Genomic DNA, 66,066 nt, shown 5'->3' with positions numbered 1-66,066 from the left:
GAATTATGATCATTGCCACTAAAATGCTCTCCCACTGATAACCCTTCCACCTACACAGATTTTGTCCTTAACACTACGTCCAGAACTGCCCCTTTTCTTGTTGGGTTTGCTCAGCATTGGCTAAAAATTCTCCTGAATGCACTGTAAGAATTTTGCTCCATCTATACTTTATGCACTTCAGAATCTTCAGAATTATACATAAATATTGAACCTTAATTTCCACATTGATAAACATTGGATTGAATATGATGCAGCTATAAAGCAGTGTCATTGAGCAGCACGAAAGGAAATCGGTATTAAATTAAGTTAAAACTGCAATTATCTATCACTGTGTAGTGTGAGGGCACTTCATGATGGAATGGTCTCTGCTCAAGACAAATTATTAACGAGAACATCCCCTCTTGCATTATTTAACTCTGCTAATATTCCCAGTTGTATTTTCAGATAAATCTGCACCATGAAACATTTTGATGTCTTGAAAATGTGCAACCTCCTCATGTAGCAACTGAACACTCATTCCCTAAGTGATCAGTAGGGATACTCACCACTGAACTAATAAGAAAAAAAACCCACAACCCACACTTGTGCACTTGTGCATTCCATACCGAAGCATCAGGACAAGTATCGCACTGTTGCCAGACCTGGGTTCATCCAGCAGCCCCAGAGGAAGGATCTTTATTCCAGACAGTCACTGAGGAGAGAGGAACAAAGAGTGAAAAGGAGAAAGAGAATGACAGAGAGATCAATAGAGTCTGGAGTAGATGCTGAAAGGAACAGATTCACAATTCCGTATTTTACTTCATTGAGATTGACGGACAGAAAGCAAGAAAAGACACAAAGATGTACATTTAAACAGCGCCTTTCCCGTCATCAGGATCTCACAAAGCACTTTACAGTCAATAAAGTCCTTTTGAAGTGTGGTTTCTTCTGTAATCTCATGACAGAGAGAGACAGAGTGTTCGACAAAAATACTGATTCAGCAGATGCCAAAATATGATCTTAAGAATTACATCTCAATATGGAAACTTTATTTCCAGGTCTGTAAAAATCTTATTGTTTGTTTGATTCCGGTTCAGTAAAAGTAAACCTGAAGCAGAGTGAATAAATTCGCCTCTAATCCCTGATGAAATAGGGACAAAGCTTCCCAAATTCTATCAGGTCACCTTCCAGCCTTCTCTATTCTCGAGGTTTTCCTGTTTGCTTTAACCTCTCTGTTCTGGTAAAAGTTGTGAGTGAACATTTATTTTCCTGTTTTCAATTCTGGGTACTACCTGTGTGGAGTTTGCAAGTTCTCCCTGTGTCTGTGTGGGTTTCCTCCGGGTGCTCCGGTTTTCTCCCGCATGCCAAAGGTGTGCAGGTTGATAGCTCAATTGGCCATTATAAATTGCCCCTAGTATAGGTATGGAAATATAGGGACAGGCAGAGATGTGGTAGGAATATGGAAGTAGTGTAGGATTAGTATAAATGGGTGGTTGATGGTCAGCACAGACTTGGTGGGCCGAAGGGCCTGTTTCAGTGCTGTATCTCTAAACTAAACTAAGTCTCCACTCAAGAAAATGCAGAAAGAGACAAACTCATCTTGTATTATTTTTACCCTGCTATTTTCCACTGCAACATGTTAAAATAACGCCATACAACTAAAATAAATCAAGTTTGTGAAGGTAAAAATCCAACCACCTCCTCGGGGAATTGAACCACATTGACACACATAGAGTGAAGCACACAGATATGTACACTGAGAGTGAGGGAGGCCTGAAGAGAGACAGACAGCCGGAAAGAAAGAGTGTCTCCAATTTGGCAGATTTTTGTTCCATTTCTGAAGGTACATTTCGAAATGCAAATGAGTAAATCCTGGAGGGATTGAAAGGTGCAGGATTTTATTACCTGTAATTGATGATTGCTTCTGTTGGGACCTGGTTAAACTTTGAAATCATCAGAAAGGTAGACAGCAGGGCACGAGCACTCACACACAATTCACAACAGATTGTTAAGTTTATCATCTTAACCACTCGGCTATAACTGCATGCAATAAAGTATTATGCCTGGTAAATGGAGTTCGGTCATAAAAGCAGCAGAAAAGTTAAAAATAAACTCGCCCAATTTGGGATGAAACTTCGCACAAAAGCAAAAATACGGTTGTTGCTGGAAATCTAAAATAACAGCAGAAAGTGATGGAAATACTCAGCAGGTTCGCCAGCATCTGTGGAGTGAGAAACAGAGTTAATGTTTCAGGTCAGTGATCTTTCAGCAGATCTCGATGTTGACTCTTCTTCTGCCAATCTTCCTCAATCTGTACTCTCTGGTTTTTCAATCCTTCAGCCAATAGAAACAGTTCCTCTTTAATTCTTGGATCTAAACCCTTCATTTAAGCATTCGATCAATTCTCCTCTCTCCTTCTGTGCTCGACGATGAACAACCCCAGCTTCTCCAGTCTATCCACGGATCGGGAATCTCACATTCCTGAATTATAATTTGTGTTACTTTGGCCTATGCATTTAGCAGAGCAGGCTGCACAGTTAAAACTGGAAAAATGCCTTAATGTATCAAACACATGTGGAAGTCAGAAGAAAGGCCTTTCACAGAGTTAAGTACAAATGAGAGGCCGCTCCCCCATCTAGTTCATCCTTCCTTATGATTTCCGATCACAGTACCTAACTTTCCACGGAATGACTCCAGAGTGTTGTCCCCACTTAGCTACCCCAGCCCATTCCAGGTTATCTGTGAAGATGTGCTTTCTGACATCAAAAAAACAAAAAATAATTTGCATTTATATAGCATCTTGCATCACCTCAGTACGTCGCAAGGAACTTTTCAGCCAATCACATGCTATTTAAAAAGTGTATTCACTGCTGCACAGTGCGCGTGAGGTGCACGGTGGTTAGCACTGCAGCCTCACGGCTCCAGGGACCCGGGTTCAATTCTGGGTACTGCCTGTGTGGAGTTTGCAAGTTCTCCCTGTGTCTGCGTGGGTTTTCCCTGGGTGCTCCGGTTTCCTCCCACAGCCAAAGACTTGCAGGTGATAGGTAAATTGACCATTGTAAATTGCCCCGAGTGGAGGGAATAAGGGATTACTGTAGGGTTAGTATAAATGGGTGGTTGTTGGTCGGCACAGACTCGGTGGGCTGAAGGGTCTGTTTCAGTGCTGTATCTCTAAATAAATGATTTCCTGAAGATTGAAGACGTCAAAAGCCAAAACATTTGATGTTTTCAACATGGCTGCTGAAATAGCCAGAATGTCATGAGCTTGGAATCATTTTTAGATCATTTAAAGATGAACTCGAAAAAAAATCACCTCATGCGAATTTAAAATAACAGTTTAACATTCTGGTTATGCTCCCCAGGTTGATTTCAGTGCAGTTTTTCCATAACGTTGGAGTTATCATCTTTCTTGTATTTGGGAACAGTCCCCAGTTCAAAACCACGTTGAAACCTTATCAATACGTATTCCATGAAATACCAGGAAACCTTGCGTGATAGACATTCGTCAATACATGTTATCAAATTGCAATATGTCAGATTGTTACATTTGCTTTTCCTCTGTACAGTTCTGTACACTCAAGCTGTCCACAGCGTCTTTCACTCACTTTCCTTTCTACCCCTGTCAGAGCAGAAAGTCACCCTCAACGTTGAACATTACAGCTGATTTCTGTTCAAATTTGTGAGCGATTATTAAAGGATCATTCCGCACTACCTCGGTTAATAACAGCAAGTCTAAGCTGTATGTCGCACATGAAAACAGTTACATCAATTATTCAACATTCCCAACACCACAATCAGTGAGACCGGGACAAGCAGCAATATTCTGAACCCACACTCTCCAATCACCCACTGTCAACAGAAAACAACAAATCAATCAGAGGGTTACTGTACATCCGTGGGACACGGGACATGACAGCCCGGGCCAAACATCCTCATACTCTGAGCACAATGAATGAGTCACAAGCAATAGTAACAACTTTCGAAATCGTTCCCATGTAAAATGTGTTCATGTTATTTAAAAGCTGACTGTTCTGTATCTGAAAGTGATTTGCGTTTTTCGTGTTTTTCTGTTAGGTTTGCAATTCACTTTGTGTTGGATATTGAAGAGAATCTCATATCAAAATGAGGACACAACGTAGGTAAACAATAAATCCCAGAACAATTCCTCAGTAAAATGGATTGCAATCTTTGGAAGGCGGTGCTGCTAAAAAGTGGAAGATGGGAATGATGTTATTGATGATTGAGTGGAATGTATTGAATCCTTGGGCTTTTGCTGATCAATTTCCTTTTACACCATGGAACACAAAAAAAGCTGAGGCACCAGGAGGAAACCAACAGTTATCTCACTTTAATGAGAGATATGGCAACGCTACCGTTGGTTGCCTAGCTACCTCAGTCGATAGAGCATGAGATTCTTAATTCCATGGTCATGGGTTAGAGATCCATGTACACTGTGATTGGTTTAAACTTTGCTGCTGCTTTCAAGGGCGAACCCCAGCTCTCCATTCCTCCACCACTTTCACCCGCGCTCAAACTGTGTCTTTCTCCAGCACCCTGTTGTGAATATCACAATTCCTGATTTACAAGTAAAAACTGTCGTCTGAATCACTGGACATGTGAGAGACAAGTTTGTAGATGCAGCCTAATGTACAGTGAATGATAATACTTTAAAAGTGGGAAGTTCCAGTGCAGCATTTGTACAAAAAGAAACTGCTCAGAGTAACAGAATAAGAATGGTCACTTCCTGGGGGACAAATAGCATGGATCCACGTCTAAAAGGATTCCAATTACAATCATCGGATTCATTAGATTCAGGGAGAAAAACTCGGAAACTCATCCTGAACGTCATTTACATGCAGATGAGCTTTGAGGAAAGATTGGATAAGGCTGAGTTTGCATTCCTTGGGACAGAGGAAGTTAAGGGGAGATGTAATGGAGGTGTATAAAATTATGAGGGACCTGTTTCTCAATAGACAGGCCAGAATTAGGTTTTCATTGCTGAAGCCACATTTAGCACTGTCAGTAGAAGAAAAACAATCAAGACAGAAAGAGAGTCATGATAGGGGTAGAGTGGGAGAAAGAAGTCTGAAGTTGAACCAGAAGGTGAGAGTGAAGAGTCATCATCACAAGTGGTTGAAGTGGTGACCAGGAAGAGTTGTGGAAGATGTGGTCCTCGCACATATTTATTCAAGATGTTTGGTAGTGGAAAAGTTAAGTTTGTACATATAGTTCATTTTTTACCTTCAGAGGTTCACAAAAAAAGAAAGAAGTTGGAAAGAATCAAATGAGTCTAATAAATCAGATAGTTTGGTTCCGAGTTGAGCACCAATAGTTACTCAATCACAAATCATGCCAGAATCTTGTGCAAGAAAATGTTTGAGTTCAGATCCAAGGCAGAGTTAGAGAGACATGTCTGATGAAATGGAAATTTCAAATGTAGCTCAAGGTCAAAATCAGCCTCTGTTGGAGAAACTCTCCTCAGACTCAGTCCAAGATGGGTCAAGGTCTTTCCACAAGTTCTGGATGTTTGAGTCAGGATAGAAGGTGGTATAGAATTGGGGAGTGGCAAATGTGACACCCTTATTCAAGAAATGTGTAAGGTCAGTCCGAGCAATTAAATGCCAGTTGGTTTAACGTCAGTGGTGGGTAAGATTTTAGAAACAATAGTCAGGGAAAATATCAATTTACATGGAGAGATGTTCAAGTTAATTAAGGATAACCAGAAGGGATTTGTAAAAGACAGATCATGCATGACTAATTGAATTGAATTTTTTGTTGAAGTAAAGGAGAAGTTTGATGAAGGGAGTGTGCTGAATGTTGTTTATATGGATTTTAACAAAATATTTAATAAGGTACCACAGAAAAGGCTTGTTAACAAAATTGTGACTTGTGGAATAGGAGGGTCAGTGTCCATTTGAATAAAATATTGGCTTAAGGACTGAAAACAACGAGTCAATGAAAGTGGTTGTTTTTCAGACTGGAGAATGGTAGATCGTGATGTTCCCCAAGATAGCAGAATTTCAAAATTTGCTGATGACAACAAACTTGGAGCTGCAGCAACCAGTGAGCATAATATGAACAGCCTACAACAGGCCATAGATAGGACAGTAGAATGGACAGAATGGTGGCAGATAGAATTTTATACTGACAAGTGTGAAGTGATGCATTTTGACAGAGGGATTAAGGAGAGGCAATGTAGATGTAATAGCATAGTTCGAAAGAATGTGCTGGAACAGAGTGACCTGGGGGTGCAGGTGCATCGATCTTTGAAGGTGGCAAGATATATTGAGAGAATAGTTAGTTAAGCATAAGGAATCTTAGGCTTCATAAATAGAAGTAGTCAGTACAATTTTGGTGAACCTCTTTAAAGCTCTGGTTAGCCACAACTCTGTCCTGTTCTTGTCAGCACATTTCAGAAACGATATGAGCGTCCTTGAGAGGGTGCAGAGGAGATTTAGCAGAAGGGTTCCTGGGATGGAGCATTTTAGTTACAAGGTTAGGTTGGCAGAGCTGGGCTTGTTCTCCTTAGAACAAAAGAGATTGAGGGGAGATTTAATAGAAGTGTACCAGATTATGACAGGCTTGGATAAGTTAGACAAGGGAAACGGCACAAGGAGTAGTGACCAAAAATTGCCAGTTCTGTGGGACAAAAAAGGATGTGGGTGAGTATGAGGAAGCACTGTTTTTGTATCTCAAGTGATAATGACCTGGAACTCGCTGCCCACAAGAGTGGTGGAGTCAGAAATGATCAATGCCTTCAGGAGGAATTCTGAGAAAAGCAGGCTTGCGGGGCTATGGGCATCGAGCCTGACTGCGTTGCTCTGTGCAGAGCTGGCATGGACCGAGTTGTCTCCTTCTCTGCTGGAAATGACTATGAAGTTCTGCAGTGCTCTCACCGCACGTGGCTCCTGTTGCTTTAATGTCACCTCATCGTTGTTTTCGATCCCTTCTTCTGGCCAGTTCAGACTAACTTCTCTGCACTGTAAAGCTGTTTCTCATTGCACCCCGTTTCTAAAATTCAGTGTTCCTGGTGAGGCTTGAACTCACAACCTCGGCATAGTTCATTAATTACACTGCTGTATAAGTACTACACGCTAACCGATTGCACCACTGGAGCCACAACACACCCCATATAGTATGGGGAGCTGCAGGCAAGTTAACCTAACATCAGTCGTCTGGAAAATGTTCTAATCTTTGATAAAGGAAGTATTAACAAGCACTTGGAAAATCATTGTCTGATCAAACAAAGTCAACATGTTTTTACCGAATAGAAATCTTGATTGACAAATTTATTCCAGAATTCTGAGTATGTAACTGAAAGGGCAGACAAAGGGGAACCAGAAATGTAGTATAATTGGATTTCCAAAAGGCATTCGGTAAGATACCATCGAAGATTAATACACTAGATAAAGGCTCATGGAATTGAAGTAATATATTAACATGCAAGGAGGTCTTAGAGGTTAATGGACAGAAAGCAACGAGTAGGGAGAAATGGAGAATTTTCAAGATATCAGACCGTAACTCGTGGAGTGCCTCAAGGATCAGTGCTGGGGCCACAGCTATGTCCAATACCGAGAGTGTGGTGGAAGCGGATTCTGTCCTGGGTTGAAGAGAAGATTGGTCCTTATCATCATTGATGCCAGCCTTTAGATAATTCCATTAAATCCACGTGCTATCAAGAGACGGGTGAAGGCACTGAATATTCAAAACACGATGGGACCTGACACAATTCCAACTGTCATACTGAAGATCTGTGCTCTTGAACCAGCTGTGTCCTCAGAGAAGTTGTTTCAGTACAATTGCAAAACGCACATCTTCCTGACAATGCGAAATTTACCCAGCTATGTCCTGTCTACAAAAATGGGGAAAAGTCCAAGCCGCCCATTAACTACCCCATCAGTCGACTCTGAATCATCAGAAAAGTTGTGGAAGGTATCGTTGACAGTGCAATCAATAAACACTTACTCAGTAACACATCGCTGACCAATGCTCAGTTTGGATTCCACCAGGGGCACTCAATTCCAGACTTCATTACAACCTTGGCCAAACATGGAAAATAGAGTTGTATTAGAGAGATGACAGTGTCTGCCTTTGACATCAAGGTAACATTAGACCCAGTATGGTATCAAGGAGCCCGAGCAAAACTGGAGGTAATGGGAAAGAGAGGGGAAACGCTCCATGAGATGAAGTCATACCTAACACAAAGGTATGTCCTGGGGGGTGTGGGGGGGGAGGTGTTTGCTGGAGTGGTTGGGGAGGGTTAAACTAAAATGGCAGGGGGATGGGAAACTTTGCAAGGAGTCAGAGGAAGGGTGATCAAGGACAAGAACCAAAGGGGAATAAGAAAAGTGATAGGCAGAGAAATCAAGGGCCAGAATCAAACAGGGCCACAGTGAAAAATAGTGGGAAGGAGACAAGTAATGTCAAAAAGAGAAGCCTTAGGCTTTGCAACTTAACGTGTGGAGTATTAATAATCTTCTTCTTTGGCCTCCTTGTCTCGAGAGACAATGGGTAAGCGCCTGGAGGTGGTCAGTGCTTTGTGGAGCAGCGCCTGGAGTGGCTATAAAGGCCAATTCGAGAGTGACAGACTCTTCCACATGTGCTGCAGATAAAGTTGGTTGTCAGGGCTGTTATGCAGTTGGCTCTCCCCTTGCATTTCTGTCTTTTTTCCTGCCAACTGCTAAGTCTCTTCGACTCACCACGCTTTAGCCCTGCATTTATGGCTGCCCGCCAGCTTTAATGATCACTGGCAACTGACTCCCACGACTTGTGATCAATGTCACAGGACTTCATGTCGCGTTTGCAGACATCTTTAAAGCAGAGACATGGACGGCTGGTGGGTCTGGTACCAGTGATGAGCTCGCTGCACAATGTGTCCTTGGGGATCCTGCCATATTCCATGCAGCTCACATGGCCAAGCCATCTCAAGCACCGCTGGCTCAATAGGGTGCATAAGTTGGGGATGTTGGCGGCCTCGAGGACTTCTGTGTTGGAGATACGATCTTGCTACCTGATGCCAAGGATTCTCCAGAGGCAGCGAAGATGGAATGAATTGAAACATCGCTCTTGGCTGAAATACGTTGTCCAGGCCTCGCTGCTGTAGAGCAAGGTACTGAGGACACTGGCTTGATACACTCGGACCTTTGTGTTCTGTGTCAGTGCGCCATTTTCCCACACTCTCTTGGCCAGTCTGGACATAGCAGTGGAAGCCTTTCCCGTGCATTTGTTGATTTCTGCATCGAGAGATAGGTTACTGGTGATAGTTGAGCCTAGGTAGGTGAACTCTTGAACCACTTCCGGAGCGTGATCACCGATATTGATGGATGGAGCATTTCTGACGTCCTGTCCCATGATGTTCATTTTCTTGAGGCTGATTGTTCGGCCAAATTCGTTGTAGGCAGCCGCAAACCTGTCGATGAGACTCTGCAGACACTCTCCAGTGTGAGATGTTAATGCAGCATCGTCAGCAAAGAAGAGTTCCCTGATGAGTACTTTCCGTTCTTTGGTCTTCGCTCTTAGAAGGGCAAGGTTAAACAACCTGCCACCTGATCTTGTGTGGAGGAAAATTCCTTCTACTGAAGACTTGAATGCATGTGAGAGCAGCAGGGAGAAGAAGATCCCAAACAGCGTGGGTGCGAGAACACAGTCCTGTTTCACGCCGCTTGGGATAGGTAAGGAGTCTGATGAGGCACCGCTGTACTGCATTGTGCCTTTCATATTGTCATGGAATGAGGTGATGATACTTTGTCGCTTTGGTGGACATCCGATCTTTTCTAGTAATCTGAAGAGACCACGTCTGCTGACGAGGTCAAAGGCTTTGGTGAGATCAATGAAAGCAACGTAGAGGGGCATCTGTATTTCACGGCCTTTCTCCTGTAGCTGACGAAGGGAGAACAGCATGTCAATGATCAATCTCTCTGCTCGAAAGCCACATTGTGCCTCAGGGTAGACATGCACGGCCAACTTCTGGAGTCTGTTTAAAGCGACTCGAGCGAAGACTTCCCCACTATACTGAGCAGGGTGACTCCATGGTAGTTGTTGCAGTCACCACAGTCACCTTTGTTCTTATAGAGGGTGATGATATTGGCATCGTGCATGTCCTGTGGTACTGCTCCCTCGTCCCAGCACAGTCAAAGCAGTTTGTATAGTGCTGAGAGTATAGCAGGCTTAGCACGCTTGATTATTTCAGGGGTAATGCTGTCCTTCCCAGGGGCATTTCCGCTGGTTAGGGAATCAATGGCATCACTGAGTTCTGATTTTTTTTGCTGTACGTCCAGCTCATCCATGAGTGGCGGAGACTGGGCTGCATTGAGCGCGGTCTGAGTGACAACATTTTCCCTGGAGTACAGTTCTAGGTAGTGCTCCACCCAGAGGTTCAATTGCTTGCGTTGGTCAGTGGTTGTGTCCCCTGATTTAGATTTGAGGGGGGCGATCTTCTTGATGGGTGGCCCAAAAGCTCTCTGAATCCCATCATACATATCTCTGATTCTTCCGGTGTTGGAGGCCAGCTGAATATGGCTGCATAGGTGTTACCAGTCGTCATTTGCGCAGCACCTGGCTGTTCTTAGTGCAGCGTTTCTGGCTGCTTGAAGTGCGACAGATGTTAGCTCGCTGGGGGCTTTCTTGTAGTTCAACAGTGCAATGCGCATAGCGGCTATGACAGAGTCCAGCTCTTCAAAGTGAGATTGAAACCAGTCTGCATTCTACTTCACACATTTACCATAGGTGATCATAGCTGACTCATAGATGGCATCTCTGATGTAGGCCCACTTGGTCTCTGCATCCCCTGTGGGAGTGTTTTGAAGGGCTTTTTCAAGTTGAATTTAGAAATTTATGTAACAGCTGTGGATACGAAATTCTGCTCGTGTTGATGTGTGAGTGGCTCTTCTGCTTGGAGTGATGCAGCATCTTTGGTTTGAGTCTAACCTTGCTGCACACCAGGGAATGGTCAGTATGAGCAATAAAGTGGATGAATTAATTGTGCAATTGGATGTAAACGGGTATGATATCGTTGGGATTACGGAGACATCGCTGCAGGCTGACCAGAGATGGGAAACGAACATCCAGGAGTAGTTGAAATAAAAACAAAAAATGCTGGAAATACTCAGCAGGTCTGGCAGCATCTGTGGAGAGAGAAGTTAACGTTTCAGGTCAGTGACCCTTCTTCAGAACCGGCAAATATTAGAAATGTGGAAGGTAATAAGCAAGAAAAGTATGGGTGCGGCAAGAGATAACAAGGAGAAGGTGGAAATAGGACAACGTCACAGAATTGCTGACCAGAAGGTCATGGAGCAAAGATATGTAAATGATTTGTTGAAAGACAAAGCATTCGTACAGAAAGGGTGTTAACGGACTGAAAATTGAACAGCTGCAAGTACAAACATGAAAAAAATAGTGGGTAAGCAAATTGATCAAACTAATGTATGGCAGATGAAGTATAATGTGAATAAATGTGATGTTATCCACTTTGGTGGCAAAAGCAGGAAGGCAGATTATTATCTGAATGCCTATAAACTGAGAGAGGAGAATATCCAATGAGACCTGCATGTTCTCGTACGCCAGTCGCTGAACGTAAGCATGCAGGTGTGACAGGTGTTAAAAAAAGGCAAACATTATGTTGGCCTTCATTACGATATGATTCGAGTACAGGAGCAGGAATGTCTTGCTGCAATTATACAGGGCCTTGGTGAGGCCACACCTGGAATACTGTGTAGTTTTGGTCGCCTTATCTGAGGTAGGATGTTCTTGCTCTCGAGGGAGTGCAACGAAGGTGTACCAGACTGAATTTTGGGATGGCGAGACTGACGTATGAGAGATTGAATTGGTTAGGATTATATTCGCTGGAGTTCAGAAAGGTGAAGGGGTGGAGGCAGGGGGTGGGGTGGTGGGGTGGGGGCGGGTTGTGTGTGTGTGGGGGCGGGGAGGGGGATCTCATAGAAACCTATAAATTTCTAACAGGCCTTGACAGTGTAGATGCAGGAAGGATGTTCCCGATGGTGGGGGAGTCCAGAACCAGTGGTCACAGACCAAGGATACGGGGTAAACCATTGGTCAGTGACGCTCAGTTTGGGTTCACTCAGCTCCTGACCTCATTACAGCCTTGGTTCAAACATGGACAAAAGAACTGAACTCAAGAGGTGAGGTGAGAGTGACTGCCCTTGACATCAAGGCAGCAATTGACCGAGTATGGCATCAAGGAGCCCCAGCAAAACTGAGGTCAACGGAAGTCAGGGGGAAGCCCTCCGTTGGCTGGAGTCATACCTGGTGCAAAGGAAGATGGTTGTGGTTGTTGGAGGTCAATCATCAGAGCTCCAGGACATCACTGCAGGAGTTCCTCAGGGTAGTGTCCTAGGCCCAACCATCTTCAGCTGCTTCATCAATGGCCTTCCGTCAATCATAAGGTCAGAAGTGGGGATGTTCGCGGATGATTGCACAATGTTCAGCACCATTCGTGACTCCTCAGATACTGAAGCAGTCCGTGTAGAAATGCAGCAAGACCTGGATAATATCCAGGCAAAGGCTGATAAGGGGCAAGTAACATTCGCGCCACACAAGTGCCAGACAATGTCCATCTCCAACAAGAGAGAATCTAACCATCTCATCTTGACATTCAACAGCATTGCCATCACAGAATCCCCAACTATCAACATCCTAGGGGTTACCATTGACCAGAAACTGAACTGGAGTAGCCATATAAATACCATGGCTACAAGAGCAGGTCCGAGGCTAGGAATCCTGAGGCGAGTAACTCAGTTTCTGGCTCCCAAAAGCCTGCCCACCATCTACAAGGCATAAGTCAGGAGTGTGATGGAATACTCTCCACTTGCCTGGATGGGTGCAGCTCCAACAACACTCAAGAAGCTCGACACCATCCAGGACAAAGCAGCCCACTTTATTGGCACCCCATCTACAAACATTCACTCCCTCCACCACCGACGCACAGTGGCAGCAGTGTGTACCACCTACAAGATGCTCTGCAGCAATGCAGCAAGGCTCCTTCGACAGCACCTTCCAAACCCGCGACATCTACCAACTAGAAGGACAAGGGCAGCAAATACATGGGAACACCACCACCTGCAAGTTCCCCTCCAAGTCACACACCATCCTGACTTGGAACTATATCGCTGCTCCTTCACTGTCGCTAGGTCAAAATCCTTGAACTCCCTTCCTCACAGCACTGTGGGTATACCTACACCAAATGAACTGCAGCGGTTCAGGAAGGCAGCTCACCACCACCTTCTCAAGGGCAATTCGGGATGGGCAATGAATGCTGGCCTGGCCAGCGTCGCCCACATCCCATGAATGAATTTTTAAAAATTCAGGACTGAGTTGAGGAGACGTTTCTTCACCCAGAGAGTGGTGAACCTGTGGAATTCGCTCCCACAGAAAGCAGTTGAGGTCGAAACATTGTACGTTTTCAAGCTCTTGGGCTCAAAGGGATCGATGGATATGGGGGAAAAGTGGAAACAGATTAGTGAGTTGTATGATCAGCCATGATCAGAATGAATGGCGGACCAGGCTCGAAGGGCCGAATGGCCTACTCCTGCTCCTATCTTCTATTCTTCTACTTTAAAAGGCAGATGGTTGTGTTGTTGGGCGTCAATCATCTCAGCTCCTGGACATAATTGCAGGAGTTCCTCAGATCTTGTCCTGGATCCAATCAACTTCAGATGCTTCATCAATGACCGTCCCTCCATCACGAGGTCAGACGTGGGGATGCTCGCTGATGATTGCACTATGGTTGGTACCATTCTCGACTCCTCAGACACTGAAGCAGTCCATATGCATATGCAGCAAGGCCTGGACTACAGTCAAGCTTGGACTGATAAACGGCAAGTTACAGTCACACCTCACAATTGCTGGACAATTTTCATCCCCAACAAGAGAAATTCTAAACATCTCCCCTTGAAGTTCAATGGCATTATCATCGCTGAATCCTCCACCATCAACATCCTGGGGATTTGCCTTGCCCATCCCTAATTTCCCTTGAGAAGGTGGTGGTGAGCTGCCTACTTGAACCGCTACAGTCCATGTGGTGTCGGTGCACGGACAGTGCTGTTAGGGAGGGAGTTCCAGGATTTTGATCCAATATCAGTAATGGAACGGTGATATATTTCCAAGTCAGGATGGTGTGTGGCTTGGAGGGGAACTTGCAGATAGTGATGTTCCCACTCATCTGCTGTCCTTGCCCTTCCAGGTGGCAGAGGTCACGCGTTTGCAAAGTGCTGTCGAATTGCAAAGTGCTGTTGAAGGAGTTGTGGTGAGTTGCTGCAGTGTATCTTGTAGATGATACACACTGCTGCCACTGTGCTTTGGTGGCAAAGGGAGTGAATGTTTGTGGTGGTGGATGGGCTGCCAATCAAGTGGGCTGCTTTGTCCCGGATGGAGTTGAGCTTCCTGAGTGCAGCTCCAATATCATTCAAGTAAGTGGAGAGTATTCCATCGCACTCCTGACTTGTGTCTTGTAGATGGCGGACAGGCTTTGGGGTGTCAGGTGTTGGGTTAATCGCTGCAGAATTCACAGCCTCGGACCCGCTGTTGTAGATACAGTATGTATGTGGCTGATTCAGTTCTGTTTCTGGTCAATGGCATCCCCCAAAGTTGTTGATAGTCGGGGTTTCAGCGATCATAATTCCATTGAATTGGGGTTCCATTCCCAATGCGGTCATAATTTGTGTTATATCGGTGACCAATGGTGCACCACAGGGCTCGGTGCTGGGACCCTTGCTGTTTCTTATATCAGCAGAAAAGCTGCTCAGGTGGAAAGTCCAAAATAAAAGCATCACATGTTAGAAAGATTCAGCAGATCAGGCAGCTTTTGTCGAGAAATCCTCTTCACGAAAAAAGATCTTTCTCAAACAATTGTGTTAGACTATCACAGCTGATTCAGTGGGACTGTGACTGTATAATGGTGAATACTCTGTGTTGTGGTCACAGCAACTCCAAATCCAGACAGAGCTTGCTTTATGTCTTAAACCGGCTGCTGCACCAACTAATGGAATGCAGCAAATAACCAATCCTTACTTCTTGAAAATGAATTTCTTCTTGATGGAGAAAAAAAACTACTGTCTCCTTTTCCAGCATTTCACTGACACATGCCTGTGCTTCACGTTCCAACATTCAAACCCGCCCCTTCTCTCAGATTATTCCTTCCACTATTAACACTCACTTGCTTCCATTTCATTTCACTGTGGCTTAGCAGACTGTAACATTCACTTTCACGGTCTTAAAGCCGTTAACATTGCTCAGTTACCACCGCTGTTTCGAGGTTACACACGTTCCATTCACACCAATGTTCATTTGGACCTTGAACTGAGTCTGTCCACTTAGGTCCGACCGCTCGGCAGACACATGCTACAAAAGCAGGGCTGGCCTTTGGAAGGCCAGCGGTGGGTTGTTGACAATATTTCTTTGGGGAATCTTCTTTGCCAAGGGATGTGAATTGATGAACTGGGTTTTGTTTTCATGGCAGATGATGTTTTTCTCATGAAATGTGTTCTGTGATGAATTAATGGAGAAAGAAACTGGAACATACTACCTGAAGGGGTGGTAGTGGCAGGAACACTCACAACATTTAATAAGTATTTAGATGAGCACTTGAAACGCCATAGCATACAAGGCTGCTTGCCAAGTGCTCGAAATGGGATTAGAATAGATGGGTGCTTGATCGCTGGCACAGATACGATGGGCCGAAGGGCCTATTCCTGTGCTGTATAGCTGTATAACTCTAAAGTTGATGAGGGTAGCGGTAATGTGGTTGATGTTGTGGAGATGGAGTTTAAAAAGCATTTGGTGAAATACCACATAATCAACTTGTTAGAAAAATTCAAGTGATGGAATTAAAGGACCAGTGACAGCGCGGATACATAATTTTCTGAGGTCCATAAAACAGAGAATAGCGAGAAGAGAAGAGGACTTATTTCCAGGGTGATGGGGAAAAGCTGGATTGTAGGATTAAACTGACTGATCTTTCAAAGAGCCGGTGCTGGCTCAGTGGGTTGAGAGGCTTCCTTCTGTGCTGTAAACTGCACTGATTCCATCATGTTAATTTTAACATACACTGGGAGATGCAACTCAACTCAAGGCTCAAAGACAATGATTCCCCAGAATCTGTCTAATTTAAGCAATTGTCTAATGCATTGTACCAATGATTTAATTAGAAAAGCAAGCAGCAGCTGAGCTGTGATGGCCGAGTGGTTAAGGCGTTGGACTCGAAATCCAATGGGGTATTTCACTGTGCAGGTTCAAGCCCTGCTCACAGCGGCTTTGTGTCATTTTTCTTGAGTTGACTGCTCACTTTGCTGGTTGGAAATGTTCAAATGTCTCAGTATCAATCAGAGATCGTGGATTTGTCATAAACTGAACAAACGGCAAAAAATGTGAGAAATAAACAAACAAATCAGCCTGTTGAAGGTGAAGAAATGGGAAAAGCAGCTAATATTGAAAGGCGTGGGTGAGCTTCTCTGGTGTTCGAGTGGTGTGGGCTCAATGCATTCACTCTCGCGTTCTGGGTTCGATTCCTGGTCAAAAAAGTAATCAGTCTTTTTTACTGTTATGACAACTCTCACAAACGTGACTGACATTAAAAAGAAACAGCAAATGGTTCGCAACTCGGCGGTCATAGAGTTATACAGCAGAAAAACAGACCCTTCGGCCAATCGTGTCTGTGCCGGTCATGAAGAACCTAATTATTCTAATCCCATTTTTCAGCACTTGGTCCGCAGCCTTGTATTCTCTGCCGTTTCAAGTGCTCATCGAAATACTTGGTAAATGTTGTGAGGGTTCCTGCCTCTACCAACCCTTTTCAGGCAGTGTGGTCCAAATTCCAAACACCCTCTGAGTGAACTATTTCCCTCAAATCCACTCGAAACCTCCTGCCCCCTACCTTAAATCTATGCACCTGGTTATTGACACCTCCGCTAAGGAAAAGGTTTCTTTCTGTCGAACCTATCAATGCCCCTCTAATTTTGTATACCTCAATCGTGTCCCCCCTCAGCCTTCTCTACTCTAAGGAAAATAACTCGAGCCATTTCAGTCTCTCTTCATAACTGAAATGCTCCAGGTCAGAAAACATCATCGTGAATCTCCTCTGCACCCTCTCCAGGGCAATCACATCCTTCCTATAGTGTGCTGCCCAGAGTACTGTGCACAGTACTCCAGCTGTGGCCGAACTAGCATTTTATACAGCTCCATCATAACCTCCCTGCTCTTATATTCTGTGCCTCGGCTAATAAAGGCAATTATCCCATATGCCTTTTTAACCACCTCATCTGCCAGTGCTGCTGCTTTCAGTGGTCTATAGACAAGTACACCAAGGTCCCCCAGACCTTCTGTACTTCCTAGGGTCCTACCATCCATTGTATATTCCCTTGCCTTGTTCGTCCTCCCAAAATGAATCACCTCACACTTATCAGGATTAAATTCCATTTGCCACTGCTCCACCCATCTTACCAGCCCCTCTATATCGTCCTGTAATCTGAGGCTTTCCTCCTCACTATTTACGACACCACCAATTTTCGTGTCATCTGCGAATTTACTGATCATACCTCCTATATTCACGTCTAAATCATTAATGTACACTACAAACAGCAAGGGTCCCAGCAGTGATCCCTGCGCTACACCACTTGTCACATGCTTCCACTCACAAAAACAACCCACGACGACCACCCTCTGCCTCCTGCCACTAAGCCAATTTTTGATCCACTTTGCCAAAGTTCCCTGGATCCCATGGGCCCTTACCTTCTTAACCAATCTCCCATGCGGGACTTTATCAAAAGACTTACTAAAGTCTATTTGACTACATCAACTGGTTTACCCTCATCTACACATCTAGCCACCACCTCAAAGAATTCAATCAAGTTAGTTAGACACGATCCCTCCCTGACAAAGACATGTTAACTATCCCTAATTAATCCCTGCCTCTCCAAGTGGAGATTAATCCAGTCCCTCAGAATTTCTTCCACTAGTTGCCCAACCACTGATGTTAGACTCACCGGTCAGTCATTACCTGGTTTATCCCTGGAACCCGTCTTGAAGAAAGGTACCATCTTCGCTGTCCTCCAATCCTCTGGTACGTCTCCTGTGGCCAGAGAGGATCTGAAAATTTGTGTCAAAGCCCCTCTGATCACCTCTCTTGTCTCACATCATAGCCTGGGATACATCGCACCTGGGCCTGGGGACTTATCAAATTTTAAGCCCGCTAAAACAGGTAATGATTCCTCCCTTTCAATGTTAATGTGTTCAAGTATATCACAATCTCCCTCCCTGATATCTACACCCACATCGTCCTTCTCCATAGTGAACACAGATGAAAAGTAATCTTTTAAAACCTCACCTATGACCTCCGGCTCCACACACAGATTGCCACTTTGGCCCCTAATGGACCCCTGTTTCGCCTGTAGATTCTATACCCTGGAATATTGAGTTGCCAGTCCTGCCCCTCCCTCAATCATGTCTCTGTGATATCAATAAGATCATAATCCAATGTGATAATCTTCGCCCTCAATTCATCTGCCTTACTGGTAAGATTCCTTTCAGTAAAATAGATGCAATCCAGCCTTGCATTTTTCACTTGAGAGGGAAACAAAGAGAAAAAGAGAGAAAAGGAGAAAGAGAATGGCAGAGTGTGGAGTAGATGCTGAAAGGAACAGATTCACTCCACAATTCCATATTTTACTTCACTGAGACTGACAGACAGAAAGTAAGAAAAGAAAAGAAAACAGCACCTTTCACGTCCCCAAGATCTCACAAAGCGCTTTACAGTCAAGGAAGTACTTTTAAAGTGTGGTCACTGCAGTCATTTAATGGCAGAGAGAGAGAGAGAGAGTTGGACAAAAATGCTGATCCATCAGATGTCAAAATATGATCTTAAGAATTGCATCTCAATATAGAATCTTTCTTTCCAGGTCTATAACAATCTTGCTGTTTGTTTGATTCCGGATCAGCAAATGTGAACCTGAAGCTGAGTGACTAACTTTCGCCTCGAATACCTGATGAAACAGGGACAAAGCATCGCAAATTCTATCAGGTCACCTTCCAGCCTTCTCTATTTTCGAGGTTTTCCTGTTGGTTTTCAACTCTCCGTTCTGGTAAAAGTTGTCAGTGAACGTTTATTTTCCTGTTCCCTGTGAGAGCTGGCAGTGGTGGAAACAATTCCTAATGTCCGAGGGATTTCACTTTGTTTTTTTAAAATTTATTAATTCATTCTCTCGATGTATTCATTACCTAACCACTCGACTATGACTACTCAGTCTATATCTGTTTAAATGTTGCTCAGTTAAAATTTAAATCATCCTCTGCTTTTTAATACACCGGCAGTTAGTCGCTGAACAGTCTCCACTCAAGAAAATGCAGAAAGAGACAATCTTGTCTTTTATTATTTTTACCCTGCTACTTTCCACTGCAACATTTTAAAATGATGCTCCACAACTAAAATAAATCAAGTTTGTGAAGGTAAAAATCCAGTCACCTCCTCAGGGAATTGAACCACATTGACACACAGAGAGCAAAACACACAGATATGTGCACCGAGAGTAAGGGAGACCGAAAGAGAGACAGACAGCCGGAAAGAAAGAGTATCTCCAATTTGGCAGATTTTTGTTCCATTTCTAAAGGTACATTTTGAAATGCAAATGAGAAAATCCTGGAGGGATTGAAAGGTGCTGGATTTTATTACCTGTAACTGACGATTGGCTCTGCAGGGACCTGGTTAAACTTTGAAATAATCAGAAAGGTAGGCAGCAGGACACGAGCACTCACACAGAATTCACAACAGATTGTTAAGTTTATCATCTTAACCACTCAGCTGCAACTGCATGCAATAAAGTATTATACCTGGTAAATGGAGTTCGGTCAAAAAAGCAACAGCAAAGTTAAAAATAAACTTGCCCAACTTGGGATGAAACTGAGCACAAAAGCAAAAATACAGTTGTTGCTGGAAATCTAAAATAAGAGCAGAAAGTGATGGAAATACTCAGCAGGTTCTCCAGCATCTGTGGAGTGAGAAACAGAGTTAATGTTTCAGGTCAGTGATCTTTCAGCAGATCTCGATGTCACCTTTTCTTCTGCCAATCTTCTTCAATTTGTACTCTCTGGTTTTTCAATCCTTCAGCCAATAGAAACAGTTCCTCTTTAATTCTTCCATCTAAACCCTTCATTTAAACATTTTTATCAATTCTCCTCTCTCCTCTGCTCGAAAATGAACAACCCCAGCTTCTCCAGTCTAACCACGGATCTGGAATCTCACATTCCTGAATTATATTTTCCTGAAGATTGATGACGTCAAAAGCCAAAACATTTGATGTTTTCAACACGGCTGCTGAAATAGCCAGAATGTCATGAGCTTGGAATCATTTTTAGATAATTTAAAGATGACTTCGAAAAAAATCACCTCGTGCTAATTTAAAATAACAGTTTAACATTCTGGTTATGCTCCCTATGTTGATTGCAGTGCAGTATTTCTATAACGTTAGAGTTATCATCCGTCTTGTATTTGGGAACGGTCCCCAGTTCAAAACCACATTGAAACCTTATCAAAACACATTCCATGCAATACTAGGAAAAGCTGAGTGATACACATTCGTCAATACATGTTATCAAATTGCATTAAGTCACAGACCTGTTACATTTGCTTTTCCTCTGTACAGTTCTGTACACTCAAGCTGTCCACAGCGTCTTTCATTCACTTTCATTTCCACAACTGACAGTGCAGAAAGTCACCCTCAAAGTGGAACATTACTGTTGATTTCTGTTCAAATTTGTGGGAGATTATGAAAGGATTATTCTGTGTTGCCTCGGTTAATAACAGCAAGTCTAAGCTGCATGTCACACATGGAAACAAATACATCAATTATTCACTCTTTCCCAGCTCCACAGTGAGTGAGACCGGGACCAGCAGCAATATTCCACCTCCACACTCTCCAATCACCCACTGCCAACACAAAACAACAAATCAATCAGAAAGTTACTGTACATCCGTGGGGCAGAGGACACTACAGCCTGGGCCAAACCTCCCCATACTCTGAGCACAGACTCAGGAGTGACTGAGTCACAAACAAAAGTAACAACTTTCTAAATCTTTCCATGTAAAATGTGTTCATGTTATTTAAAAGCTGACTGTTCTGCATCTGAAAATGAGCACCATGCAATTTGTGCTTTTTGTGTTTGTCTGTTAGGTTTGCAATTCAATTTCAGGTGGATACTGAAGAGAATCTCATATCAAAATGATGACACAAAGTAGGTAAGTAATAAACCCCAAAACAATTCCTCAATAAAATGGATCGCAATCTTTGGAAGGAGGTGCAGCTAAGAAGTGGAAGATGGGAATGATGTTATTGATGATTGAGTGGAATGTGTTGCATCCTTGAGCTTTTATTGATCAATTTCCTTTTACATCTCGGAACACAGAAAAATGACAAGGCCACCGTGGGTTGCCTAGTTATCTTAGTCAGTGGATCATGAGACTCTTAATCTCCTGCTCATGGGTTAGAGCCCCATGTTCAGTGTGATTGTTTTAAACTTTGTTGCTGCTTTCACGGGAAAACCCCAGCTCTCCATGCCTCCACCACTGTCACCCGTGCTCAAACTGTGTCTTTCTGCAGCACGCTGTTGTGAATATCACACTTCCTGGTTTACAAGTGAAAAATGTCCTCTGAATCACTGGTCATGTTAGAGACAAGTTTGTAGATGAAGCCTAATGTACAGTGAATGATAATACTTTAAAAGTGGGAAGTTCCAGTGCAGCCTTTGTACTAAAAGAAACTGCTCAGAGTAACAGAATGAGAATGGTCACTTCCTGGGGAACAAATAACATCGGATCCACGTCTAAAAGGATTCCAATGACAATGATCGGATTCATCAGATTCGGGGAGAAAAACTGGGAAACTCATCCTGAACCTCATTTACATCCAGATGAGCTATGAGGAAAGATGGTATAAGGCTGGATTTGTTTTCCTTGAAACAGAGGAAGCTAAGGGGAGATTTAATGGAGGTGCAGAAATTTATGAGGGACCTGGATAGAGTGGGTAGTGAGGACCTGTTTCCATGATCAGAGAGATCAATAACCAGGGGGCATGGATTTAGAAAGAAATAAAGCCTTGCATTTATATAGAGCCTTTCACGACCACTGGAATCCCAAAGCCTTTCTGTCACTGCTTTTCCTCCAGTTCCCTCTGCTCCTCCAGAGAAGAAAGTGGAGCTACCAGAAACTAATGTTGTTCAGCAGATGTAGTGCAAGAAGATACCTAACAGGCCGATGACAACAGTAAATCTTTTGATGAGCTGAGCTGCAGTGAAGGGTTGGCACCATTTAAAATGTCATTCAGCAGGTCTGGTTCCAAAACTGCTGATAGAAATGACAAGAAAATTTCTCACTGAATTTCCTTGGTGTCATAATGTCAGAAGACAAAGATACAAGACAGGAAAGTGTAAGACAGGCTGTAATGGTTGCAAGATGGCAGAATGACTGTGAAAGGCAGTTACAGTAGTGTTAAGAAACATACAATTATAAAAATGTACTGCACAGAAAGAGGCCATTCGGCCCCGCCTGCTTATTTGCCCGAGTAGTTCCGATTGGTTGATAAGGAGCAATATTTCTGCCAGTTTGAACAGCAGGCAGAAAAACCTATCCAATTATCACCCACATTTTGCCTTGCATTAGCATCTCTTCAGTCAGTATATCACTCTGTCTTGCAACTTTTCACAGCCCTTTGCTTGTTTTCTATGACACCCCCAGCTCTGTCGCTGTTCTTTTTCCAGCCTGTTACATCTCTGACTTCTCCAGCTCTGATGAATGATCATCAACTTGGAAGATTAACTTGTTTCTCACTCCTTAGATGTAACAAGAGCTGTTGAGTGATTTCTCTGCCCCTTACACGAGTAATATCCCAATCTATATCAGGATACATGAAATCCCCCATTATTGCTATTCCATAATTCTTGCACCTCTCTGTATATTTGTTCCTCGATCGCTCTCCGACTAGCTGGTGGTCTCTGGAATGCACCCAGCAATCGAAATGTGACTCGATTGTTTTTTTTTAGCTTTACTCAAATACATTCTTTCCTTGTCCCCTCTAGGACATCCTCAGTCTCCAGCACTGTAACGTTCTCCTTAATTAATACTTCTACCCTTCCTCCTTTCTTTCCTGTCATATCTTTTCTGCACTCCCTGTATCCAAGTACATTTGGGACCCAATTCTGTCCATTTTGAGTCAGGTTTCCATAATCGCCACATCATATTTCCACTTGGGCCTCTGAAACTTGGTACTCACCAATTGGAATGCAGAGCAAATATTGTTAAGGCACAAGTGAAAAATGCAAGGCTGATTGCATCTATTTTAATGAAAGGAATCTTACCAGTAAGGCAGATGAATTGAGGGCGAAGATTATCACATTGGATTATGATATTATTGATATCACAGAGACATGATTTAGGGAGGGGCAGGACTGGTAGCTCAGTATTCCAAGGGAGAGAATCTACAGGCGAAACAGGAGTCCATTAAGGGCCAAAGTGGCAATCTGTGTGTGGAGCTGGAGGTTATAGGTGAGGTTTTAAAAGATTACTTTTCATCTGTGTTCACGATGGAGAAGGACGATGTGGGTGTAGAGATCAGGGAGGGAGATTGTGATATACTTGAACATATTAACATTGAAAGGGAGGAATCATTAGCTGCTTTAGCGGGCTTAAAATTTGATAAATCCCCAGACCCAGGTGCGATGTATCCCAGGCTATGATGTGAGGCTAGCGAGGTGATAGCAGGGGCTTTGACACAAATTTCCAGATCCTCTCTGGCCACAGGAGACATACCAGTGGATTGGAGGACAGCGAATTCTGCTACCTTACTTCAAGAAGGGTCCCAGGGATAAACCAGGTAATGACAGACCGGTGAGTCTAACATCAGTGGTTGGGCAACTATTGGAAGAAATTCTGAGGGACAGGATTAATCTCCACTTGGAGAGGCAGGGATTAATTGGGGATAGTTAACATGTCTTAGTCAGGGAGGGATCGTGTCTAACTAACTTGATTGAATTTTTTGAGGTGGTGACTAGATGTGTAGATGAGGGTAAACCAGTTGATGTAGTCAAATGGACTTTAGTAAGTCTTTTGATAAAGTCCCGCATGGGAGATTGGTTAAGAAGGTAAGGGCCCATGGGATCCAGGGAAATTTGGCAAAGTGGATCAAAAATTCGCATAGTGGCAGGAGACAGAGGGTGGTTGTCATGGGTTGTTTGTGTGAGTGGAAGCCTGTGACAAGTGGTGTAGCGCAGGGATCACTGCTGGGACCCTTGCTGTTTGTAGTGTACATGAATGATTTAGACGTGAATATAGGAGGTATGATCAGTAAATTCGCAGATGACACGAAAATTGGTGGTGTCATAAATAGTGAGGAGGAAAGCCTTAGATTACAGGACGATATAGAGGGGCTGGTAAGATGGGTGGAGCAGTGGCAAATGGAATTTAATCCTAATAAGTGTGAGGTGATGCATTTTGGGAGGACTAACAAGGCAAGGGAATATACAATGGATGGTAGGACCCTAGGAAGTACAGAAGGTCTGGGGGACCTTGGTGTACTTGTCTATAGACCACTGAAAGCAGCAGCACTGGCAGATGAGGTGGTTGGGCAGGCATATGGGATAATTGCCTTTATTAGCCGAGGCACAGAATATAAGAGCAGGGAGGTTATGATGGAGCTGTATAAAACGTTGGTTAGGCCACAGCTGGAGTACTGTGCGCAGTACTCTGGGCAGCACACTATAGGAAGGATGTGATTGCCCTGGAGAGGGTGCAGAGGAGATTCACGATGATGTTTTCTGACCTGGAGCATTTCAGTTATGAAGAGAGACTGAAATGGCTCGAGTTATTTTCCTGAGAGTAGAGAAGGCTGAGGGGGGACACGATTGAGGTATACAAAATTAGAGGGGCATTGATAGGTTCGACAGAAAGAAACCTTTTCCTTAGCGGAGGTATCAATAACCAGGGGGCATAGATTTAAGGTAGGGGGCAGGAGGTTTAGAGTGGATTTGAGGGAAAAAGTTCACTCAGAGGGTGTTTGGAATTTGGACCACACTGCCTGAAAAGGGTTGGGAGAGGCAGGAACCCTCACAACATTTATCAAGTATTTCGATGAGCACTTGAAACGGCAGAGAATACAAGGCTACGGACCAAGTGCTGAAAAATGGGATTAGAATAATTCGGTTCTTCATGTCCGGCACAGACACGATTGGCCGAAGGGCCTGTTTTTCTGCTGCATAACTCTATGACCGCCAGAGTTGCGAACCATTTGCTGTTTCTTTTTATTGTCAGTCACGTTTGTGAGAGTTGTCATAACAGTAAAAGAACTGATTACTTTCTGACCAGGAATCAAACCCAGAACGCGAGAGTGAATGCATTGAGCCCACACCACTCGATCACCAGTGAAGCTCACCCACGCCTTTTAATATTAACTGCTTTTCCCATTTCTGCTGATTTGTTTGTTTATTTCTCAAACATTTTTTTGCCTTTTGTTCAGTTTATGACAAATCCACGATCTCTGATTGATACTGAGACATTTGAACATTTCCAACCAGCAAAGTGAGCAGTCAACTCAAGAAAAAAGACACAAAGCCGCTGTGAGCAGGGTTTGAACCTGCGCAGGGAAATTCCTCATTGGATTTCAAGTCCAATGCCTTAACCACTGGGCCATCACAGCACAACAGCTACTGCGTTTTCTAATTAAATCATTGGTACAAGGCATTAGACAATTGCTTAAATTAGACATATTCTGGGGAATCATTGTCTTTGAGCCTTGAGTTGAGTTGCATCTCCCAGTGTATGTTAAAATTAACATGATGGAATCAGTGTAGTTTACAGCACAGAAGGAAACCTCTCGACCCGCCGAGCCTGCACCAGCTCTTTGAAAGATCAGTCAGTTTAATCCCACAATCCAGCTTTTCCCCATCACCCTGGAAATCAGTCCTCTTCTCTTCTCGCTATTCTCTGTTTTATGGACCTCAGAAAATTATGTATCCGCGCTGTCACTGGTCCTTTAATTCCATCACTTGAATTTTTCTAACAAGTTGATTATGTGGTATTTCACCAAATGCTTTTTAAACTCCATCTCCACAACATCAATCACATTACCGCTACCCTCATCAACTTTAGAGTTATGCAGCTAAACAGCACAGGAATAGGCCCTTTGGACCATCGTATCTGTGCCAGCTATCAAGCACCCATCTATTCGAATCCCATTTCGAGCACTTGGCCCGCAGCCTTGGATGCTATGGTGTTTCAGGTGCTCATCGAAATACTTATTAAATGTTGTGAGTGTTCCTGCCGCTACCACCCCTTTGGGAGTGTGTTCCAGTTTCTTTCTCCATTAATTCATCACAGAACATCATTTCATGAGAAAAACATCATCTGCCATGAAAACAAAACCCAGTTCATCAATTCACATCCCTTGTCAAAGAAGATTGCCCAAAGAAGTATTGTCAACAACCCACCGCTGGCCTTCCAAAGGCCAGCCCTGCTTTTGTAGCATGTGTCTGCCGAGCGGTCGGACCTAAGTGTATAGACTCAGTTCAAGGTCCAAATGAACACTGGTGTGAATGGAACGTGTGTAACCTCGAAACAGAGATGGTAACTGAGCAATGTTAACGGCTTTAAGACCGTGAAAGTGAATGTTACAGTCGGCGACGCCGCAGTGAACTGAAATGCTCAGTCATTGAGTATATTTAAGACAGAGTTTGATAGATTTCTGGGTACTGAGGGAATTAAGGGATATGGGGATAGTGCGGGAAGGTGGAGTTGAGATCAGCCATGATCTGGGTGAATGGCAGAGCAGGTTCGAAGGGCCAAATGGCCTCCTCCAGCTCCTATTTCTTATGTTCATTAAACCTCAGTCTGGTTCCTCTCGAGCTGCTGAGTGAGTGAATTAAATCTTTCTTGACAAATCACCAAGATACCAGATGACAAGTCATACCCGAAACATCATTTATTGGTTACAAATCACAACTTAGTTAAATCTGGACACACAGACACTTTATAAACATGTAGAAACACATTTAAATGTAATCAGAGTTATCCAGCAGTTCAGCACTAATAGGGAGAGTATTTCACAAAACAAGTAACAAAGATTAACCAGACGATTCAGTGATTGACTGTAAATCAACACTAATGGATGCTGAGTATTAATTACAGCAGGGACCGGAGTCTGAGCTTATAAATTGGTGAGTTTACTTGAAGAGTAATTCCTTCACTATCTGACATGTTAACAGTTGTGAACAGCCTGTCTGTCCAACAGCTCCAGTCTACGAGTGCTTAGAAACACACAGAGCTTAAACAGCCTCATTCTTGAGCTAAAGAACAGACTTTCTCCTGTCAATATAGAGTTACAGGATTGGCCTGTGATCTGTTTATTGTTCATCTTTTGTTCAGTACATTTACTGAGTTGATTTAAATTGAAAATGAGGTTTGAAGACATGATGGTCTAGTCACACATGAATGAGAGATGCTGTGGGGCAGACGCTCAGTCCAAGAGGAGCAATTGACATCAGAAATAAACCCCAACTGTCAGAATGAACGTGGTTCAGTCCTGGCTATGATTAACAGCAGCAACAGCAGAATCCAACCCCTGTAATTGTCTGTGAACTCGCTGGTGTCTCAGCAGATAGGATGGCTGAGTGAATCCCTTCCTGCACACGGAGCAGATGAATGACCTCTCCCCAGTGTGAATGAACTGGTGTGACACCAGGTGGGATGACTGAGTAAATCTCTTTCCACATACGGAGCAGGTGAATGGCCGCTCCCCAGTGTGAACACGCTGGTGCATCAGCAGGGTGGATGAATGAGTGAAACCCTTCCCACAATCAGTGCAGGTGAATGGCCTCTCCCCGGTGTGAATTCGTTGGTGTTTCAGCAGGTTCCCTGACAGACAGAATCTCTTCCCACAATCAGAGCAGGTGAATGGCCGCTCCCCAGTGTGAACTCGCTGGTGTGTCAGTAGGGTGGATGAACGAATGAACCCCTTCCCACACTCAGTGCAGGTGAACGGCCTCTCCCCCAGTGTGAATTCGCTGGTGTGTCAGTAGGGTGGATGAACGAATGAATCCCTTCCCACAATCAGTACAGGTGAACGGCCTCTCCCCAGTGTGAATTCGCTGGTGTGTCAGCAGGTTTGATAACTGAGTGAATCCCTTCCCACACTCAATGCAGGTGAACGGCCGCTCCCCAGTGTGAACTCGCTGGTGTGTCAGTAGGGCGGATGAACGAATGAACCCCTTCCCACAATCAGTACAGGTGAACGGCCTCTCCCCAGTGTGAACTCGTTGGTGTGTCAGCAGGTTTGATAACTGAGTGAATCCCTTCCCACACTCAATGCAGGTGAACGGCCTCTCCCCAGTGTGAACTCGTTGGTGTGTCAGCAGGTTTGATAACTGAGTGAATCCCTTCCCACACTCAGTGCAGATGAACGGCCTCTCCTCAGTTTGACTGTGTCGATGAGTTTCCAGCTCAGACGTGTAATTTAATTCTTTCTCACGGTCCCCACATTTCCACAGCTTCTCCCCAGTGTGACTGCACTTGTGTCTCGACAGGCCAGCTGATCGGCTGAAGCCTCGTCCACACACAGAACACGTGTACGGTTTCTCCACACTTTTTGCTTCCATGATCAAAGGCCGATGATATTCAGATCCTGATGAATCGAGTGACTGTCACATCTTGAGGTGATGTTTGAGTTTCCTGTCCGCAAATCCTCCCTTTCTAATACCCTGTAACATGAAGTTACAACAGGAAAAAGGGAGTGAGAGAGAACCCACAAAAACACAAAGACAAGTTGTGAAATTGAGCTGAATGAATCTGGTAATTTGTGGGACCAGAACAGAGAGTGGGCGGGGCTTCAGGGTCCCAGTGAGCAGGAGAGAAAATCATTGACTCATTAATTTTATTCTCACTCAGCACACAGGGGCTGGAGAACTGAACCGAGCCACAGTCGAGGGAGGGAGAAAACTGGCAGAGGAGGAAAGAAATGGTGCAGATGGTGTCATGGGTTTGGATTTCAGCACAGGGAGGAGGGAGAGTGTGTGGGACTGCGATTTACAGCTTTGGGGAAACAAGAGAGGAATAAAATGTTCCATAGGATCTCGAATTGTCTGTTCTGAATTTCTATCCTGTACTGACAGTGATGACTTTTATTACCTCCTTTTACAGGGTATTAGGAGAGGATTTACACACATTGATTTGATGCTCACTCTGCACACAGGGGCTTTCGCACCATCTCTCCTGAAGGTGCTGGGGTCACTGTTTACATCCCACTGAACTGTAAGAAAGAATATCTTATTAGATGATATTAAAGATAGTATTATATTATAATAATATAACGAGAGGCCGTTCACCTGCTCCGTCTGTGGGAAGGAATTTAATCGATATCCAAAATGCTGAGACACCAGTGAGTTCACAAGTGACTGTAGCTGTTGCATTCTGTAATTATTGCTGCTGTTAATCACATCCAGGACTGAACCATATTCATTCTGACAGTGGGGTTTATATCTGCTGTGTTAATATTCTTTACAGCTGGGGTGGTGTTTAATATTCCAGCAATTGGTTTGAACAAAGAACAAAGAAAATTACAGCATAGGGACAGGCCCTTCGGCCCTCCAAGCCTACGCTGATCCAAATCCTCTATCTAAACCTATTTTCTAAGGGTCTGTATCTCTTGACTTCCAGCCCATTCATGTATCTGTCTAGATACATCTTAAAAGACGCTATCGTGCCCGCATCTACCACCTCCGCTGGTAATGCGTTCCAGGCACCCACCACCCTCTGCGTAAAGAACTTTCCACGCATATCCCCCCTAAACTTTTCCCCTTTCACTTTGAACTCGTGTCCCCTTGTAATAGAATCCCCCACTCTGGGGAAAAAGCTTCTTGCTATCCACACTGTCTATACCTCTCATGATTTTGTACACCTCAATCAGGTCCCCCCTCAACCTCCGTCTTTCTAATGAAAATAATCCTAATCTACTCAACCTCTCTTCAGAGCTAGCGCCCTCCATGCCAGGCAACATCCTGGTGAACCTCCTCTGCACCCTCTCCAAAGCATCCACATCCTTTTGGTAATGTGGCGACCAGAACTGCACGCAGTATTCCAAATGTGGCCGAACCAAAGTCCTATACAACTGTAACATGACCTGCCAACTCTTGTACCCAATACCCCGTCCGATGAAGGAAAGCATGCCGTCTGCCTTCTTGACCACTCTATTGACCTGCGTTGCCACCTTCAGGGAACAATGGACCTGAACACCCAAATCTCTCTGTACATCAATTTTCCCCAGGACTTTTCCATTCACTGTATAGTTCACTCTTGAATTGGATCTTCCAAAATGCAACACCTCGCATTTGCCCTGATTGAACTCCATCTGCCATTTCTCTGCCCAACTCTCCAGTCTATCTATATTCTGCTGTATTCTCTGACAGTCCCCTTCACTATCTGCTGCTCCACCAATCTTAGTGTCGTCTGCAAACTTGCTAATCAGACCACCTATACTTTCCTCCAAATAATTTATGTATATCACAAACAACAGTGGTCCCAGCACGGATCCCTGTGGAACACCACTGGTCACACGTCTCCATTTTGAGAAACTCCCTTCCACTGCTACTCTCTGTCTCCTGTTGCCCAGCCAGTTCTTTATCCATCTAGCTAGTACACCTTGGACCCCATGCGCCTTCACTTTCTCCATCAGCCTACCATGGGGAACCTTATCAAACGCCTTACTGAAGTCCATGTATATGACATCTACAGCCCTTCCCTCATCAATCAACTTTGTCACTTCCTCAAAGAATTCTATTAAGTTGGTAAGACATGACCTTCCCTGCACAAAACCACAAATCCCTCAGTATCTTCTCCAGCAGCTTCCCTACCACTGACGTCAAGCTCACCGGTCTATAATTACCTGGATTTTCCCTGCTACCCTTCTTAAACAAGGGGACAACATTAGCAATTCTCCAGTCCTCCGGGACCTCACCCGTGTTTAAGGATGTTGCAAATATATCTGTTAAGGCCCCAACTATTTCCTCTCTCGCTTCCCACAGTAACCTGGGATAGATCCCATCCGGACCTGGGGACTTGGACACCTTAATGCCTTTTAGAATACCCAACACTTCCTCCCTCCTTATGCCGACTTGACCTAGAGTAATCAAACATCTGTTCCTAACCTCAACATCCGTCATGTCCCTCTCCTCGGTGAATACCGATGCAAAGTACTCGTTTAGAATCTCACCCATTTTCTCTGACTCCACGCATAACTTTCCTCCTTTGTCCTTGAGTGGGCCAATCCTTTCTCTAGTTACCCTCTTGCTCCTTATATATGAATAAAAGGCTTTGGGATTTTCCTTTACCCTGTTTGCTAAAGATATTTCATGACCCCTTTTAGCCCTCTCAATTCCTCATTTCAGATTGCGCCTACAATCCCGATATTCTTTCAAAGCTTCGTCTTTCTTCAGCCTCCTAGACCTTATGTGTGCTTCCTTTTTCCTCTTAGCTAGTCTCACAATTTCACCTATCATCCATGGTTCCCTAATCTTGCCATTTCGACCCCTCATTTTCACAGGAACATGTCTCTCCTGCACGCTAATCAACCTCTCTTTAAAAGACTCCCACATATCAAAAGTGGATTTACCTTCAAACAGCTGCTCCCAATCTACATTCCCCAGCTCCTGCCGAATTTTGGTATAGTTGGCCTTCCCCCAATTTAGCACTCTTCCTTTAGGACCACTCTCGTCTTTGTAACTTTGTAACTTTTACTCTTCAAATCCCTTTGGGCTATTCGCAGGGTTTTGTGGGATGAAACCAAACAGTGATTTACTTGTACTTTTGGCAATTTTGTATATTATATTCACTGCTCACAATGAGATCTGTTCTACATTGGGAAGAGCAAACACAGATAGGGTGATCACTTTGAGAACCATCTCCATTCAGTCTGCAAGCATGTTCCTGAGTTTCCAATCACTTCCCATTTTAATTCTCCATCCCACTCCCACTCTGATCTCTCTGTCCTCGGCCTCCTGCCCTGTTCCAATGGGAGCTCGAGGAACAGGACTTGACAACCTTCCGGACTCAACATTGAGTTCCGCAGTTTCTGTAACAGAGAGTTGTCGGGATCTGGAACGCCCCACCTGAACAAGGTGGTTGAACCTGATTCTATCAGTCATTTTAAAAGGGAGTTGACAGGTATTTGAGAATGAGGGACTTACAGGCTTACAAACACCAAGTGGGTGTGTGGGACTAAACACAACTGCTCTTTCAAAGGACCAGCACAAGCACAAAGGGTTAAATGGCCTCCTTCTGTGCTGTAAGTTTCTATGATTCTAGGAGTTGGCCATTTAGACCCTCGAGCCTGTTCCACCAGGCAATGAGATCATGGCTGATCTGTGATCTAACTCTATATACCCGACTTTGTCCCATTTCCATTAATACCTTTGGTTAACAAAGATCTATCAATGTCAGATTTAACATGAACATTGATCTCGCATCAACTGCTGTTTGTGGAAGAGAGTTTCAAAGTTGTACCACCTTTTGTGTGTAGAAATGTTTCCTAACTTCACTCCTGAAAGGTCTGGCTCTAACCTTTACTCTACATCTCCGAGTTCGACACTCCAGAACATCCAGCCCATGGGCCAGAATCCAGCCTGCCAATGGTATCCATCGGACCTGCCAAAACATTCAGTGACTGACAATGATTACAGCTCCTTTACCAACATGTCGGAGACGCCTCACTGCACATGTCCTCCTTTACCAAGATGACAGACAAGCTTCAGTACCTGATATTTTGGCTCCTTTACTAAGATGGCGGTGCCCGGGCTGAGCTGCTTCTCTGCCGGCGCTTCCCGCCCAAACTCCATATCCAGTGCAGCCTTCCCGGCCGTGAGCTCAGGACCCAGGCCAAGCACTGGCTCTGCCTGCGTACAGACTCGGCCTGGGCCTCAGGCTCTTCATCACCGTCTGATGAGGTGCAGGCCCAGCAGCAAGATGCAGTGGTAACCGTGCCCTGGGAGCAGGCTGCCATGGTGACCGGGCCCCGGGAGCAGGGCGCCGGGGTGACCGGGCCCCGGGAGCAGGCTGCCGTGGTGACCGGGCCCCGGGAGCAGGCTGCCGGGATGACCGGGCCCTGGGAGCGGAGCAGAGAGACAGAGGCCGACAGAGAGACAGAGAGAGCGGGGGGGAGAGCGAGAGAGCGGGGGGGGGAGAGCGAGAGAGCGGGGGGGAGAGCGAGAGAGCGGGGGGGAGAGCGAGAGAGCGGGGGGGAGGGCGAGAGAGCGGGGGGAGGGCGAGAGAGCGGGGGAGAGGGCGAGAGAGCGGGGGAGAGGGCGAGAGAGCGGGGGAGAGGGCGAGAGAGCGGGGGAGAGGGCGAGAGAGCGGGGGCGAGGGCGAGAGAGCGGGGGAGAGGGCGAGAGAGCGGGGGAGAGGGCGAGAGAGCGGGGGAGAGGGCGAGAGAGCGGGGGAGAGGGCGAGAGAGCGGGGGAGAGGGCGAGAGAGCGGGGGAGAGAGCGAGAAAGCGGGGGAGAGAGCGAGAGAGCGGGGGAGAGAGCGAGAGAGCGGGGGAGAGAGCGAGAGAGCGGGGGAGAGAGCGAGAGAGCGGGGGAGAGAGCGAGAGAGCGGGGGAGAGAGCGAGAGAGCGGGGGAGAGAGCGGGGGAGAGAGCGGAGGAGAGAGCGAGAGAGCGGGGGAGAGAGCGAGAGAGCGGGGGAGAGAGCGAGAGAGCGGGGGAGAGAGCGAGGGAGAGAGCGAGAGAGCGGGGGAGAGAGCGAGAGAGCGGGGGAGAGAGCGAGAGAGCGGGGGAGAGAGCGGGGGAGAGAGCGAGAGAGCGGGGGAGAGAGCGAGAGAGCGAGAGAGCGGGGGAGAGAGCGGGGGAGAGAGCGGGGGAGAGAGCGAGAGAGCGGGGGAGAGAGCGAGAGAGCGGGGGAGAGAGCGAGAGAGCGGGGGAGAGAGCGAGAGAGCGGGGGAGAGAGCGAGGGAGAGAGCGAGAGAGCGGGGGAGAGAGCGAGAGAGCGGGGGAGAGAGCGAGAGAGCGGGGGAGAGAGCGAGAGAGCGGGGGAGAGAGCGAGAGAGCGGGGGAGAGAGCGAGAGAGCGGGGGAGAGAGCGGGGGAGAGAGCGAGAGAGCGGGGGAGAGAGCGAGAGAGCGGGGGAGAGAGCGAGAGAGCGGGGGAGAGAGCGAGAGAGAGAGCGAGAGAGCGGGGGAGAGAGCGAGAGAGCGGGGGAGAGAGCGAGAGAGCGGGGGAGAGAGCGAGAGAGCGGGGGAGAGAGCGATTCTGGGTACTGCCTGTGCGCAGTTTGCAAATTCTCCCTGTGACCGCGTGGCGTTTCACTGGGTGCTCCGGTTTCCTCCCACAGCCAAAGATTTGCAGGTTGATAGGTAAGTTGGCCATTGTAAATTGCCCCTCGTGTCGGTAGGTGGTAGGGAATATGGGGTTACTACAGGGTTAGTATAAATGGGTGGTTGTTGGTCGGCACAGACTCGGTGGGCCAAAGGGCCTGTTTCTGTGCTGTATCTCTGAATAAAATAAATAGAGAGAGCAGGAGACAGGGAGAGTGTGAGATCAACATCTCTCCTCACAAATGGAATCTATCTGGAATTCTCTGCATCGCTACATCAAGTGTGCAGGTAGACAATGTCTACGACTGCAAGCAAAAACCATGCCAGGTAACTCACTAAATCAGTGTTCAACGTAATGTTGGGAAAGTAAGTTAATACATTAGTTTCCTCATTTAAAGCTTATTCACAAAAATGCACATTTTTGTTATTTTGATGAACAGTCAAATAAATTTCTAACACCTTTACCTTTCTGAACGTTGCTCACCTCTGGCCCCCTATGCAGGACAACATTTTGAATGTAGCCCCTCATGCAAAAAGACTGGACACTCCTGATCTATACTATCAGTTCTAACATCCTGAAAATTTCCAGGTTGTCAGAAGGGAAAGAGAGAGGCAATATATGCTTAATGGCACAGATCCAGAGTGTGCAGGGACAGAGAGACCTGGGGGTTCATATGTCTAGATCATTGAAGGTGGCAGGACATATTGAGAACAGTTAGCAAAGAATACGGGATCTTGGGCTTGATAAATAGAGGTATTGAGTGCAAAAGCAGGGAAGTTAAGGGAAACTTTTATAAAACTCTGGTTCAGCCACAACTAGAGTATTACATCCAGTTCTGATCACCACACTTTAGGAAGGATGGGAAGGTCCTTGAGAGGGTGCAGAGGAGATTTACCAGAATGGTTCCAGGGATGAGGGAATTTAGCTACAAGGTTAGGTTGGAGAAGCTGGGATTGTTCTCCTTGGAACGCGGGACTGGGAGCTTCTTATTGGGGGTGTTGAGGCCGACATCGGCTGTTTCTGAAGCCTCCCTGCACATCCACCAGCTTCATTCCTCCCCTGCACTCGGCGATTTCTCACCCACTGAGGATCTGACACGACTGCTTCCGTCCAGCTCGAGCACCTTCACTGCCTTTGATTTTGTGAGCAACTCGTGCAATGAAACAAAAGCAAAGTCCTGCAGATGCTGGAAATCTGAAATAAAAGGAGAAAATGCTGGAAATACTCAGCAGGTCTCTGTGAAGAGAGAAACATATTTAATGTTTCAGGCACATCAAACAGCCAGTGCCTGCAGCCTGGAACTCGGAGTGGGAGAGGGAGGAAGAATGAGGAGAAACAATATAGTCCAACATTCACAGCAACCTACAATCCACCGACATTACCGGGATAGGGAGACAGAGTTTAGAAACACTCAGCAACACGACTCCAGTAAAAGATCCCAGGAGGAAAAGGGGGAGCAGTGTGTGTACCTGCCCTGATATCCCCCTCCCCAGGCCTGTCAGTCAAACCCCCCACTCCTCCCAGTCCACAGCGCAGCCTAGCAGCTTCCTGCACCTTGAGCCAGCCCTGCCCAGGTGTGGCCCCGTCCAAGGGGAGTCTTTGTGGAACCAGGGAGTGGGGGAGGAGGGACCTCCTGCCCTGTGCTGTGTCCCAAATGGTTCCTCCCTCCCTCCAGGCCCCTTTATAACTGAGCTCAGTTTCCCGCAGCTGCCGCCCGCTCGGTGCAAACACAGGACCGGGAGTTTGTTATTGGGGGTGTTGAGGCCTACACCGGGTGTTTCTGAAGCCTCCCCGCCCACCAGCCGCCACTTACCGGCTGCAGAAGCGACTCACAAGCGTCTCTCCGCCGCCTTCGAACAGTGATCCGCAATGCGCCTGCGCACCCGGGACTTAACCTCTGAGCTCACAATATCCAGTTGATTGACTGCAACTCCGGACCAATAGGAAAAGGGGGCGGGACAGGAGGACAGATTCTGCGCAGTTCCTCCCTCATTTGCTTCTCTTTGAAAGCCCGAGGATGAATCCATCAGCATCCGGGACCTGTCAGCCCGCAGCTCCATTAGTTCCTTTTCATAAAACTGTCTCATTCCCTTTGAAATGTTTCAATTAAACCTGCCTCCACCACACTCTCAGACAGTGCATTCCACACATTAACCACTCGCTGGGTGGAAAAGTTTTTCCTCATGTTATTTTTGTTTCTCTTCCCAATTACTTTCAATCTGTTCCCTCTCGTCCTCCATCCTTTCACCAGTGGGAACAGTTACTCTCCATCTACTCTGTTTGACCTGATGCCATGAGACATCATGGGGTCTGGAGCTCATGCTGAGGACGTCTCGGGCAACTCCCTCCTGACTGTATACACTGTGCCGTCACCTCTGCTGGGTCTGTCCTGCTCGTGGGACACCTGGGGATGGTGATGGCAGTGTCTGGGACATTGTCTCGAAGGTATGATTCTCTGTCCAGACCTCTCGTGATTTTGAATACCTCGATCAAATCACCTCTCAGCCTTCTCTTCAAGGAAAACAGCACCCTTTTTCTTTATCATAATCTCTACCTCTTTTATAATCCAGGGAGCTCTGGATTTACTTGCCCTACGTTTCCACTTCGAGGGAACATATGTTGACTGTGCCCGAACTCTCTCTTTTTTGAAGGTTACCCATTGTTCAGCTATCAGGTTTCCTGGCAACTTTTGAATCTCATTTATTCAGCCAGCTCCATTCTTACCCCATTGAAGTTGTCTTTCCCCAGTTAATTACTCTTACTCTGGATTGTTCTTTATCCTTTTCTATGGTCAGCCTAAATCTTATGATACAATGATCAATCTCCCCGACATGCTCCCCTCCTGATAATTGATCAACCTGGCCCACCTCATTCTCAAGAACCAGGTCCAGGAGTGCCTCCTTTCTCATTGGACTAGCAACATACTGTTGTGGATAATTTTCCTGAACAACTCTCGGAACACTGGCCCCTCACTGCCCTTTACACTACTACTATCCCACTATATGTTTGAATAATTAAAGTCCCCCATTGGAACAACCGATAATTTTTGCACCTCTCTGTAATTCCCTTGCATTTTTTCTCCTCCACGTTCTTCCCACTCGCTGGTGGCCTGTAGACAACACTGAGCAATGTAAATGCATCTTTTTTGTTCCTTCGTTCCAGCCAAATTGATTCTTTTATCGACACCAATGGGACATCCTTTTTCTCCAACACGGCAATGTTCTCATTAATCAATACTCCACCGCCCCTTTCCCTTTCTTTCCTGAACACCTTGTATCCAGGAATATTTAACACCCAGTCCTGCCCTTCTCTGTTCCAGCCACAACATCATATTTCCACATGGCAATCTGCACGTGTACCTCACCAATCTTATTAACCACACTCTGTGCATTCACATACATGCACATTAACCCGGATTTAGACTTTATTACTTTATCCCTGACTCTGACCCCACCTTATAACTTGCTATTCCCTACTCCAGTGCTAACTATCTCTCCCAGTATTCTGTGCACCTTGGTGTTCCGGTCTGATATTTTTTCCCTGGTTCCCATACCCCTGACAAGTTACCAGTTTTGCTTCCCTCCAATCGGAACTCCCTCTCAGGTTTCCATCCCCTTACCAATCTAGTTTAAACCCTCCCCCCAACAGCACTAGTAATCTCCCTGTGAGGATATTAGTCCCAATGCTGCTTCGATGCAACCCGTCCATCTTGTATGGGTCCCACCTGTCCCAGTGCCTCAGAAATCTGATGCCCTCCCTCCCACACCAGTTCTCCAATCACCTGTTTAATCAGTCAATTCTCCTATTCCTATGCTCACTTGCACATGGGAGTGGGAGTAATCGTGAGATAACTGCTTTTGAGGCCCTGCTTTTTTAATCTCCTTCCCAGTTCCCTAAAATTTGTTGTCAGGACCTCATTTACCCTTTCCATCTATGTTAATGGTGCCAACGTGGACCACGACCTCTGGCTGTTCACCTTCCCCCAGATAAATGTCCTGTAGCCGTTCCGTGACATCCTTGATCCTGGCACCAGGGAGGCAACACACCATCCTGGAGTCCGACCAACGGCTGCAGAAAGACTTCTGTGTTCCCCTGACTAATGAATACCCCATCACGACTGCTCTTCCACTCTTCCTCCACCCCTCCTGTGCAGCTGAGCCACCTGACAAACGTGGCTCTGTCTGCACTCCTCTGAGGAACCATCACCCTCACCAGTATCGAAAATGGAAAGCCGATTAGCAAGTGAGATCATATCAGGGGACTCCAGCACTACCTGTCTGGTTCTCGTAGACTGTCTGTGGGTTACCCATTCCTTATCCTCCTGCATGCTCCTAACCTGTGGTGTGATCACCTCCCTAAACCTGCTAGCCATGTAGTTCTCTGCATTGTGGATGCACCACAGTGACTCCAGCCACTGCTCGACATCCAAACCCGAGAGCTCAAGCTTGTGCAGCCGGTGACACTTCCTGCAGATGTGTTTGTCCAGGACACACGGTGCATCCTCGACATCCCACATGTCACAAGCTGTGCATTGCACTCAGCCAAGCTGCCGTGCCAGACCTTAACTTAACCGACTATTTAGAAGGAGAATATCTGACCAGTTACTCAACCAACCAGCTCCTTTCACTGCACAGAAACAAGAACCAAATACTGGAGGACAGAAAAAGTAGAAAAAAGGAGCACCTCCTCTCCCCTTCACTGAACTCACCACTCAGCAAACACATACCTCCAGACTCTGTTTACAATCTGCACTCCTTATCAATCTTTTAGTCATTCTTTGCTGTTTTTCTGCATTCTGTCCAACATTCATTGGTCATTGGATAGACATATGGATGAAAATGGAATAGTGTAGGTCAGATGGTCGGCGCAACATCGAGGGCCGAAGGGCCTGTACTGCGCTGTAATGTTCTAATTCTAAAAAAAAAAATTCTAATTCTGATCTGCCACCCACCTTTGTGCAATTATATGCTTTTCCTTTAATTTTGATATGACCTTTAACATTTCTAGTAAACCATCGACAGTGGGTCCTCCCCACTCCGACTCCTGTTCACACTGAGAATACCAGGGTGGAGAGCTGGGATATCCTGTCTCAAAACACAGTCACAGAGACACAGCATCATTTACAGCACAGAACAAGGCCATTTGGCCCATCAATTCCATGTCAGCTCTCCAGGGAGCAATCCGCTCAGTCCCACTGCCCCACATCAGCCCATAGCCCTGCAAGTTTATTTCCTTCAAGTGACCATCCAGTTTCCTTTGAAAATCATTGATTATTTCCACTTCCACCACACACATTGGCAGCGAGTTCCAGGTCAGAACCACTTGCTGCAGAAGAAGTTCTTCCTCACATTCCTGCTGCAACTCTTCCTCAAAACCTTCAATCTGTGTTCCCTAGTTCTTGTACCATTAGTTCATGGGAACAGTTTTTCTTTGTCTAATTTATCAAAGTCTGTCAGAATCTTGTACATTTCGATGAAATTTTCCCTCAATCTCCTTTGCTCCAAGGAGAACAACCCCAACTTCTCCAACCTACCCTTGTGAACTCTCTGCTGTGTCAGCAGGTGGGATAACTGAGTGAATCCCTTCCCACACAGAGCAGGTGAACGGCCCCTCCCCAGTGTGACTGAGTTAATGAATATCCAGCTTTGATGGAGAACCGAATCCCTTCCCACAGTCCCCACATTTCCATGGTTTCTCCGTGGTGAGGGTGTCCTTGTGTCTCTCCAGGTTGGATGATCAGTTGAAGCCTTGTCCACACACAGAACATGTGTACAGTTTCTCCCCGCTGTGAATGGTGATGTTTTCTCAGGCTGTGTAACTGGTTAAAACTCTTTCCACAGTCAGTCACTGGAACACCCTCACTCGGGTGTGTGTGTGTGTCTCGGTGCTTCTTCAGTCACACTGATGTTTGAAATCTTTTCCCAGGCAGAACAGAAACATTTCTCCTTCCACATTCAAAGGCCGATGATATTCAGGTCCTGATGAATCGAGTGACTGTCAGATCTTGATGCGATGTTTGGTTTGAATTTCCCGTCAGTAAATCCTCCCCTTCTAATACCCTGTAAAAGGAGTTTACAAAAGTCAGCACTGTCAGTCCAGGATAGAAATTCAGAACAGACAGTTCTAGTTTCTATGGAACATTCTTTCCTCTCGTTTCCCCCAAACATGTGGTCCATTCAAACTAAAAGAAGCCAAATTAAGCAACAAATTGTAACAGAAGCAAAGGGAACCTTCCCAGCTAAACCAGAACATTGCTCCCAGTGTCCACGAGACACTCTGTATCCTGAGGTGTCCACCGGTTGCAGAAGGCCACCCCGGCAAGGACAGGACCAGGGAAGACAGGGCAGCAGCTAAAGTGACACACCCACTCCGAGCATTGTACCTGTACATCCTGGACCTACACATTGCTTCTCAGCCTGAGCGAGAGGGAGAGAGAGATGGAGAAGGTGAGAACTGAGTGTTTAAATATACAAGATAGATACAAACCTGGGTGGGTTTGGGGTGGATGAGGTGAGGGAGAGGAGGGCATTGGGGGGACTGGGGGGTTTTGGAAGGGCAGGTCATCGAAAGGGCTGTGGGTGTGGGTGGTGTTTTAACCAGGCCCAAGAGCAGGTCCCGGAAAAGATCCTCCAAACTCCCCACCCCACCTCCACACCGAGTGGCCAGAGATTAGGAGAATGGGGTTAAACTGTAACCAAGGCCATTGATAAGGTCCCACAAGGCAGACTGGTCATGAAAATAAAAGCAAAACAGCAAGTTGGAGTCAAAATTGACTCAGAGGCAGGAAGCAAAGAGTAATGGTTGATGAGTGTTTGTGTGACTGGAAGGCTGTTTTCAGTGAGGTTCTGCAGGGATCAGTACTCGGTCCTTTGCTTTTTGTTCTATATATCCATGGCTTGTACTTGAATGTAGGGGGTTTGATTAAAAAGTTTGCAGATGATACAAAAATTGACCATGTGGTTGATAATGAAGAAGAAAGCTGTAAACTGCAGGAAGATATCAATGGACTGGTCAGGTGGGCAGAATAGTGACAAATAGAATTCAATCCGGAGAAGTGTGAGGTAATGCATTTGGAGACAGCTAACAAGGCAAGGGAATACACAATAAATGGTAGGATATTGAGAAGTATAAAGGAACAGAGGGACCTTGGAGTGCACGTTCACAGAACCTTGAATATGGCTGGGCAGGTAGATAAGGCGTAAGGGATACTTGCCTTTATTAGCCAAGGCAGAGAATATAAGAGCATGGAGGTTCTGCTGAAAATGTATAAAACACTGGTTAGGACACAGCTGGAGGACTGTGTACAGTTCTGGTCACCGCACTGCAGGAAAGATGTGGTTGTATTAGAGACAGTACAGAGGAGATTTACAAGGATGTTGTCTGGATTGGAGAATTTTAGTTCTGAGGAAATATTGGATAGGTGAGGGTTGTTTTCTTTGGAATAGAGGAGGCTGAAAGGAGACCGAATTGAAGTGCAGAAAATGATGAGGGGTCTCGATAGAGTGGATAGGAAGGACCTATTCCCCTTGGCTGAGGGGTCCATAACCAGGGGCACAGTTTTTGGGTAAGAGGTAGGAAATTTAAAAGGGATTTGAGGGGAAATGTTTTCAGCCAGAGGGCGGTGGGGATCTGCAACTCACTGCCTGGGAAGGTAGTAGAGGCAGAAAGCTTCAAAACAATTAAAAAGTACTTGGATATGCAAGTGAAGTGCCCTAACCTACAAGGGTATTGTTACGACCGAGTGCTCAAGTCAAAGCCCCACAATCAAAATATACAGTTTTGATAGTGGTGGGAGAAACACACTGTTGATTCAGTCCCGTCCCTCACAGATCGCCTGACATTTTAAACATTCCAAATAAAAGAAAGATCCAGCCAAATTGTACCATCTATTAACCCACGAATAAGGCTAACCAAACCAGGTGTCTTTAGATCAACAAATTAACTGTTTAATTAGAAAAACTAAATTCTTAAACACTAGGAACATATAAACATTTAAAACAGAAAAAATAGTGTCTTTGCATATTTATGCTCCTGCTGAAGTGAAACCTTCCTATGTGGAATAGTCCAAGGTTGCTTGGAAGTCTTCACAGCCAACTGAACAGGGGGGTGGGGGGGTGGGGGGGGGGAGAAAATAAAAGGTTCTTCAACAGTAGAACAGTCCAGTCTAGTTCAGCAGTTGAATTGATGCTGCTCTTTTCCAGCGACAAATTTCAACAATTTCAGTTCAGTCGTGAAAGGAATTGGTTATTTTCTTTTAAGAAAGTAATCTGGCTTGATATCAAAATTCGGGTTTAAATAAACGAAGAGAGAGCTCTCTTTTCCTTCAGTATATGCTGGATGATAATCTGTGTCTGTCTCTGTTAACGGTGTCTCAAAAGCCAGTTTTTCAACTAGTTTCAAATGTCAATTGGAAACAATGTATCTCTCGATCTTCAGTCTGAGTGGCTGTATCCCGGGGCAACGAGAATACATTCTTTGACTCAGTCTCTGGAGCTTGTTGCCTGAAAGCAGCACTGCTCCTTTGCCAGCCTTAAAGGCACACTGCATTCTTCTTGGAAAAAAAAATAGAGGATCATAACACTATGGACCAAGAGCTGGAAAGTGGGATTAGGCTGGATGGCTCGTCAGCCAACGAGGACACGATGGGCCGAATGGCCTCCTTCCGTACTGTAAATTTCCAGGATTCTAATTTGAGTAACAGCCCCTTCAGGTAACGATACAGGGGCTGTAACCTCTTACACTGAATATATACATGGCCCATGGACTCTTAAAGGCTGCAAACATCACATGCAGCCTGAGAGTGGGTGAAGCTGCTTAAAACCCTATTGTCCAGGATGCCCCATCTCCTGGGCACTCGGACCCAGTAGGAAACAGAGTTTGTGAGGTCCTGTTCGCTCACTGTGCCCTCACCAAGATGGCTGTGCTTGCACCCGGATCCTGCCCTGTCCACGATGGCGGCCAGTGACCCCTCTCCCCCGGACCTGTCACCGCGAGGTAAACACGGGGCCTCTTGGCCTACCCCAGGTGTCTCTGAAGCCTCCCAGCCCACCCATGGCTCCAATTCCTCCCCTGTACCCACAATCTCCTCTCGCCTCCCGATCCACCTGGTCCATCTCAGTCCATCTCCATTACCTACGCTGGACATGCTCAGTGCACAGTTCGATCCCACGCCAATGCACTCAGCCCCTGTGGTCATTGAAAAGGGACTGACCCTTATCACGGGAGTCCTGGGTAATGAATCCTCCACTGAAAGCTCCAAATATTGAATGGATGATTTTGTGTCATCCCATTGAGATCAGGGCCAGAGAGACAATGGAGAAAATTATTAAATAAATTATACAGAAACCCGAGTGCCCGGGACATCAACTATAGTGTGAAGTACACTGGGAATTCTGTTCTTCACCCACATTTGGACTCAGGAATTAGAGGGATGTTTTCATAACTTGTAGTTGACACCAAACTGGATGATAGAACTAATAATGAGGAGGAGTGCATTGAAATCCAGGAAGACAGAAACAGGCTGGCAGACTGGACAGATAAATGGGAAATGAAATTTAACATAGTGAAATGTGAACTGGTTCATTGTGGGAGGAGGAATAAGGAGGCCAGTTATTGGTTAGAATGTAAGAACTTAAATGGAGCAGAGGAGCAAAGAGATCTGGGAACAGAGTCACATAAATCACTAAAAGGAGCAACACAAGTGGATAAGAGAGCAAAGAAAGAGCTGATGTTCTTTTCTCGAGGAATACAATGTAACAGCAGGGAGGGAATGTTAAATTTATAGAGAACCTGACTTAGAAGGACTGTGAGCAGTTCTGGTCTCCAGATTAAAAAAGGATATTGAAGAAAGTGCAGAATAGATTTACAAAGATGTCACCAGAGAGGATGTTACTATCCAGCAAGATTGAGCAGGCTGGGGCTCCTTTCTCTGGAAAAGAGAAGACTAGGAGGAGATCTGATAGAGGTCTTTAAAATTATCAGTCAGTCAGAACAAGGGGGCAGCAATATAATACAGACATTAACAGGTCAAATAGAGAACTGAGGAGGAATTTCTCTACTCAGAGAGTGGTGAGAATGTGGAACTCACTGCCATGTGGAGTGGTTGAAGGTGATAACAATGATGTGTTTAAGGGGAGGCTCAATACATTTATGAGGGAGAAGGGAATAGAGGGATATGGGGACAGAGTGGGACAAGGTAATCAGATTGGGAGGAGGCTCATGTGGATTATAAACAGCAGCACAGACTAGAGGGGCTGAACGGCCTGTTTCTGGGCTGTAATTCTGTGTACATTCAGCCTGGGTGGATTAATGCTCAGGTTCACTGGGCCCAGGGGTGGATTAATGAAAGTTCTGGCTCTATGTTTTAGACGATGCTGCCGAGTACTGCAGGTGATGGAGAAGAGTTTCTCTCTATCTACCCTATCAGTTTCAATTAATATCTTGAAAAGTTTAATCAAATCACCCCTTAATCTTCCGAATTCCAGGGACTACAACCCTCACAGCGAGGTGATTCATTCTGGCAAAAGGAATAGGGAGAGGCAACAAACACTTAACGGTACAGTTCTAAAGAGTTTACAGGGATAGAGGGACCTGAGGGTTCATGTGCAGAGATCACTGAAAGTGGAAGGATGTATTGAGGGAACAGCTGGCAAAGCAAATGGGATCTTGGGCCTCATAAATAGAGCTATTGAACACAAAAGGAAGGAAGTTTTGCTGAACATTTATAAAGCTCTGGTTAGGCCACAACTAGAGTATTGTATCCAGTTCTGGTCACCACACTTTCGGAAGGATGTGAAGGTCCTTGAGAGGGTGCAGAGATTTATCAGAATGGTTCCTGAGATGAGAGAATTTAACTACAAGGTTAGGTTGGAGGAGCTGGTGTTGTTCTCCTTGGTGCAAAGGAGATTGAGGGGAGATCTGATAGAGGTGTTGAAAATGATGACAGGTTAAGATAAGGCAGACCAAGAAAAGCTGTTCCCATTAGCTGATGATACAAGGATTAGTGGACACAGATTCAGGTTTTGAGATACAGGAGGGATGTGAGGAAGCAGTTTTTTTACACAGTGAGTGGTAATGACCTGGAACTCACTGCCTATGAGGGTGGTGGAAGTGGAGACGATCAATAATTACAAATGGAAATTGGATAGACACTTGAGGGAAATAAACCTGCAGGACTACGGGAATAGAGATGTAGAGGAAAGGATAGCGAAGATGATTCTCGACAGGGGCGAGAGTAACAGGGTTGTTGTTATGGGGGACTTCAACTTTCCAAATATCGACTGGAAATACTATAGTTCGAGTACTTTAGATGGGTCAGTTTTTGTCCAGTGTGTGCAGGAGGGTTTTCTGACACAGTATGTAGACAGGCCAACCAGGGGCGATGCCACATTGGATTTGGTACTGAAAAATGAACCCGGCCAGGTGTTAGATTTAGATGTAGGTGAGCACTTTGGTGATAGTGATCACAATTCGGTTAGGTTTACCTTAGCGATGGGCAGGGACAGGCATATACCGCAGGGCAAAAATTATAGCTGGGGGAAAGGAAATTATGATGCGATTAGGCAAGATTTAGGATGCGTAGGATGGGGAAGGAAACTGCAGGGGATAGGAACAATCGAAATGTGGAGCTTATTCAAGGAGCAGCTACTGCGTGTCCTTGATAAGTATGTACCTGTGAGGCAGGGAGGAAGTTGTCGAGCGAGGGAGCCGTGGTTTGCTAAAGAAGTTGAAGCGCTTGTCAAGAGGAAGAAGGCGGCTTATGTTAGGATGAGACGTGAAGGCTCAGTTAGGGCGCTTGAGAGGTCCAAGCTAGCCAGGAAGGATCTAAAGTGAGAGCTAAGAAGAGCAAGGAGAAGACACGAGAAGTCATTGGCGGATAGGATCAGGGAAAACCCTAAGGCTTTCTATAGGTATATCAGGAATAAAAGAATGACGAGAGTTAGATTAGGGCCAATCAAGGATAGTAGTGGGAAGTTGTGTGTGGAATCAGAGGAGATAGGGGAAGTGTTAAATGAATATTTTGCGTCAGTATTTACAGTGGAGAAAGAAAATGTTGTCGAGGAGAAGACTGAGATTCAGGCTACTAGGCTAGATGGGATTGAGGTTCATAAGGAGGAGGTGTTATCAATTTTGGAAAGTGTGTAAATAGATAAGTCCCCTGGGCCAGATGGGATTTATCCTAGGATTCTCTGGGAAGCTAGGGAGGAGATTGCAGAGCCTTTGTCCTTGATCTTTATGTCGTCATTGTCGACAGGAATAGTGCCGGAAGACTGGAGGATAGCAAATGTTGTCCCCTTGTTCAAGAAGGGGAGTAGAGACAGCCCTGGTAATTATAGACCTGTGAGCCTTACTTCGGTTGTGGGTAAAATGTTGGAAAAGGTTATAAGAGACAGGATTTATAATCATCTTGAAAAGAATAAGTTGATTAGCGATAGTCAGCACGGTTTTGTGAAGGGTAGGTCGTGCCTCACAAACCTTATTGAGTTTTTCGAGAAGGTGACCAAACAGGTGGATGAGGGTAAAGCAGTGGATGTGGTGTATATGGATTTCAGTAAGGCGTTTGATAAGGTTCCCCACGGTAGGCTATTGCAGAAAATATGGAAGTATGGGGTTGAAGGTGATTTAGAGCTTTGGATCAGAAATTGGCTAGCTGAAAGAAGACAGAGGGTGGTGGTTGATGGCAAATGTTCATCCTGGAGTTTAGTTACTAGTGGTGTACCGCAAGGATCTGTTTTGGGGCCACTACTGTTTGTCATTTTTATAAATGACCTGGAAGAGGGTGTAGAAGGGTGGGTTAGTAAATTTGCGGATGACACTAAGGTCGGTGGAGTTGTGGATAGTGCCGAAGGATGTGGTAGGGTACAGAGGGACATAGATAGGCTGCAGAGCTGGGCTGAGAGATGGCAAATGGCTTTTAATGCGGAAAAGTGCGAGGTGATTCACTTTGGAAGGAGTAACAGGAATGCAGAGTACTGGGCTAATGGGAAGATTCTTGGTAGTGTAGATGAACAGAGAGATCTTGGTGTCCAGGTGCATAAATCCCTGAAGGTTGCTACCCAGGTTAATAGGGCTGTTAAGAAGGCATATGGTGTGTTAGCTTTTATTAGTAGGGGGATCGAGTTTCGGAGTCACGAGGTCATGCTGCAGCTGTACAAAACTCTGGTGAGACCGCACCTGGAGTATTGCGTGCAGTTCTGGTCACCGCATTCTTGGAAGGATGTGGACGCTTTGGAAAGGGTGCAGAGGAAATTTACTGAGATGTTGCCTGGTATGGAGGGAAGGTCTTACGAGGAAAGGCTGAGGGACTTGAGGTTGTTTTCGTTGGAGAGAAGGAGGAGGAGAGGTGACTTAATAGAGACATATAAGATAATCAGAAGGTTAGATAGGGTGGATAGTGAGAGTCTTTTTCCTTGGATGGTGTTGGCAAACACGAGGGGACATAGCTTTAAGTTGAGGGGTGATAGATATAGGACAGATGTCAGTGGTAGTTTCTTTACTCAGAGAGTAGTAGGGGCGTGGAACGCCCTGCCTGCAACAGTAGTAGACTCGCCAACTTTAAGGGCATTTAAGTGGTCATTGGATAGACATATGGATGATAATGGAATAGTGTAGGTCAGATGGTTTCACAGGTCTGCGCAACATCGAGGGCCGAAGGGCCTGTACTGCGCTGTAATGTTCTAATTCTAATAAAAAAGAGTGGGGGAATGGGACTGACCGGTTTGTTCTACAGAGAGCTGGGATGGAATCAAAAAGCTCAATGTCCTCCTTCTGTGCTGTAATGACTGATTCACTTGTGTAATCTCTCCTCGTAATTTAACCCTTCGAGTCCAGGTATTATTCAGGTAAATCTACACTGCACTCCCTCCAAGGCCATTATATCCTTCCGAAGGTGTGGTACCCAGAACTGAACACAATACTCCAGGTGTGGTCTAACCAGGGCTTTGTGTATCTCAGTGCTTTTCCAGTCTCACTGATACCTGAAATCTTTTCCCACAGACAGAACAGACAAACCTTTCTCCTTCCACATTCAAAGGCCGATGATATTCAGGTCCTGATGTATCGAGTGACTCTGTCAGTTCTTGATGTGATGTTTGGCTCGAGATTCCCCATCTGCATATCCCCTGCTTCTAAGCCCCTGTAAAAGGAGTTTACAAAAACCATCACTGTCAGTCCAGGATAGAAATTCACAACATTCTCTCCTCCTGCTTCCTGGCCCAGGATGACTGTACATGCACCCTGCTGTACATTGTCCTGAGGGAGGCCACACACCAGCCTGGATTCACGTCTGCGGCTGCAGAAACGCCTGTGTATTCCCCGATCAAATCTCCTATCACTATTGCTCATTCAGTCAGCTTTGTGACCCTCTGTGAAGCTGATCCAACTGTGCTGCCATGGCCTTGACTCTGGCTGCACTCCTTAGATGAACCATCACTTTCATCAGTATTCAGAACTGAATACTGGTTGGAGAGTGAGATGCACTCAGGGTTCTCCTGCATTCCCTGCCTGTTTCTTCTTGATTGTCAGTTGGCCACCCATTGCCTCTCTCCCTGCATACTCTTAAGCTGCAGGGTGACCATATCTATAAACGTGCTATCCACAAATCTCTCACCTCATGGTTGCACCGCAGTGACACCAGCTCCAGTTCATGCTCCGAAAACTGGAGCTCGAGCTGCTGCAACTTGTTTTATCTCTATCCATGTGATGTGGGTGTTGCTGGCTCGGCCAGTATTTATTGTCCATCCCAAACTGCCCTTGACAACTGAGAGGCTCGCTCGGCCATTTCAGAGGGCATTTCAGAGTCAGCCACATTGCTGTGGATCTGCAGTCACATGTAGGCCAGACCAGGTAAGGACAGCAGATTTCCCATCTCATGAACCAGATGGCTTTTTAATTGCAGATTTATTAATTGAATTTAAATGTCACCATCTGCCGTGGTGGGATTCGAACCCATGTTCCAGTGACATTACCCTGATGTCACCACCTCCCCCAATGATACTTCCTACACAAATGGTTATCTGGAGTTGGCACATTACACAGGATGTGCACTCCAGAGGTCGGAGCAGCCCCACCATTGGCAGGAATTTGGGACTTGTAACTGCAAAGGGCTTTTGTCATCAAAAAGGACTGTAATGTATCAGTGTGGTGTGAGATAGTCAAGTGTTGAATAAGTAAAGAAAATATCTTTGTAAATAGCTGACACCACAATTTACAATCCAAGTGCTGTTCAGATAATTGGGGATTTCTTTTAGTTTAGTTATTAGAACAAAAGACTTAAAATGTGAAATCTTGTGTAATTTATTAGTGTGGTCTGGGGATTCATATCTCATATTTTTCATATTGACAATCGGAGGTCTTAACAACTGGAAAGTGGGATGAACAGATACAATGGGCGGAATGGCCTCCTCCTGTGCTGGAAATAGTCAGAGTTATACAGCACAGAAACAGGCCCTTCGGCCCATTGTGTCTGTGCCGGCCATCAAGTACCTAACTATTCTAATCCCATTTTCCAGCACTTGGCCCATAGTCTTGTCTGCTATGGCATTTCAAGTGCTCATCTAAATACTTGTGAAATGTTGTGAGGGTTCCTGCCTCTACCACCTCTTCAGGCAGTGCTTTTCAGATTCCAACCACCCTCTGGGTGAAATTTTCTTTCCACAAATCCTCTCTAAACCTGCTGCCCCTTACCTTAAATCTATGCCCCCTGGTTATTGACACCGCCACTAATGGAAAAAGTTTCTTCCTATCTAACCTATCAATGCCCCTCATCAATTTGAATACCTCAATCATGTCCCCATTCAGCCTTCTCTGCTCAAATGAAAACAACCCCAGCCTTTTCAATCTCTCTTCATAGCTGAAATGCTCCAGCCGATGCAACATCCTGGTGAACCTCCTCTGCACCCTCTCCAGTGCAACCACATCCTTCGTATAGTGTGGTGCCTAGAACTGTACATTGTACTCCAGCTGTGGCCGAACTAGTGCAGTCTGCATGGACTTCAGTAAGCTTTTGATAAGGTCCCACATGGGAGAGTGGTTAAGAAGGTCAGAGCCCATGGGATCCAGGGCAATTTGGCAAATTGGATCCAAATTGGCTTAGTGGCAGGAGGCAGAGGGTGATGGTCGAGGATTGTTTTTGCGAGTGGAAACCTGAGTCAGTGGTGTACCACAGCTCCATCATAACCTTCCTGCTGTTACATTCTATGCCTCAGCTGATAAAGGCAAGTATCCCATATGCCTTCCTAACCACCTTATCTCCCTGCACTGCTGCCTTCAGTGATCTATGGACAAGTACACCAAGGTCCCTCTGACCCTCTGTACTTCCTGGGGTCCTCCCATCCATTGCATATTCCCTTGCCTTGTTAGTCCTCCCAAAATGCATCACCTCACACTTCTCAGGATTAAATTCCATTTGCCACTGCTCTGCCCATCTTACCAGCCCATCTATATTGTCCTGTAATCTAAGGCTTTCCTCCTCACTATTTACAACACCACCAATTTTCGTGTCATCTGCGAATTTACTTATCATGCCTCCTATATTCACGTCTACATCATTACTGTACACTACAAACAGCAAGGGTCCCAGTACCGATCCCTGCGGTACACCACTGACTCAGGTTTCCACTCGCAAAAACAATCCTCGACCATCACCCTCTGCCTCCTGCCACGAAGCCAATTTGGATCCAATTTGCCAAATTGCCCTGGATCCCATGGGCTCTGACCTTCTTAACCACTCTCCCATGTGGGACCTTATCAAAAGCTTACTGAAGTCCATGCAGACTACATCAACTGCTTTACCCCCATCTACACACCTCGTCACTGCCGTGAAAAATTCAATCAAGTTAGTTAGACACGATCTCCCCCTGACAAAGCCATGTTGACTATCCCTGATTAATCCCTGCCTCTCCATGTGGAGATTAATCCTGTCCCTCAGAATTTTTCCCAATATTTTCCCAACCACTGATGTTGGACTCACTGGCCTGTCAGTACCTGGTTTATCCCTGCTACCCTTCTTGATAATGGCACCACATTCGTAGTCCTCCAGTCCTCTGGTACCTCTCCTGTGACCAGAGAGTATCTGAAAATTTATGTCAGAGCCCCTGCTATCTCCTCCCTTGCCTCACATAACAGCCTGGGATACATCTCATCTGGGACTGGGAATTTATCCACTTTTAAGCCCGTTAAAACAGCTAATACTTCCTCACATTCAATGCTAATATGTTCAAGTGTATCACAATCCCCCTCCCTGATCTCTACACCTACATCATCCTTCTCCATAGTGAACAGATGCAAAGTAATCATTTAAAACCTCACCTATGTCCTCTGGCTCCACACACAGATTGGCACTTTGGTCCCTAATGGGCCCCACTCTTTCACTGGTTATACTCTTGCCCTTAATATACTTAGAAAATGCCTCAGCATTTTCCTTGATCTTGCCCGCCAGTGTTTTTTCATGCCCGCTCTTTGCTCTCCTAATTACTTTTCTTTGTACCCCCGCTACACTTTCTATCCTCCTCCAGTACCTCTGCTGTTTTCAGCACGTTGAATCTGCCAGAAGCCTCCTTTTTTTTCCCCCTGATCCAATCCTCTATATCCCTTGACATCCAGGGTTCCCTGGACTTGTTGGTCCTACCCTTCACCTTTACGGGTACATGTTGCCGCTGAACCCTCACTATTTCCTCTTTGACTCCCACTGGTCTGATGTAGACTTTCCGACAAGTAGCTGCTCCCAGTTCACTTTGGCCAGATCCTGTTTTATCATATTGAAATTGGCCTTCCCCCAATTCAGTACTTTTATTTCCAGCCCGCCTTTGTCTTACAGAGTTATGGTCACTATCCCCGAAATGCACCCCCACTGACACTTCTACAACTTGTCCAGCATCATTCCCTGGGATTAGGTCCAGTACTGCGCCTTTTCTTGTTGGACTTTCTATGTACTGGCTCAAAAAAGTCTCCTGTATATATTTTAAGAATTCCGCCCTCTTTAAGTCTTTTACACTAAGACCATCCCAGCTGATATTAGCTAAGTTGAAATCCTCTCTTATTATTACTCCATTATTTTTACACCTCTCTGAGATTTGCCTACATATCTGCTCCTCTATCTCTCCCTGACTGTTTGGAGGCCTGCAGTACACACCCAGCCAAGTGATTGCCCCCTTTTTGTTTTCAAGTTTGACTCATCTGGCCTCATTTGAAGAACCTTCTCAGATATCATCCCTCCTTACTGCAGTAATTGACTCCTTCATCAACAGAGCAATGCGACCTCCTCTTTTATCCCTTCTCCTGTCATACCTGAAGATTCTATAGCCTGGAATATTGAGCTGCCAGTCCTGCCCTTCCCTCAACCATGTCTCTGTGATAGCAACAATATCATAATCCCATGTGCTAATCAAAGCCCTCAATTCATCTGTCTTGCATTAAAATAAATGCAATCCAGCCTTGCATTTGTCACTTGTGCCTTAACAGGTCTATATTTGCTCTGCCTAACAGACTGACTCAGTTTCTCTTCTATATTTGACTGAGCATCACCCGCTCCTATACCTCCACTCTGTATCCCATTCCTCTGCCAAATGTGTATAAACTGCCCCCAACAGCACTCATAAACCTCCCAGCAAGGATGTTCGTCCAACTTGTACAGGTCCCACCTTTGCCAGAAACAGACCCAGTGATCCAGGAAGCTAAAGCCCTCCCTCCTGCACCATCTCTTCAGCCACGCATTCATCTGCTCTATCCTCCTGTTCCTATACTCACTAGCATGTGGCACTGGAGTAATCCAGAGATTACAACCTTTGAGGTCCTGCTTTTTAATCTGCTACCGAGCTCCCTAAATTCTTGTTTCAGGTCTTCATCCTCTTTTTACCTCCGTCGTTGGTACCAATGTGTTCCACGACCTCTGAATATTCGCCCCCCCTTCAGAATGTCCTGCAGCCGCTCCATGACTACCTTGACCCAAGCACCAGGGAGGCAACATACCATCCTGAAGTCATGTTTGTCGCCACAGAAATGCCTATCTGTTTCCCTTACGATAGAATCCATTATCAGTATAGTTCTTCCAGTCCTTTTCCTCCCCTGCTGTGCAGCAGAGCCATGCGTGGTAACACAAACTTGGCTGTTGCTGCTTTCCGCTGGGAGGTCATTCCCCCCAACAGTATCCAAAGTGGTCTATCTGTTTGAGAGGGGGATGGCCACAGGGGACTCCTGCACTACCTGCCTGCGCCTACCACTCCATCTGGTGGTCACCCATCTCATTTCTGCCTGTGCAGCCATTACCTGCAGTGTGACCACCTCTCTAAACGTGCTATCCACAACGTCCTCAGCATCGCGGATGCTCCACAGTGAATCCACCTGCAGCTCCAGCTCCATAATGCGGGTAGTCAGTAGCTGCAGCTGGATCCACTTCCTGCACACATGGTCGTCAGGGACACTGGAAGCATCTCTGATTTCCCACATCGCGCAGGAGGAGCATATCATGGGGCTGAGCTCTCCTGCCATGACTTACCTTTAGATTAATTAGTTACTCCCTTTAAAAAATATTAATTACACGAGAGGCTTGTTCTACTCCAAACACTACCCATGACAATCTAAATTACTCGAATTGAAAAAAAACACACTCTTAGAACTCACTTTATCACTCGAGGTCTTTTTTCAAACAAAAAACAACTTTCCCCTTATTTTTTTAAAGCTAATTAAATTGACTAACAGTTGTTACTTAACCAACCAATCACAAACAAAGAATTGTGATATCGTTCCAAGTCAGGATCGTGAGTGACTTGGAGGGGAACTTGCAGGTGGTGATGTCCCAATGTGTCTGTTGTCTTTGTCCTTCAAAGAGGAACAGGTCACGTGTTTGGAACAAAGCACAAAGAGAACAAAGAACAGTTCAGCACAGGAACAGGCCATTCGGCCCTCCAAGCCTGCGCCGATCTTGATGCCTGCCGAAACTAACAACTTCTGCACTTCCGGGGCCCATATCCCTCTATTTCCTTCCTATTCATATATTTGTCAAGATGTCTCTCAGACATCGCTATCGTATCTGCTTCCACCACCTCCCCTGGCAGCAAGTTCCAGGCACTCACCACCCTCTGTGTAAAAAACTTGCCTCGCACATCCCCTCTAAACTTTGCCCCTTGCACCTTAAACCTATGTCCCCTAGTAACTGACTCTTCCACCCTGAGAAAAAGCTTCTGACTATCCACTCTGTCCATGCCACTCATAACTTTGTAAACCTCTATTATGTCGCCCCTCCACCTCCGTCGTTCCAGTGAAAACAATCCGAGTTTTTCCAACCTCTCCTCATAGCTAATGCCCTCCAGACCAGGCAACATCCTGGTGAACCTCCTCTGTACCCTCTCCAAAGCCTCCACGTCCTTCTGGTAGTGTGGTGACCAGAATTGCACGCAATATTCTAAGTGTGGCCTAACTAAGGTTCTTTACAGCTGCAGCATGACTTGCCAATTTTTACACTCTATGCCCCGACCGATGAAGGCAAGCATGCCGAATGCCTTCTTGACTGCCTTATCCACCTGCGTTGCCACTTTCAGTGACCTGTGGACCTGGACGCCCAGATCTCTCTGCCTGTCAATACTCCTAAGGGTTCTGCCATTTACTGTATCCCTCCCACCTGTATTAGATCTTCCAAAATGCATTACCTCACATTTATCCGGATTAAACACCATCTGCCATTTCTCCACCCAAGTCTCCAACCGATCTATATCCTGCTGTATCCTCTGACAATCCTCATCATTATCCGCAACTCCACCAACCTTTGTGTCGTCCGCAAACTTACTAATCAGACCAGCTACATTTTCCTCCAAATCATTTATATATACTACAAACAGCAAAGGTCCCAACACTTCTTTTGGGCCTCCTTATCTCGAGAGACAATGGATACGCGCCTGGAGGTGGTCAGTGGTTTGTGAAGCAGCGCCTGGAGTGGCTATAAAGGCCAATTCTGGAGTGACAGGCTCTTCCACAGGTGCTGCAGAGAAATTTGTTTGTTGGGGCTGTTGCACAGTTGGCTCTCCCCTTGCGCCTCTGTCTTTTTTCCTGCCAACTACTAAGTCTCTTCGACTCGCCACAATTTAGCCCTGTCTTTATGGCTGCCCTCCAGCTCTGGCGAATGCTGGCAACTGACTCCCACGACTTGTGATCAATGTCACACGATTTCATGTCACGTTTGCAGACGTCTTTATAACGGAGACATGGACGGCCGGTGGGTCTGATACCAGTGGCGAGCTCGCTGTACAATGTGTCTTTGGGGATCCTGCCATCTTCCATGCGGCTCACATGGCCAAGCCATCTCAAGCGCCGCTGACTCAGTAGTGTGTATAAGCTGGGGATGTTGGCCGCTTCAAGGACTTCTGTGTTGGAGATATAGTCCTGCCACCTGATGCCAAGTATTCTCCGAAGGCAGCGAAGATGGAATGAATTGAGACGTCGCTCTTGGCTGGCATACGTTGTCCAGGCCTCGCTGCCGTAGAGCAAGGTACTGAGGACACAGGCCTGATACACTCGGACTTTTGTGTTCCGTGTCAGTGCGCCATTTTCCCACACTCTCTTGGCCAGTCTGAACATAGCAGTGGAAGCCTTACCCATGCGCTTGTTGATTTCTGCATCTAGAGACAGGTTACTGGTGATAGTTGAGCCTAGGTAGGTGAACTCTTGAACCACTTCCAGAGCGTGGTCGCCAATATTGATGGATGGAGCATTTCTGACATCCTGCCCCATGATGTTCGTTTTCTTGAGGCTGATGGTTAGGCCAAATTCATTGCAGGCAGACGCAAACCTGTCGATGAGACTCTGCAGGCATTCTTCAGTGTGAGATGTTAAAGCAGCATCGTCAGCAAAGAGGAGTTCTCTGATGAGGACTTTCCGTACTTTGGACTTCGCTCTTAGACGGGCAAGGTTGAACAACCTGCCCCCTGATCTTGTGTGGAGGAAAATTCCTTCTTCAGAGGATTTGAACGCATGTGAAAGCAGCAGGGAGAAGAAAATCCCAAAAAGTGTGGGTGCGAGAACACAGCCCTGTTTCACACCACTCAGGATAGGAAAGGGCTCTGATGAGGAGCCACCATGTTGAATTGTGCCTTTCATATTGTCATGGAATGAGGTGATGATACTTAGTAGCTTTGGTGGACATCCGATCTTTTCTAGTAGTCTGAAGAGACCTCGTCTGCTGACGAGGTCAAAGGCTTTGGTGAGATCAATGAAAGCAATGTAGAGGGGCATCTGTTGTTCACGGCATTTCTCCTGTATCTGACGAAGGGAGAACAGCATGTCAATAGTCGATCTCTCTGCACGAAAGCCACACTGTGCCTCAGGGTAGACGCGCTCGGCCAGCTTCTGGAGCCTGTTCAGAGCGACTCGAGCAAAGACTTTCCCCACTATGCTGAGCAGGGAGATTCCACGGTAGTTGTTGCAGTCACCGCGGTCACCTTTGTTTTTATAGAGGGTGATGATGTTGGCATCGCGCATGTCCTGGGGTACTGCTCCCTCGTCCCAGCACAGGCATAGCAGTTCATGTAGTGCTGAGAGTATAGCAGGCTTGGCACTCTTGATTATTTCAGGGGTAATGCTGTCCTTCCCAGGGGCTTTTCCGCTGGCTAGGGAATCAATGGCATCACTGAGTTCCGATTTGGTTGGCTGTATGTCCAGCTCATCCATGACTGGTAGAGGCTGGGCTGCATTGAGGGCAGTCTCAGTGACAGCATTCTCCCTGGAGTACAGTTCTAGGTAGTGCTCAACCCAGCGGTCCATCTGTTTGCGTTGGTCAGTGATTATGTCCCCCGATTTAGATTTGAGGGGGGTGATCTTCTTGATGGTTGGCCCAAGAGCTCTCTTCATGCCATCATACATTCCTCTGATGTTTCCGGTGTCTGAGGCCAGCTGAATATGACTGCATAGGTGTTGCCAGTAGTCGTTTGCGCAACGCCTAGCTGTTCTTTGTGCAGTACTTCTGGCTGCTTTAAGTGCTGCGGATGTTAAATCGCTGGGGGCTTTCTTGTAGTTCAAAAGTGCAATGCGCTTAGCGGCTATGACAGGTTCCAGCTCTTCATTATGAGATTGAAACCAGTCTGCATTTCTCTTCGCACTTTTGCCGTAGGTGGTCAAAGCTGACTCATAGATGGCGTCTCTGATGTGGGCCCACTTGGTCTCAGCATCCCCTGTGGGAGTGTTTTGAAGGGCTGTTACAAGTGAATTTAGAAATTTTTGTAACAGCTGTGGGTGAGAAATTCTGCTCGTGTTGATGCGCGGGTGGCCCTTCTGCTTGGAATGATGCAACTTCTTTGGTCTGAGTCTAACCTTGCTGCACACCAGGGAGTGGTCGGTGTCGCAGTCCGCACTGTGGAAGCTGCGTGTGATTTGAACACTGTTTAAGGCGGCTCGCCTTGTGACAATGAGGTCTAGCTGGTGCCAACGACGTGATCTTGGGTGCCTCCATGAAACCTGGTGACAGGGTTTAGTGTGAAAGAACGAGTTGGTGATGCAGAGGTTATGATAGGTACACAACTCAAGCAGTCTCTGCCCGTTCTCAACACTGATCCCTGCGGAACACCACTGGTCACATCCCTCCATTCAGAAAAACACCCATCCACTGTTACCCTCTGTCTTCTATGACCGAGCCAGTTCTGTATCCATCTTGCCAGCTCACCTCTGAACCCGTGTGACTTCATCTTTTGCACCGGTCTGCCATGCGGGACCTTGTCAAAGGCTTTACTAAAGTCCATATAGACAACATCCACCGCCCTTCCTTCATCAATCATCTTCGTCACTTCCTCAAAAAACTCAATCAAATTAGTAAGACACAACCTCCCCTTCACAAAACCATGCTGACTCTCGCTAATAAGTGCTTTTGTTTCCAAATGGGAGTAAATCCTGTCCCGAAGAATCCTCTCCAATAGCTTCCCTACCACTGACGTAAGGCTCACCGGCCTAAAATTTCCTGGATTATCCTTGCCACCCTTCTTAAACAAAGGAACAACATTGGCTATTCTCCAGTCCTCTGGGACCTCACCTGTAGCCAATGAGGATGCAAAGATTTCTGTCAAGGCCCCAGCAATTTTTTCCCTTGCCTCCCTCAGTATTCCAGGGTAGATCCCATCAGGCCCTGGGGACTTATCTACCTTAATGCTTTGCAAGACACCCAACACCTCCTCCTTTTTGATAATGAGATGACTGAGACTATCGGCACTCCCTTCCCTAGGCTCATCATCCACCAAGTCCTTCTCCTTGGTGAATACTGATGCAAAGTACTCATTTAGCACCTCGCCCATTTCCTCTGGCTCCACGCATCGATTCCCATCTCTGTCCTTGAGTGGGCCAACCCTTTGCCTGGTTACCCTCTTGCTCTTTATATATGCATAAAAAGCCTTGGGATTTTCCTTAATCCTGTTTGCCAATGACTTTTCATGCCCCCTTTTAGCCCTCCTAACTCCTTGCTTAAGTTCCTTCCTACTGTCTTTATATTCCTCAAGTGCTTCATCTGTTTCGAGCCTTCCAGCCCTGACAAATGCTTCTTTTATCGTTTTGATTTGGCTCACAATATCCCGTGTTATCCAACCTTCCCGAAACTTGCCAAACTTGTCTTTCTTCCTCACAGGAACATGCTGGTCCTGGATTCTAATCATCTGACGTTTGAAAGACTCCCACATGTCAGATGTTGATTTACCCTCAAACAGCCGCCCCCAATCTAAATTTGTCAGTTCCTGCCTAATATTGTTATAATTAGCCTTCCCCCAATTTAGCACCTGCACCCGAGGACTACTCTTATCCTTATCCACAAGTACCTTATAACTTATGGAATTATGGTCACTGCTCCCGAAATGCTCCCCCACTGAAACTTCGACCACCTGGCCGGGCTCATTCCCCAATGCCAGGTCCAGAATGGCCCCATCCCTAGTTGGACCATCTACATACTGTTTCAAGAAGCCCTCCTGGATGCTCCTCACAAATTCTGCCCCATCCAAGCCCCTAGCATTAAGTGAGTCCCAGTCAATATTGGGGGAAGTTAAAATCACCCACCACTACAACCCTGTTACCTTTACATCTTTCTAAAATCTGTCTACATATCTGCTCCTCTACCTCCCGCTGGCTGTTGGGAGGCCTGTAGTAAACCCCCAACATCATGACTGCACCCTTCCTATTCCTGAGCTCCACCCATATTGCCTTGCTGCATGACCCCTCTGAGGTGTCCTCCCGCAGTACAGCTGTGATATTCTCCTTAACCAGTAATGCAACTCCCCCACCCCTTTTACATCCCCCTCTATCCCACCTGAAGCTTCTAAAGCCTGGAACAATTAACTGCCAATCCTGACCTTCCCTCAACCAAGTCTCTGTAATAGCAACATCATATTTCCAAGTACTAATCCAAGCTCTAAGTTCATCTGCCTTACCCGTTATACTTCTCGCATTGAAACAAATGCACTGCAGACCACCAGTCCCGCTGTGCTCAGCAACATCTCCCTGCCTGCTCTACCTCTTAGTCCTACTGGCCTTATTTACTATGTCCTCCTCATTTACTTCACTAGCTGTCCTACTGCTCTGGTTCCCACCTCCCTGCCACACTAGTTCAAACCCTCCCGAATGACACTGGCAAACCTTGCAGCCAGGATATTAGTGTCCCTCCAGTTTAGATGCAACCCGTCCTTCTTGTGCAGGTCCCATCTGTCCCTGAAGAGAGCCCAATGGTCCAGATATCTGAAACCCTCCCTTCTACACCAGCTGCTCAGCCACGTGTTTAGCTGCACTATCTTCCGATTTCTAGCCTCACTGGCACGTGGCACAGGGAGTAATCCAGAGATTACAACCCAAGAGGTCCTGTTTTTTAACTTACTATTTAACTCCCTAAACTCCCCCTGCAGGACCGCATCACTCTTCCTGCCTATGTCATTGGTACCGATGTGTATCACAACCTCTGGCTGTTCACCCTCCCCCTTCAGAATGCCCTCTGTCCGTTCAGAGACATCCTTGACCCTGGCACCAGGGAGGCAACATAACATCCTGGAGTCTCTTTCACTTCCACAGAAGCGCCTAGCTGTGCCCCTGACTATAGAGTCCCCTATAACTATTGCTCTTCTGCGCTTTGTCCATCCCTGCTGAACAACAGTGCCAACCGTGGTGCCACTGCTCTGGCTGCTGCTGTTTTCTCCTGATAGGCCACCCCCACAACAGTATTCAAGACGGTATACTTGTTAGAGAGGGGGATAGCCACAGGGGATTCCTGCACTGACTGCCTCCGCCTTCTAGCAGTCACCCATCTATCTGCCTGCACTTTGTGTGTAACCACTTCTCTAAAACTCCCGTCCATGACGCTTTCCGTCACCTTGAAAATTTCCCGTGATAGCACTCTAAGTCCTTTTTTTCCATCTTTCGAGTCTCAGCGCACGCCGAGAGACACAGGGAGCATGTCGCCGCTCTGGATCAGCTTCCTCACAGGTCCGCCAGTCGTCGCTCCGCTCCCAGGTAAGTAAGGGCCTCGAGCCCCGATCTTTACTTATTAGAACATTACAGCGCAGTACAGGCCCTTCAGCCCTCGATGTTGCGCCGACCTGTGAAACCATCTGACCTACACGATTCCATTTTCATCCATATGTCTATCCAATGACCACTTAAATGCCCTTCAAGTTGGCGAGTCTACTACTGTTGCAGGCAGGGCGTTCCACGCCCCTACTACTCTCAGACAAGCGGACTCCGTGGGGCGGAGTTTTCTGACGCCTGCGTGTTGCGGTTCTTGGGGTGGAGATAGGCCGTATTTCTGCGCGCGGTGCATTCTGGCCAGTATAGGCTGCCATTTACCAGTCGGAGAATGGACGGGAAGTTCATGTTTTATACTCAGAAAAATAAAATGGTACAAAACAGAGAACATATATTAACGACGCGTTTGCTGGCAACGTAACCAAATAGGTCCTGCATCACTGGTACATGCGCAAATGCAGCCTCATCGAGGAGTAAAGATGGTGCTGCTGAATTTGACACAAAACACAAATTAAATCCAAACCGCCTCAATGGTCGCATTCTGGTCCCTGCTCCCTCCCGTGATCACCGCTTCAATCACCGCATTCAGTTTCATGCTCAATCACAGCTTATCTTCCCAGCTTCCTCCGATGCCCTTTGTCTCGTCATTTGCGATGACTCTCCGCTCTCCCACTCCCTTCCAGCGCTTATATTGGGAAGTTCAATGGCGGGGCTTCAACCCAACATTATCGGCGTGAAAAAAAAATGTTCACGGTTCACGGCATTGGAGTCCAGGCATGCGCAGTGCCGAACTACTTTTCGCGGAAGCGCAATGCCAAGCAGTGTGAGTGATGGCGGCGGACAAGGTCCTTGTGAGTTGCATCACACACTGCACCCTCTTTTCCTCCGAGGATGTTTCACTGGAGTTGTGTTGCTGAGTGTTTCGAAACTCTGTCTGCTGGAGCTGGAGGAGATTATAGAGATAGTGAGGCGTGAGGGTATGGAGAGATTTGAAAGCAAGGATGAGGATTTTAAAATTGAGGTGCTATTTAACTGGGAGCCTGTGTAGGTCAGTGAGCATAGTTGTGATGGGTGAACAGGACTTCGTTCGAGTAAGAACACAGGCAGCAGAGTTTTGGATGATCTAAAGTTTATGGAGGGTAGAATGTGGGATGCTGGCCAGGAATGTGTTAGAATAGTCAATTTGAGAGGTAACAAATACATGGATGTAAGTTTCAGAGGCAGATGAGCTGAGACAGTGGTGAAGTCTGGCAATGTTACTGAGGTGGAACTAGGCAGTCTGAGTGATGGTGCTGATATGCAGTTGGAAGCTCATCTTGGGATCAGATATGATACTAAGGTTATGAATGGTCTGGTTTAGCCTGAGACAGTTGCCAGGGAGAAGGATAAAGTTGGTGCCGAGGGAGTGAAGTTCATGGCAGGAAGTGAAGACTTCCCAATACTTAATTGGAGGAAATTTCTGTTCATCCAATACTGGATGTCAGACAGTCAGGATGGTGTGTGACTTGGAGGGCAACTTTGAGGTGATGGTGTTTACATACACCTGCTACCCTGGTCCTTCTACATGATGGAAGTTGAGGGTTTGGGAGGTTCTGTTCAAAGTTCTGGTCCAATTGCACATACAAAAAATCACCCTCCTCTCTTTTTTTCCCTCTCCCTCCTTCCTCCTATAGAGGGCAGAGTCTTGTGTAGGACCAGACGAGTTGGCAGGTTCCCTTCCCTGAAGGACATTATTGAACCAAATGGGATTGTACATCAATCCAGCAGCTTTCATGGTCACTTTTTCCTATTGCCAGTCCCATGAATTACCAGATTCATTCAGCTCCATTTCACAACCTGCCTTTGTGTTTTTGTGGCTTCTCTCACAGACATTTTCTCCATTTTCAAGCAATTTCACAGGGTTTTAGAAGAGGAGGATTTGCAGTTGTGAAATGCAAAGCAAACATTTGATCGGGTTCTGAAGGAGTTGCCCAATTTATCATAACCCAAATATCACTGCATTTTGAACATAGAAGGAAAAAGCACTGATCACAGTGGGGAGAAACTGTACACGTGTTCTGTGTGTGGAAGAGGTTTCAGCCGATCATCGGGCCTGTCGAAACACAAGTGCAGTCACACTGGGAACAAACCATGTAAATATGGGAACTGTGGAAAGGATTGAATTATCCATTTGAGCTGGAAACCCATCCATGCAGTCACACTCTGGAGAGGCCATTCACCTGCTCAAAGTGTGAGAAGGGATTCACTCAGTCATCCAACCTGCTGACACACCAGCGAGTTCACAAGTAACTCAGGCCTGAGAAATGTCCATGAAACAGCAGATTTCCAACATTGGGATTTTGGAAATCCACCAAAAGGTTCTCCCTTTCCGGCCGTGACCGGCTTTGACAAAAATTAAAGTAATCAGTTCTGATGTTCTTTTTTAATAGTTGACCAAATACAAAACTGCTCGGTGGTCTTTTTACCTGTTTTTAAGTTGTGTTTATTTTTTATAGTCGGTGGAAAGGAACTTGAAGCAGGATAGTAAGTGGGTGGATCTGCATACTCCTCCACAACTTCTGTGTGTTAGTGTTCTGTAAATTTCCAAAAAGAAGGCGTGTTTATACACAGACCAATTCCCAATGTTTGTTTTTGCCTTCATGGGATATCTTAGCAGAGACCACCTGAGACCTGACACAGCTCATTTGACATGGCTTAAAATTAATGGTGCAGGATCAGTAGCTGGCAAGTCGCTGGTCTGCAGCAAAAACATTGGTCTGTCAATAGGAATTTGAAACTTGCTTCCATTTACATTTGAATATTTTTACGACAGAGGTAGATAGATTCTTGATAAGCAAGGAGGTGGAAGGTTATTGGGGGTAGTTGGAAATGTAGAATAATCAGTTCAGACATGAACTTATTGAATGACAGAGCAGGCTTGAAGGGCTGAGTGGCCGACTCCTGCTCCTAAGTTGTATGTTTAGACACACACTGCTGTGTCCATACAAAGTAATTTCTGAAAACACTGCACAAACTGGTTACTGAATGTGAATATCCTGCAGTGAGCATGAGTTGTATAAACTTCATGTGTCCTGTGCATTGCAGCAACTGAAGTGATCTGGAATTTCCACTTATCGGTTTGCTCAGGTGTGTGGCTGAATTCCATTCATTGTTCATCTCCACTTTCACTGTCTACTGCCCCAGTCACACTGCAAACCTTGAGTCACTGTGAAGCTGGTTTTTGCACCTTAGTGATGCAAAGCAAGGAGTATAACTCTGGCCATCTTTTTTCAATGTGTGGTTTGACATTGTTTAAGATTATCTGGAAAAGCTGTCGTGCACCTGGTTTTGCTTTCTGCTTCATTCAGGTGATTAACGCAGCACAAAGTAAGAAAAATGACCCCACTTATCGTCAAGTGTCTGGATTGTCAACGTCTGTTAAATGTTTAGTTTTTATTAATTTATATACCTACTCATTTTAACACATCACTTACCAAGGTGCCAGAATGTGCAGTCTAGTATGCTTCTAAATGTTGCTTTCCAGTGAAGTTGACACATCTTCACAGAGCACCTTTTACATGAAAAATCTATAAATAGACAGAAGCCAGATATTGAGAACATGAAGCTACGTAAAACCAATTATCAGCTGTCAGGTAAGTCTCATGAAATTGTATTCTGAGTACAGTGTAATTTTATTCATTACATATGCAAAATTGTACACAATTACCATGACACAACTAGTTTGCTTCATTAAAAGTGCTATAATTACATGATTCCTTGTCAGAAAAAAATTCTGACTTTTTGTCTTCAGCCACTAATTTTCAGACTTTTTGATCTTTGGCCACTCACCCTTGCATTTGTTACTTGTTTTTGTGAAATACTCTCCCTATATTCGCTCAACTGCTGGTTAACTCTGGTCACATTTATATGTGTTTTTTTCATTTATTCATGGAGTGTGGGCATCGCTGGCCAGGCCAGCATTTACTGCCCATCCCTAATTGCCCTTACGAAGGTGGTGGTGAGCTGCCTTCTTGAACCACTGCAGTCCATGTGAGGTAGGTACACCCACAGTGCTGTTCGGAAGGAAGTTCCAGGATTTTGACCCAGCGACAGTGAAGGAATGGCGGTATGGTTCCAAGTCAGGATGGTGTGTGACTTGGAGGGGAACTTGCAGGTGGTGGTGTTCCCATGCATTTGCTGCCTTTGTCCTTCTAGATGGTAGGGGTTGTGTGTTTGGAAGGTACTGTCTAAGGAGCCTTGGTGCGTTGCTGCAGTGCGCCTTGTAGATGGTACATTTAATGCATGCCCACAATGTGCCTACTCAGATTTAACTGAAATGTGATTTGTAACCAATAAATGATGTTTCGGGCATGAATTGTAGTCTGGTATCTTGGTGATTTGTCAAGAAAGATTTAATTCATTCACTCAGCAGCTTGAGAGGAACCAGACTGAGGTTTAATGAACATAAGAAATAGGAGCTGGAGGAGTCCATTTGGCCCTTCGAGCTGCTGTGCCATTCACCCAGATCAAACACTGGAATAAAAATCCTCCTGGGGCAATTGGATGAGTCCAGGTCTGATAACAGTGTCTGATTCCTGGTCTGATGCTACTGTAGGTAATGCACAAGTGGTGAACCTATTAGTTCCTGTTAGTATCATGTTGCGTGCCCCTGTCTGCCATGTGAGAAACTGGGGTTATATTCTGTGATGGGGGTGATTGTATATTTTTAAGACATCAAAATGTTATATGGTATAGTTTCATCTTAAAATACCACAGAAAAAAATTAGAAGAGGGCATGTTCTCTTTGAGAAATTTCTTGAGCAGAGACAGTTTTATCACCAGGTGTCCTCACACTACACAGTGGTAGATAATTGTGGTCTCCTCTACACTGAGGAGGCTAAATACAGACTGCGTGACTGCTTTGTGGAACATCTCCCTTCAGTCTGCAAGCATGGCCCTGCGCTTCCTGTTTCTTCTCATTTTAATTCTCTCCCTTGCTCTCAGTCTGACCTATGTACGAACATATGAACACATGATCTAAGAGCAGGAGTAGGCTATTCAGACCCTCGAGCCTGCTACGCCATTCTACAAGATCATGACTGATCTGTTTATGGATTCAGCTCCATTTTCCTGCCAACCCCCGATATCCTTTGACTCCCTTGTTTGTAAAGACTCTGTCTACCTCTGCCTTAGAAACATTCAATGACCCGACCTCCACTGCTGTCCGGGGAAGAGAGTTCCACAGACTCACGACTCTCTGAGAGAAATAAATTTCACTGTCATTCTGTCTTAAATGGGAGA

At 45.8% G+C, this 66,066-nt stretch overlaps 2 non-coding genes and 1 pseudogene across 2 annotated transcripts; 1 reads left to right on the top strand and 2 right to left on the bottom strand.

The window, feature by feature from the left end:
* The first annotated feature begins 16,158 nt into the window (after positions 1-16,158).
* Positions 16,159-16,242, top strand: trnas-cga (transfer RNA serine (anticodon CGA)). The gene has a single exon. It is a non-coding gene; the product is annotated as a tRNA-Ser (tRNA).
* A 9,338-nt stretch (positions 16,243-25,580) lies between these two features.
* trnas-uga (transfer RNA serine (anticodon UGA)) lies at positions 25,581-25,664 on the bottom strand. The gene has a single exon. It is a non-coding gene; the product is annotated as a tRNA-Ser (tRNA).
* A 1,432-nt stretch (positions 25,665-27,096) lies between these two features.
* LOC137348845 (gastrula zinc finger protein XlCGF57.1-like) lies at positions 27,097-38,836 on the bottom strand (annotated as a pseudogene).
* Between the last annotated feature and the right edge of the window lie 27,230 nt (positions 38,837-66,066).

This window comes from Heterodontus francisci, chromosome 34, assembly GCF_036365525.1.
Source record: "Heterodontus francisci isolate sHetFra1 chromosome 34, sHetFra1.hap1, whole genome shotgun sequence".
NCBI lineage: Eukaryota > Metazoa > Chordata > Chondrichthyes > Heterodontiformes > Heterodontidae > Heterodontus > Heterodontus francisci.
Note: the sequence above shows the minus strand (reverse complement) of the source record. Positions and strands in the feature narration are given on the sequence as shown.